The sequence below is a fragment of the Cavia porcellus genome, unplaced genomic scaffold (genome assembly GCF_034190915.1).
Source record: "Cavia porcellus strain 051 isolate PalLab524CR breed Dunkin Hartley unplaced genomic scaffold, mCavPor4.1 scaffold_7, whole genome shotgun sequence".
Lineage (NCBI taxonomy): Eukaryota > Metazoa > Chordata > Mammalia > Rodentia > Caviidae > Cavia > Cavia porcellus.
In genome coordinates, this window is record NW_026947490.1 from 35943458 (window position 1) to 36005380 (window position 61923).

Genomic DNA, 61923 nt, shown 5'->3' on the forward strand with positions numbered 1-61923 from the left:
GCAGCCTTATAAAATTTTCACTTATTAGAAAGGCTTTATTCTGGGCTTCTTGATATGGAAATATTTAAAGCTATAGTATATGAAGTTCTATCCAAATATTTCAAGGAAAAAGACAGACACTATGGTAACTACTATTCTTTAAAAAAATTATTTAGTTATTTCTTATGTTTATTTTAATTAAGGGAAAATTTTTAAAAATTAGGATATATAATAGTAACTGTTTTCGATTTCCTATTAACCTGTTTTGAAGTCCTGTAATGCTCCCACGATCTTGTTTTGACTGATTATACTCTGTTCCATTCTGTGCGATAGTATCAAGTCTGAGGGTATAGGCAACTACTTTGAAGGCAATAAGATTCACAAAGATGCCCATTCTGGTTTGACTATTGTCTCCTTTGGAAGTCCTGTAATGTTTACAATGCCTAAGTTTTATTGGTCTTGTTCTCTACTGTTTTGTCCAACTTTATAATATCTAATGAGATAGACAAATCTTTTTAAGGAAACAAGAGACAACGTTGATAACCATTGTCAATAACCTTGTACTCTGTTCTACATCATGTGCTATGTCTATCCTTGGTTTTGACTGACAGCTTTGTTTTGCCATACTTGACTTTATTCTCTCCCCCCCCCAAAAAGTAATAAGAACTAAGGAGTAATAAAATTCAAAATGTGTAAATTTTGTTGTAAAAAAGAAAGGGAGGAAAAAAAAAAGAGCTCTAATGGTTATAACAGCAAGTGTGTTTAGGGGTGTTAAATAGCTGACTATATTAATGTTTTTGGATCATTGAACACAGTTGTTTGCAGTCTCTCTGTTTGAATGTCTACTTTATATTCTTTGATACTGTGATTTGAGCAACTATATCCAAGATGATATTATGTAATCTATTAACAGGTGATTTCTTACTGTTATGTTTTTTTTTTGTAGTTCTGTATTATGTGTAACCTTACACTGCTTTGTTTTGTTTTGTTTTTCTCTTTTTCCTCTTAAATAAAAAAAAAGAAAGTGCTCTAAACGATATAACTGCATGTATATTTAAGTGTATAAGATAGACAATGATATTACTGAGTTTTGTTGGATCATTGAACAGAACTGTTTGCAGTCTCACTGTTTGAATGTACACTTTATATGCTTTAATTTTGTAACTTGAATAAATATTTCTAAGATGGCAATATGTAATCCATTAATTAGTGGTTTCCTACTGTTTATTTTTTTTCTGAAATTCTGTATAACTTGTACCCTCTTTCTGCTTTTTTTTCTTTTTCCCCTTAAATAAAATTTTTTAAAAAAACATAATTGAAGATATAGATAACTGCATGTATGTTTAAGTGTATGGGATTGACAACCATGTTACTAAGCTTTTGTTGGACAGTTAACAGAACTCTTTGCAGTCTGACTGTTTGAATTCCTACTTTACATGTTCCATTTTTGTATCCTGAACAACTATTTGTAAAACAACAATATGTAAACATCAACTAGTGATTTCTTACTGTTTATTTTTTTTCTCTGGACATATGTATTATTTCTACCTATTTTGTTTTGTTTAATCTTTCTTTAAATAAAAATTTTTTAAAAATAAAAATAAATAAATAAAAAAGAACTGTCCTTGCTATTCTAGGTCTCTTCTCGCTCCAGATGAATTTTAGGAGTGATTTCTCCAGTTCTATGAGGTATGTTGATGGTATTTTTATCGGGATTGCATTGAACATGTATAAAGTTTTGGGAGAATGGCTATTTTCACAATATTTATTCTTCCTATCCATGAGCAAGGGATGTCTTTCCATTTTCTGAGATCATCTTCAATTTTGTTTTTCAGTGTATTATAATTTTCCCTGTATAGGTCTTTTACTTCTTTTTTGAGAGTAATTCCTAAATATTTTTTTTTTTGGTTGCTAGTGTGAAGGGTGTGGCTTCTTTTATTTCTCTCTGTGTGATTTTGTTGTTAGTGTATAGGAATGCTATTTATTTTTGAGTATTGATTTTATATCCAGCTACATTACTGAATTTATTTATTATATCTAGGAGTCTTTCAATGGAGTTTTGGGGATCTTCTATATAGAGTATCATGTGATCTGCAAATAATGATAATTTAAATTCTTTTCCTATCTTTATGCCTTTTCTCTCTCCTGTCTAATTGCTCTGGCTAGTGTTTACAATACTATATTAAATAGGAACGGTGATAAGGAACATCCTTGCCTTGTGCCTGATTTTAAAGTAAAGGCCTTCAATTGTTGGCCATTTAGTATTGGCTGTTGGTTTGTCATAGACAGCCTTTATTATATTGAGGTAAAGACCATTTATTCCAATTTTCTGCAAGGTTATCATAAATGAATGTTGGACCTTATCAAAAGCTTTTTCTGCATCTATAGAAATGATCATGTGATTCTTACTTTTGGCCTTATTGGTACAGTGGATTACATTTACTGATTTACAATTGTTGAACCATCCTTGCATTCCTGGGATGAATCCCACTTTGTCATGGTGTATAATCTTCTTGGTGATTTGCTGCATCCTATTTGCCAATATTTTATTGAGCATTTTTGCATCTGTGTTCATTAGGGAGATTGGTCTGTAATTCTCTTTTTCAATCTTATCCTTCTCAGGTTTTGGTACTAGAGTAATATTTTTTTTTGTCTTTTTCCTTTTTATCTGTACCAGGGATTGAACTCACAACTGCCTGTTTGCAAGGCAGGCCCTTATGCCACTGAGCTAAATCCCCAGCCCGGTACTAGAGTAATATTTGCTTCCAGGCACGATTTAGGAAGGATTGCTTCCCTTTCAATTTCATTGAAGAGTTTGAGGAGTGTTGGCATTAGGTCTTCTTTGTATTTCTTGTAGAATTCTGCAGTGAATCCGCCTGGGCCTGGGGTCTTCTTTGTAGGTAAAGATTTAATTACATTTTCAATTTCATTAATAAAAACTGGGTTATTCAGCACGTTTACATCTTCATGACCTAGCTTTGGTACTTCGTATGCTTCTAGGAATCTGTCTATTTCATCTGTGTTACCAAATCTTTGAGAGTAGAAGTTTTTGAAATAGGTGTTGATGATCTTCTGCATTTCTATAGGGTCTGTAATGATTTCTCCTCTTTCATTCCTTATTGCATGAATTTGAGCTTTTTTCTTCCCTTTATTTAATAAGGCTGGCTAGGGGCTTATCAATTTTATTTATTCTTTCAAAGAACCAACTCTGATTCATTGATTTTTTGGATTGTTTTTCAGTCTCTATTGCATTGATTTCTGCTCAGATTTTTATAATTTTTTTCTCTTCTTTTGGCTTTGGGCTTAACTTGCTCTTCTTTATCTAGATGTTTGAGTTGTAACATCAGGTTATTTATTTGTATTCATTCTGTTTTCCTGATGTGTGAACTCAGTGCAATAAATTTTCCTCTGAGGACAGCTCTCATTGCATCCCACAGATTCCAGTAAGTTGTATCTGTGTTTTCATTTGTTTGTAGGTATTGTTTAATTTCTTCTTTAATTTCCTCTGTGACCCACTGACTACTCAAGAGTGTGTTATTCAGTTTCCATGTGTTTGTGGGAATTTTGCAGTATCTTTTATCATTAATTTCTAATTTCATAGTGCTATGGTCCGATAGCATGCAAGGGGTAATTTCAACCCTTTTGCATTTATTTAAATATGTTTTGTGGATTAATATATGGCCTATTTTAGAGAATGACCCATGTACTGCTGAGAAGAATGTGTATTCTGTTGTTGGGTGAAATACTCTGTATATGTCTATTAAGTCCATTTGTTCACAGGTGTGATTCAGTTCTTTCATTTCTTTGCTGATTTTCTGTCTGGTTGACCTGTCCATTGGTGTCAATAGTGTGTTAAGATCTCCTGTTAAGGCTGGGGATTTAGCTCAGCGGCATAAGCGCCTGCCTTGCAAGCAGGCAGTCGTGAGTTTGATCCCTGGTACCGATAAAAAGGAAAAAGACAAAAAAAAAAAAAAAAAAAAAAAAAAGATCTCCTGTTAGAACTGTGTTACTGCTAATTTGGTATTTCATTTCTATTAGTACTTGTTTTATATAACTGGGTGCTCTGGTATTTGGTGCATATATATTTAAGATAGTTATCTTTTCCTCTTGGAGTTTTCCCCTAACCAGTATGTAGTGACCTTTTTTATCCCTTCTGATCATTATTGGCTTGAAGTTCACATTGTCTTGAAACAGAATAGCCACCCCAGATTTGGGGGGGGGGGTCCTGTTGCATGCAGTATTGTTTTCCATCATTTGACTTTCAGTCTGTGAGTATCCTTTTGGGTTAGATAGGTTTCTTGTACACAACATATGGATTTTGTTTCTCGATCCATTCTGCCAGTCTATTTCTTTTAATTTGTGCATTGAGACCATTTACATTAATGGTTATAACTGTTATATATTGGTTTATTGTTGACATGTTATCTTTCTGCTATTGCATCTTTGTGTTTCTGTTCTATTTAATTGTCTGCTTTATTTAGTAGTTCTTTCCTAAATGTATCTAGGCTGTCTTTCAGTATTCTTTGCAGGGTTGGCTTGGTGATCATGTAGTTTTTCAGCTGTTCTTTGTCATGGAAGTATCTTATTTCTCCATTGATTTTGAAGAGCAGTTTTGTAGGGTACATCAGTCTAGGCTGGAAATCATTTTCCTTTAGAATCTGAAATACTTCACTCCATGCTCTTCTTGACTTTATTGTTTGTGCTGTGAAGTCTGCTGTGTTTTCCTTTATAGGTGATCTGTCTTTTCTCTCTGACAGTTTAATATTCTATTCTTTTGTTCAATTTCTGGGATGGCCATTATTATGTGTCTGGGTGTAGTTTTATTTTGGTTACGACTATTTGGAGTTCTATATGCTTCATTGATCTTGATATCAGTTCCAATATCTCATGGTTGAGAAATTTTGAGCTATTACTTCTTTAAATATCCTCTTGACATCCTTTATGTTGTCCTTTTGTTTTTCATTTATCCCTTCAACCTTATGTTGTTCCTCTTTGCATCATCTTGCAGGTGTTGAACTGTTATTTCCTGAATTCTTGTTATTTTTAAAAGATCTTTCCTTTCCTGTTCACTGGCTGCAATTTTGTCTTCAAAGTCTGAAATTCTATCTCCACATTCATTGAGGCAGTTTTTACACCTTTCAATGGAGTTTTTGATTTCCTGAATATCTCTTTGCATCTGCTTTATATATTGTTTGTTTCTTATATTGTTCACCCAGGGATTCTATCTTTTTGTTTAGTTCCTCCAATTTTTTAACTGTGTCTTCTTTAGATATGTTCAGCATCTCCTTCATTTCTTTTATCATTTCTTCTTTTACCTGAGATATTATTTCTAGTTTGAATTCCTTTAAGGCTTCCCAGAGTTGCTTCTTTATTTCAGTTACTATTATTTCAGGTATTTCAGGTATGTGGCATGTATTTTCTTCTATGCACATGGCTCCTTGGCTTTCTTGGGATGGGCTGGATGTTTGAGATTGCATTTTGGTCTTTTGTTTTGTCATTTTCCTATATTTTTGAGCTTCAAGTGTTGTTCCAAGTGAGGGAGAGAGGTTTGCCAGGCTGGGATGGGGTTCCGCACCTTGGCCCGACTCACTGGTCCCAGCAGTAAACCGCGGCCTGGCCCCATGCGAGGGAGAGTGTTCCACCAGGCTGGGATGGGGTTCTGTGCCCCTCCCTCTCTTTTTACCCCACCCTGGCTACACCTGTATGTGCCACACACACCCAGTGTGCACCTTCCTCCTCGGTACACCTGTCAGCCACACACTGAACTGTACTAAGCCAGTCATCCAGTGACCTCCCAGAACCCCCACCTATCAGCTCATGAGGCTTTTGGGGTATGTCTATGTATAAGTCATAACAGTGATTGTACCTATTGTGTATTTCTGATAAGCTGAGCTGGTGCTTTGGGTCAACTTGTATGTTTCTTGTTTGGTTTACTCCTACTCGGATGCGCTTGGTTGCTATTGTGAAGATTTTTAATGCACACTTACCCTGTGGTGTCAGTGTCATGAATTACAGTTTTTATAATCCAATTAACTATAGGGGAAGACTCGGTAACTGTGAGTCAGCCGTGTGCTGGTGCTTTTAGCTCCATTTCATCTACTTTGCAGCACAGAAATGGACTCAGACACACCATTTCACTTTTCTAAACAAATGGCAATGCCTGAGGACAACTTTGGTCATCACACCTGGGAGGGAGATAGCTACTGGTACAGTGCTTATAATGAAAAGGGAACAGGGATGCTGCTAAGCATCCTACAATGCACAGAACAGCTCACATACACACACAAAAGAAGGACTCAGCCCTAACACTGAGTCCAGTCCATTACCTCTTGGTCCTCAGGGAATTCCTCTTCTGTTGTTGTTGTTGTTTTTTGTTTTGTTTTGTTTTGTTTTTGTTTGTTTGTTTTTTTGTCTTTTTGAGACAGGGTCTCACTATGCAGTTCAGGCTGGACTTGAGCTCACTTTGTAGCCCAAACTGGTCTTGAGTCTTGAACTTGCAACAATCCTCCTGCCTCAGCCTCCTGAGTTCTGGGATTACAGGCATGTGCCACCACACCTGGCTCAATTCCTCTGCTTTTTAAGGTGAGCACATGACTGAGATAATCAGTCTGAAATAAAAGTGCCTCTTTCTTCTCTGCTTCCTATGGTTTATATCTAAAATGTCCCCCCAAAGCCCCATGCAATCGCAGGTGGGGCTTTGGGGTGGCCAGATCATGGGTGTGTGACAGCTGGCTTAGCCCACTAACTGGTTTGGCATAGTTCTGGGTGTGGATAATGGGAAGGCCCACCCTGGGTTTGGCTAGCACTATCCAATAGGCTTGCACCTGGATGAGACAAAAGGGAAAGGAAGGCTCAATGCTCACCGCCTCCTTGCTGTGGGCTGTTTCTCCCCTGCATGCCTCTCTGCCAAGCCCCTGCCTTGGTGCCAGCCAATTATAGACTGAAACATCTACAAACTGAGCCAAAATAAACCACTCTTCCTTTAACTGGTGGATGTCAGGTATTTTGTTCCAGCAAAGAGGAAGTAACTAAGACATCACTGGACAGAAATAAGAAAGGAAGTGGCCCATGCTGGCCCAGGTGGCCCTACTGTGACCTCCAAAGGCCTTGTATTATTTCCCATTCGCTGCCCTAACAAATTACCACCAATGTGGAGGCTTATCCTTCACATTCTATCACAGTTCCAGAGAATACAAGACTGAAATCAAGGTGTCAAGAGGGCCATACACCCTCCAAATTTCTAGGGGAGATCTGCTCCTTACTTTCCGCAGCTCCAAGGTTTCCAGATGTTCTCTGACACAAGGCCACATCACCTAGTTTTCAGCCTCCATCTTCAGGAGCCTCAACCTTCAGGGGTATCCTCCTCTATCATCTTCCTATTTTCTTATCTTAGTTACTTTTTCTCTCATTACTAAGACAAAATACCCAACACCCAGAATTAAAGGAGGAAAGGTTTTTTGGCTGAGTTTGTAGAGTTTTCAGTCCATAGCTGGCTGGCTCCAAGGCATGGCAGAGAAGCATCACAGAGGAGAAGCAGCACAGCAAGCAGATAGGGGAGAGCCCATTAGCCCTCTTTCTGTCCCTTCTGTTGCAGGCAGGCTACTTGTCCTAAGGCAAGTGTAGCACTCACACCCTTAATCCTAGCCAGAAGGACATCAAAGCAATCAGTGGATTGATTCAGTAATCACACACCCTTGGACCTAGCACCACACACTGTAGATCCAGCCACCTCTGAAAAGTGCTGCCCCCATGACTCCATCAGACTTTTGGGGGACATGTAGGCACAAGCCATAACATCATTCATCATCCATGTCTTATAAGGACAGGTGCTGTCAGCCTACCCAGATAATCTAGGAGGACTTCATCCCAAAATCCTTAACTTGGTCCATGTTGTGGTTTATGTGGTGGCTCCCAGGCCTCATGTGTTTACATTATGCATCTGTGATTAAGTTCATTGTATAGTGCTTGGATTGATGGTGTCAGTGCTATACCCACCTAGGGGTGGAGCCAGGATGTGATGTAATGGCAGGAAGAAGGCGTGCCTCCCTCTCTTGCCAGTTTCTGCCTCGCTGTTTGCAGCCGCCATGACCTGCGGATCTGCCCCGCCACCCTGTCTTGGGGCCAACTGTGAATAGACTGAAAAAAACTGTAAGACTCAAAAAAACTGTAAGAAATAAACCTTTCCTTTCCCAACTTTGGGTGTCAGGTATTTTGTCTCAGCAACCAGGAAAAAGTAACTAAGACAGTCCCAAATTGGGCCACCTTCCCAGGTAGCAAAGGTCAAGATTTAGACCAGTCTTTTAGGGGTCACCATTCAACCCTCTACAAACGCCCAGGCTTGGAATGAAGGGCACACCCTGGTAGTGCTCAAAGAGACAGGAAGAAGCTACAGAATCCTTAGCCTGCCTTGCCTCTGGACTCCTACTTATGGGACTCAAGGTTCCCTCATGTAAGCCTGAGGTCGCGTTCAGTATACCACAGTCCATCTGATGTGGGTCTAGCTCAAATGACCAGACCAGCTGACCTGACGCTCCCTGAAATGCCAAGAATTAACCCCTTTACTCACTGATCAGGGAGAGATCCAAAAAGACCTAAGGAAGGACCCAGAGGAAGACACTCACCGGGCTCAGGGCGGTGACTGTTCACTCAAAGGGCTTAACAGTGTTATCACTGGCAAAGCTGAACCAGGGCTTGTCTCCAGGACCAACACAGCTTACCTGCTCTGGTGTCCCCGTCACCACCAGCCCAAGGCAGCCAGGCCAAACTCCCTGGTTCACATCACAGTGTGAAGTTCTGACTCCAACTTCATTTTCTTTCTATGACTAATCACAGAAAGCATCTTCCATGTTGAGTTTCTCAAATGTTTACTGCTTTGCCACCACCTCCTCTCTGTTTTGTTTCAGGTGGGTTTTTTGGTTGGGGGGAGGTGGTTCTTGTACCAGAAATTGAACTCAACACCTTGCACTTGCCAGGCAGGCACTGCGCTGCTGAGCTATATCCCTGAATTTCAGGTGGATTTTATCATCTTTTATCTCTTCTGAGGGTACAGCTAGGTTTGCACCACCCCAAAGCACTCGGTTGATGAGTCAGCGTTTGTGGTATTTGGAGTTTCTTGCTTCAGGAAAGGAGGCAGATGTTGGTTGAGGTTTGTGGTTAGAATTAGCCACACTTCACGTCTACATAAACAATAAATCTCCATGTGATCGGCTGCCCTGGTGGCCTGGCTTCACCCTGAATTAAACACCAACTCCAGACAGTGGCTATGGGATGAACTCAACCACAAGTAAAATACAAGATGTGACTTAGTACAGTCAATGTTAAGCAAAAAGACACATTGCCATTAATTTCTCCCAAAATCCTCCCACTCATTTTGTAATACTCTTGTGGTTCTTGACACTTTCTGAAGCATTGCCTGAGCATCTTTACAAGGCATGATCAAAAATATGATGAATATTTCGATCCCCAGTACCAAACCAAAAAAAAATATGATGAATGTTGCTTTGGGCACCATCCAACAGAAAAGCACTCGTGAAAACATGGTGCCATGCCCTCACCCACCGCATTCACTGGATCTGGACTGTGTGACTTCCAGCTCTTTCCAAAGTCAACCTACCATGAAAGGTAAATGTTTTAAATCAGTTCAGTACACCGAGGCAGCCAATAGATGTGTTTCTGAAACTTGTTTTTCCATGTTCCCCTGGTACAAAATACACATTTAGATAGGGAGCAGAGGACAGATGATAGAGAAATGAAGATAACAGATAGAATGGGGGAGACTGAGAGAGACGAGAGGAGAGGAACATGAGACCAAGGCATCACTGTGCTGGACTGGCTCTTGGGATGGCCACAGGACTCCCACCTCCTGGATGATCCCTTTCTTTAGCTGAAATTTGCTCCTAACCAGTGAGATACAATGTGTAACTTACATGGTGACTGATGTGACCGTTTCTCCTAGGTGGCGATTAGCTGGATTCTCTAAGGGGTAGCTGTCCCCATGGCAACTGGCTCTATAGGAGCAGCCAGCAGGAGCCAGGGAGAGCCAGCAACACAGATGTCAGACACGGTCCTTCTCATGCTGTTCTGCTGTTGAAGCAGGTCCTAGGTCCCCCCACAACACACTCAAAGGTAGGGAATGACAGAGAGCAGGAGCACAGTGTTATGATTTGTGTTTGGATGTCCCACCAAAGCCTCACGTGGTCATGGGGATGGGCCTTTCCAAGGCAGTTGAGTCTAGCATTTGTGATTGGTTTCTTGTCTAGTTCTGGGATTAGTGGTGTAAGTGCTGCCCCACCTAGGGGCAAGGAGCCAACATACAACATATGGGAGGGAAGGAGGTGTGCTTTCCCCTTTTTACCCTTGTTGCTTGCAGCCACCATAAGCGGCTGCCCCTCACACCACCCTATCTTGGAACCAAGTATGTGTGAAACCTCCAAAAAATGTAAGCTAAACAAATCTTTCCTTCTTTCATTTTAGAAAAAGCAACTAAGACACACAGGGAGGAGAGTATCACTGATGGCTAAGGAGGAAGCTCCCTGCCAGTCAGGTTACCCCAACATGCTCTCCACCACTTAGGTCACGTGTGGTAACAGAAGAAAAATGTGTACTCTCGCCAGCTCTGTCCAGGTGGCACAGGGAAGCACAGGGTTCTGTCCCACAGTGTGCAGTCCCTTTCCACGTTGGAAAAGCCACTGTGTCTGTGCCTGTGTATTCCTACAACTTCTCAGAGCCTTTGGGCAATGACTGAGGAGATAAACTATGCAGGAAACAATATAAAAAGATAAAAGAAATGAAAAATGAGCATAACTTTGTAAAAGTGAACCCTTGGAAATGGCCTCTATGTCCACCAACAGATGAATGCATAAAGAGAATTGTGATATTTATACCCAGTGGAGTACTACTCTGCCATAAATAAGGATAAACTGGAGTCATGGGTAGGGAAATGACCCAGCTTGAGACCCTAATGCTAAATGAAATAAATCAGACACAGGCTTGAATGTCATACCATTTCATTTATATGAGAAACCCAGAGTAAAACAAAAGCTAAATAAAAAATAGATAACAGGAAATAGAGAGACCTTTTGCAAATAGGAAGGGGATGAAGAGTTGGAGGCAGAGGCAGGGAAAGAGGTCAAGGAGATGAAAAGCCAAGTTAAGATGTGTGGTGTCCATGTCCCCATTCCCCATGAGGAATGTGATCACTGTGTCCTGCAACAGGTACTGATGGAAAAAACGGAAAAGCAAAATGAAAGTGAACTGCATTTATAAAGCTTTGGGTGGCCATCCAGGCCTGCTCTCTGGGGCTGCCAACACCTAGTGCCGTAGGCTGTCCTATGTGTCACACAACACTACACCATGTCCCCACCTCCCCCTAGATCCCAACACTTTTTTTTTTCTTGTCCATTTGAAACAGGGTTTCACTATGTAGTTCAGGCTGGCCTTGAACTCACTTTGTAGCCCAGGCTGGTCTCGAACTCACAGTGATTCTCCTGCTTCAGCCTCCCAAGTGCTGGGATTACAGGTGTGCAACCCAGCATACAGATCCCAGCACTTTTTTACACTTGGTTACTGAGCACCTTGGAGCACCCTTACCTCTATGGCTCAGCAAAAGCCCACCTGACCTCACCCTCACCGTGCCCAGCTCTAACACATCTGTCCTGAAGATGCCCAGTCTGGGAGCTAGGCGGCTTCCACCTCCAGGAGGGGCTGCGTGGTCTGCTGCTCTGCTAATGGTGAGTCGGTGTCTGTGAGTCCTACATGAGTAGATGCATGAGGGTGCACTCCACTCACTTCCCACACATGGAGGGAAACAGAACCCGTGATTCTGGTAGTTTTGGGGGGTTTTATTATCGAAGAGCACATCCTAGAGCCTGAGGGAAGGTGGTGACACAGGCAGGCACAGTGAGTAGGCCAGGGTCTGTGCCAGCCTCCCTGGGGAATCCCAGCACCACAGTCTGACTCTGGCCCAGAAGCCCCCAGTAAACTGCAAATAGGTACCAGTGCCCACCTCAGCCAGCAGAGCTCACCGACCACACCGCCCAAGGGCAATCACCACAGTGCACATGGCAGGAGCAGGGACCCAGGCTCAGAGAGACACAGAAGACACATTCACAGACGTGTACACAGCCCACAGCCCCAAGTCAGGTGCCCACCAGTGGTCCAGTCTGCTGTGCTTGGCTACTGGTGAGGGGGCCAACACTGCCCCTAGAGGACAGTGCAGGCATAGCAGCCTCCATCCCTTGTCTTTTAAATTCATGTGGTGCCAACACTGCCCCCAGAGGACAGTGAGGGCACAGCAACCAAGCCCCTGGCGCTGAGGCTCACAGGGCCCATTCTGCCCCCAGAGGCTGATTAAGTTGTGGCTGTCAGCATCCTTGATCTTGCCGCTCTACACTGGAGAATGAGGGGGCTTTCAAACCTGTTCCTGAGGTTATCTGGGGCAGGACTGTCCCTGTGTGGGGAGGTTCAGGGGCCACGTCCAAACCCACGAGGTGGGCACTCTCAGCCCAAAGCCTCTGGGCTACCTCCTCATCCTCAGCCTCGGGGGCTGGAGCCTTTTCTTTGAGTCCATCAAAGTACTTCCCAGAAACACCCTCCAGTTCCTCCGCCACCGCCAGGTAGGTGCTGGGCTGGGCCGCCAACTGGGGGCTCTTCACCAGCAGCCAGAAGACAGGCCCTGAAATGAACCCAGAGCCTTCAGTCCACACACCCAGGAGAGTACAGAGCCCAGCTCCAGCCTCTGGGAGGCCTTCGTCCTGTGGTTCCTCCTCCAGACAGTGCCCTCCCACACGCAGGGACCAGCCCAAATGCCTAGCTTTCCCCAAGAAAGGAAAGACCTTACTCCTCTTGGTCAGGCTACCCCTTGGTCACCTACCCCATCTTTCCTTAAAATAAATTTTTACAGAGCCCACCTGGTGGCAGTCACAGCTTATTATTGTTGATACCTAGCATACACCCACTAGATGTTTCTCAGGATCGTAAATATTAGCTCCAAGTTCTAGTTATTTGTTCAGCTTAGCTCTGAGTCAGGCGCTGTTTTACGGGAGGTCTTATCTACTCCTCCCAATGGCTGAGCTGGATCCCACTGTGGCCCTCACAGTACAGATGAGGAAACTGCAGCATAAAGTGGGAAACATTTCCCTCAGGTGGCTCAGCTAGTCTGGGGTGAAGCTAGAGTCAGCCCATGTACAACCTGACTCCAGGAACCAGCTCCCTCACTTCCTCAGCCCCTCCAACGGCCATGGGGCTCTGGCCTGTTCCCTGTGGCTGTCCTCAGGCTGCCAGGCCAGATCAACAGAACAGTGACTCACTCTCAGCACACAAAGACACAGAGGAGGAGGCAGAAAGAAGTAAAGCCAGGGATGTTCAGAGGGAGAGCTCCAGGACCCACGTAAGCAGGCAGGGCAAGGGCTCACCAAGTGTGAAGCTGGAGAAAGTGGAGTTGTGCATGCCAGTGTGTCTGCCCAGCTCTGTTCTGGCCACGCCAGGATGCACAGCATTGACGGTCACACCAGTGCCTGGAACACACAAGAGTGGAGGATGCAGGAGACAGATACGGGGTGCACGCCTTACCCAGAAGGCTGCTGCAGCCCATACCACGCTGTGGGGCTTCCCCATCCCATGCTGCCTCCCACACTTGAATGGATACCATTTCTTGCTCTGAAGCTTCAGCGTCAAATGGCTTCATCCTACGAGGCAGCTGTGCTCCAGAGCAGAGCTTCCCTGAGCCTTGATAAACTCAGTCTGGGGCTCCACTACCCCAGAGAAGCAGGGGGCCAGGGTGGGGTCTACAACGCAGCAATTGTGACCAGCCCTCAGGTGAGCCGCCCTGCTGAGCCAGACTACCTAAGAGATGCAGGGACCTAGAGCAGCTCTCAGCCTCAGCACTATGACCCTGTGGGAGGCAGGAACACCCAATGCATAGCAGGAAGCTAAGCAGCATCCATGGATTCAACCAGGATGTACCCAGGAGCAACCTTGTCCCTACCCAGATATGATAATCATGTTTACAGATGCTGATACTTGTCTGCTATGGACCAAAATCACTCCCAGTTGAGAACTACTAGCTAGGAACACAAGGCTTAGATGGCCATCGAGGAAATGCAGAGAAGGCTGCCCAGTGAAGGACGAAGAACATCATTAGAGCAGTGATTGATTAGTGATGCCTGAATTAAGCGGTTGGAAGGGAGAGCCATGGTACAAGTGTCATCTTTGTCTACTCTGTCCAGAGCCAATATGCTTGTCCCTTTCTCAGCAAGGAACATGGAAGGGACATTCCAGGCTCAGAGAGGGGGCTGTAGAAGGAGAGCAGCGAGGCCCCTCATATACCTTGCAGTCGCCGGCTCAGCTCCTTGGTGAAGAGGACAACAGCCAGCTTGCTCTGACAGTAAGCAGCCTTGGTGTTATACTTCCTCTTCTGCCAGTTCAAGTCATCGAAGTCTATGTGCCCAGCAACATGTGCCAGGGATGAGAGGTTGATGACCCGAGACGGGGCTGAGGCTTTCAGTTTGTCCAGCAGCAAGTTTGTCAAAAGAAAATGACCTGGATGAAGGACAACAAGAACTGTTCTGTACATTTTTCTTCAAAGTAGCTGTTCACCTTTCATTCCTGTGAGCTCCCATATGTGCCTCCTGTTCCTCTACACACCTGCCAGTATTTGTTACTATCTTCATAGCTGTTCCAGTGGAGGTGAAATGGCATCTCATTACGGTTTTAATTTGGCTGATTTAAATAATTTTTAAGCCGGGCGTGGTAGCTCCCACCTGTAATCCCAGCACTCGGGAGGTTGAGGCAGGAGGATCCTTGTGAGTTCGAAACCAGCCTGAGCTACAAAGTGAGCTCAAGGCCAGCCTGAATTGCATAGAAAGACCCTGTCTCAAAAAGATAAAAAAATTAAAAATAAATAATTTTTAAATTGAGAAATATAGATTATGTATGTTTATAGTAAACAACATGATGTTCTAATATACACAAACACTGTGGAATGGCTAATCGAGTTAATTAGCATATGCAGAGACTAAGTCAGGTTAATTAGCATACATATATACTAAGTTAATTAGCATATGCACATACTATGCCAGGTTAATTAACATATATACATACTAAGTCAAGTTAATTAACATATGAACTTACTAAGACAGGCATGGCAGTGCACATCTGTGATCCACCTCAGGAGCCTAAGGCAGAACTTGCCTAAGACTTCAAGTTCAAGGCCAGCCAGGTCTATACAGTACCTAGGAGTGGGATTTTTATTGGGTATCTTGTTACATGCTTAGGCCTGTGAGAATACTGCACTCCCAATGATGTACATTTCTCAATTACAGGCAATTTTGTTCCTCAGAGGACAATGGGCAATGTCTGGTGACATTATGAGTTATTACAACTGCAATAATGGGGTGAGAACACTTCAAACCTATTGGCATCTAGTTAGACAACAGGAGTTCACTACTGGTATCTGGTGGGTGGGGTCAATGGGTACCACAAAATACCCTACCATGCCCAAGACAGTCAGCAGGCCCCATGAAGACTGTTGGGTCATGCAATAACCCCATGAGGCCATCCAGAAATGAGACAACCCTCTGTGTCAACATGTCATTTTCAGCACTAGAATTTTTAACCAGACACAAGATGCCCAGTGAATGAATGACTACATTTCCCAGACTCCCTTGCAGTTATGCAAGGTCATGTGTTTGAATCCAGCAGATATAAATGATAATAACCTGTGTCATGGATTAGCCATGTCCCCTACAGGGAAAAAAAGAAATGTAGAAATGCTAATTGGACAGTGGGTCTTTAAAAATGTCATCAGGTTAAAACGGAGTCATCAGAGTCAGCCCTAAACCAGTACATAAAGGGTCCCCCTCGGCCACCAGGCATGCCTTAGGGTTAGCCTGCAATCCCAGCTACTCAGGAGGCTGAGGCAGGAGGGTCAAAAGTTCGAGGCCAAACTGGGCAAGTCGTGAGATCCTGTCCCAAAATGTCTGAAAAAGGGAGGTGGACAGTTGGGGATGTAGCTCACTGGCAGAACTTTTCCTAGCTAGCATGAAGCCTTGGGTTCCGTTCTCAACACTGTAAAAGTGAATCAATAAATAAAAGATGCCCCATTTGGGACACAGAGCACATACAGAGAGGAGGAAGGGAGATGAAGGCAGAGAGCTATCGGGTGATGCAACTGCACGCCAGGCAAAATCAAAGCTTTCCTGAAACCCACAGAAGCTAGGGAGAAGCCTGGATCAGCCCCAGAAAGAGCCAGCCCTGTTGGAACCCTGAGCATGAATTTCCAGCCTCCAGAACTGAAAGCACACAGTTCTCCTATCCACTCCACTCCACCCACCTTGCTCTGGTCACCCTGCAAGATTCACACACTGCCACCTTCAGGCCATGGCTGTTGGGGTTAGATCTGAACCACCTCCCAAAGGCTGGTGGGCTTCAAGCTGGGACTTGTGGAACAGCACTGGGTCAGGGAGTTCTGACTGCACGGGTGGATCCATCCATTGATAGATTCATACTCTGACAGTATTGTTGGGGGGTGGAACCTTAGGAGGAGGAACCTAGTTAAGGGCCCAGGGCAGGGGACATGGACCTGGGGCCTGTATCTTGCTGCAGGTTGCTTTCTCTCTGGCTCACCCCTTCCCTCTGCTTCCTGGCTGCCATGAGATGACCAGCCTCCCTGCGCCCTGCCCCTCCAACGCAACACTACAGACTCTCTGCAGGCCTGAAGCAAAAGATTTCGACAACCATGGACTGAAACCTCTGGAACTGTGAGGCCCAATAAAGTTTCTGTGCTTTGGGCATTTCGTCACAGTGACAGAAAGCTAACATGACAGCCTTTCATGTTTGCCTCCTTCCTTCCAGCAGCAAAAAGAACCTGGCAGTGAGCACCTAGGTCCACAAGACACAGTCAGTAAATGGGGAGTGCAAGGAGTCTTGGACCCCACGGAGTTCACAAGGCCTCATCCTTGCCTGGACCCCCAGAAGAATGAGCTGTGTCCTCTAAGCCACTGCTGTGTGGGCTCCTCAGGTCAGCCACCCATGCTGTGTGTCCCACACAACTTGTAACATACAGACGCCAGCAAGGAACAGAAACACCAGGTGCTTGTCTGAGGCCACACAGCTCACAGGCAGCACAGCCAGGATGCAGAGCTGGCACGGGAATGTGGAGCCAGCTCCACACCCTCCAGCAGGTGCTGGTGAGGCTGTGTGCACCATTGATAGCATGATACGACAGTGCTCTTCCCCAGGGACTTGCATCCTGGACGTGAGACAGACGCATAGAGGGCACAAAACATCCAACGAGGCTGCCAGGGGATAGAAAGCACCAGGTCAGCCAGCTTCTCATGGGCAGCCAGCAGAGAACGGCACCTGGGCTGGGATCTCAAGACACAAAGGGCCAAGCATCAGGGAGGCCACAGGGAGAGGCAGGCAGAGGCAAAGGCAAGCACCAGGTCCCAGGACCTAGGGACAGATGAATGGAGACCAGGATGGGGGGGGACGACGACACACTTCGTGTGGGTCTCTGGACAAGGGGCGGCTGCAGGACAGGAGTGGCTGAGTGTCCATACAGGAACAGCAGGCACTTTAGTGTGGAGCAGGACCCCAGGCAAGAACCCCTAAAATCCATCCCAGCCTTACCCAGGTGGTTGACGCCCAGCTGCATCTCGAAGCCGTCCTCGGTGGCCCAGTGTGGGCAGCGCATCACGGCTGCATTGTTGATGAGAATGTCCACACGCTCCTCCTCTGCAAGACGGGGAGAGAGGAGAGGACACGGGGTGAGCAACCACATGAGCCCCGCTGGATGGCAGACAGCGTGCCCATACCTCCCTGTCCCCTGGAGCCTGCAAGGTGGCCTCTCAGAGCCAGAGTTTTGGTGGACCTGGTGCTACACACCTGCAATCCCAGCTCTCTGGAAGGCTGAGGCAGGAGGATCTCAGGTTGGAGCCCAGCCTGGGTGGCTGAATGACTTAGCAAGATCCTGTCTCAAAAGTTTTTTAAAAGGGAGCTCAGTACAAAGCCCTGGGCTCCAGCCATAGTACAAAAACTAAATAAATAAAGTCAACAAAGAGCAGGGCCTTGGTGGTGGCCACGAAGTGAGGATAGGGCCTCAGGGTGGGCTGGACCCAGCAGGCCTGAGTCCTGCCTGAGGCAGAGAGGCCTTGGGAAGCTGAGGCAGCAAAGGATGTAGCCCAGAGTCTTGGGCGTGGCGGGCGCAGTCTCCAAGTTGTGACAACTCAGTCCTAGCGTCCTAATACACATGAGCCTTCCTGAGCCCAAGTGGTGGCTCCTAGGAGCCCAGGCACTGCAGGCCGCAGGCTCCACACTTCACGTGAGCACAACTGGGGACCTTCAGAGCCAGGGACCCTCAGAGGGGACCCAGGGGCTCCATCTGTGCCCAGATGAGCAAGAGCGTCCTGCCAGCAGCAGCTGCCCCAACACAGGGCTGCCCACAGCAGCTGAGGTTACACAGAGGCAGACACCAAAGCAATGCTTGGGGCAGCTCCTCCACTGCTGCTGTACCCTCTGCGCGATGCCACCTTCACCTGTCTCTTCCCATCTCCCTCCTCTGGGGGTCCCTGCATCTCAAATTCGCTCTTCAAGGACACCATACGGGATTACAGCACACACTCTCATGCATGCACAGGCACACACACGCACGCCCCGCTTCAACTTGGCTCTTCAGAGACGCTGTGTCCAGCGGGGCCAGGGGACACCACTGAACCACGTCGCTCTCAGGGAGCTGTGGGGAGGAGACAGGAGGAAGCTCAGCCAGGGCCCGGGACACAAGCTCCACCCACTGGCCAGTGACCCTGGCCGGCACATAGCTTCTCAATGACTCAGTTTCCCCCGTGCAAAAGGACAATAGTACCTGCCCAACAGAGAAGTATAATTGTTATTCACTTGACAGGTATTTCCTCAGCCCCAGCTCTGGGCTCTGGAAATACAAGGAGGACGAGACGGGCAGGGACACCTTGCAGAATAGGCCAGGGACAGAAAGGCGGAGAGAATCCTCAGGTGGCACAGCTGCCGTGGAAGCAGAGGGGCTGCACCCAAGACCCCTGTGGGTGCTGGGGAGCCGTGAGCCCCGGAACAGGATCCAGGCCAAGGACCCAGCACAGCAGAGGCCCTGAGCTCCTCTCCCCCAGGGCTGGACCCAGGAGGGTCCCCTGACTGTGCTGTGCTTTACCTGCGAAAGACTTGCTTCCTTCTAGTGCTGAGAGTGGAACCCAGACCCTGGTGCCTGCCAGCCTAGCCCTCTACTGGGCCGCACCCCATCCCCATGTTTGGTACATGGGGTGAAATACACGTTATATAAACAATTCCACCTGGTAACACATGCTTGTCATCCCAGTACTTGGGAGGCTGAGGCAGGAGGATCAGAACAAGTTCAAGGCCAGCCTGTACTACACAGTGAGACCCTGTCTCAAAAAGAACTAACCCATTTCCAGAGCAGCTCAGTGGAGAGACATCACTTGCCCTAGGTGTCAGCCTCTAGTCCTTGATGTCCCCAGACACCCCAGGGCTAAGTGCTCTGGGGTCCAGTGTCCATGGCTAGAGAGGGCACTGTGGGGCTTACGGGGCAATCGGCTAGGATGATGTGCACCAGGGGCTGCACTCCTCCGGGTACCCAGAAGGCACTGAACAGATGCTCTACATCTACTGGATAGGCCTGCAGGCACTACCCCTGGCTGTTCCACGTGCCCAAAACCACAGGGCGTCTCCCCCACACTGCCAGGTAACCCCTCATCTGATCCAAAGGGAACAGGGTAGGTGGGTGTTCAATAGGGAGGGAGGAGAGGAGGAAGGGGAGGAGGAAGGAAGGGAGAAGGGGGAAGGGAGGGAGGGGAGGAAGAACGATGCTTCTCCACTGCACAGTGCGCTTTTCCACACAACCCGGACTCATCCCCATGACAGCCATAACCAAGGAGTTCAGAAAAATGGTTATTTTATTTTGTTAGGGTTTTTTCCACTTTGTTTGTTTTTGTCTTTGTTTTCTGTTTTGGGGGCAGGATCTCACTAGGTAGTTCAGGTTGGCCTCAAACTTTTTATATAGCCTAAGCTGACCTTGCACTCACAGCGATCCTCCTGCCTCAGCCTCCCGAGTGCTAGGATGACAGGCAAGCGCCCCCACACCCGGCCAGAAAGTGTTCCTGATTATGAGACGCCACAGCTTTGTCCTCCTTCCCCCTTTCACTCAGGGCTGTGTTATGAACGAGGCGCATCAACTCCAGACACCCCCATCTCCCCGTCCAATGCCGATGTAAACCAATGCCGCCCCTGTGGAAATCAGTGTGGAGACTCAACCCCAAGGAGACACCCACAGGACCCAGGTGTCCCCTTCCCAGGAGAGCAGTGACCTATGACACCCAGGGCTACAGCAGCCGGCTCATGGCAGCCTGGGGCCATCACAGTCTCGGCGCAGAGGGGAATCCTGAGGCCATGAGGGATGCAGGCATCTCATCTGCATGGAGCTGCAGATGCTCATGTTAAACAAAGCCAGCCAAACTCAGGAAGCTGAATGGTGTGTGGTTTCTGCCTCATGAGAAACCTAAACCAGTGAGTAAAACAGTGGCAAGACAAAACCTGTAGGGAACCAGAAAGTAAAACCTTCGGAGGCTGAGAAGGGGTGCAGGGGGCGCAGGAGGGAGGGGAGACAGGGGCTGTGGCTCTGAAAATGACTGATGACTGATGACAGATGCACACTGAAAATTCTCAACATGAACCCCACCGTTCTGAATTACCAAGATGGGCTAATTTTTAAAAAGAAGGATGCTCAGGGCTGGGGATTTAGCTCAGTGGCATAAGCGCCTGCCTTGCAAGCACATGGTTGTGAGTTTGATCCCTGGTACTGGTAAAAAAAAAAAAGGATGCTCAGGCCACAGCCTCGTATCAAAAGGGAAATCAGCAACACCCTGGGTGCCCAACAGCAGAAGCCTGGGAGATAAGACGTTCATGGACTCACTAAAGAACAGGCTTGAGAGAGCTGACCACAGCGACCAGGATGGTCTCCTCCTTTCTCTATCCTGAAGTCCTAGGGGCTGAACGCAGGCTGTGACCCTGCTAAACAAGTCCTCCACGGCAAGCCAGGCCCCTGCCCTTTTTAATCTTCACCTTGAAACAAGATCTGGGTAAGTTACTTCGGCCAGACCTAAGTTTGAGATCATCCTACCTCAGCCTCCCAAGTAGCTGGGGTCATAGTGTGCTCCCCTGCACCTGACTGATATATTGTCCTTTAAAATCGCTAAGACAGTAGATTTCAAATGTCCTCACAACAAAAGCCACGAGGTTATGCACAGTGAGATATATATGCATCAAATGGCCCAGGTCAGTCATTTTACAGCATATGTGTATTTCAAAACACCACGTTGTACACGATTAATACAATTTTCATCTGTCTACTTAAAATTAAACATGTTTTCAAATTATGTTCTCAAATCCACTTAAAGATATACAAGGACAGAGGCTGGGGATTTAGCTCAGCGGCATAAGCACCTGTCTTACAAGCGCGCAGTCATGAGTTCAATCCCTGGTACCGATTAAAAAAAAAAGTATAAATAGTACCCGTTTTGCATAACAATATATAAATATACACATGTATTTATATATACAATATATATACAATATATAAATACAAACATGTCAGGATAGAGCCCAGAGCAGGGCAGCAGACCCATAACCCCAGTACTCTGGGAGGCTGAGGCAGAAAGACCTCAAGATTAAGCACAACCTGGGGAATTCAGTGAGTTAGTGAAAGTCTGCCTTAAAATAAAAAATGAGGGGCCAGGGATATAGCTCAGTGGCACAGTACCTGCCTGGCAAGTGTGAAATTCTGAGTATGATATCCAGTAGCAAAAAAATAAATAAAAATTTAAAAAATGAAAAGAAGGCTGGGCATATAGCTCAGTGTGAAGGCCCTGGGTTCTATCCCCAGAGAAGAAAGAGGAGGAGGTAGAGAAGGAGGAAGAAGAAGAGGAAGAAGAGAAGAAGAAAGAAGATGAAGATGACGACGAACTTAAAATTTTAAAACTGTGTCAACAATATAGCTCAGCGGCATAGCACCTGCCTGGCAAACACAAGGTCGTGAGTTCGATTCCCGGTACCAAAAAAAAACAACTTTGAAACCAGGCAGCAGTAGTACTGGCTCCCCAGAGCTCGGCCTCCTGCAAATCCCGCACCTCCCCTACCTTTGATGATCTTCGCTGCGAACTCACGCACAGACCGCAGGGAAGCCAGGTCCAGGTGCCGTGCAGACACTCGGGGGTTGAGGGTCTCGCCGCGGATGTCCTGGGCCGCCACCTCACACTTCTCCATGTCCCGACAGGCCAGGATGACTCGGCCTCCTGGAGCCGGGGCAGAGAAACAGCAAAAATCAAAAGGAAAGAAAAACCCACTGTCAGGTGAGGTCCATCCCCAGCCTTGGGGTGCGCCAGCTGGAGCTTGGTTTCTGGGGCGGCCCTGACAGCTCCTCCGGAGACAGAAATGCACCAACCCCCCCTGGGGAAGCCAGGTAGTCGTGCAAGCTGTCACAGAAAGGCACACTGAAGTGGCCGCACATGGCTATGGATCACAGATGCTCCTAGACTCACATGTTAATAAAACCATGATAAACCAAAAATGTCCTCCACTGAAAGCCACTCAATACATAGACAGAGCAGCCTGGCTCAGCCTTGTCTACCTCACATGCTCAGAAGTTGGGTGTGGCGGTGCACAACTGTAATCTCAGCACTCTGTGAAGCTGAGGCAGGAAGACTGCAAGGCTGACCCCAGCCCGGGAAATTTTGTGACTTAGGGAGATAATGTCTTGAAACAAAAAGAGCTGGGAGTGTAACTCAGGACAAAGAGCCTGAGCTCAACCTCCAATATCACCACAGAAAAAAAAACTAAGTCGGATGATTGTGCGTTAGGGACTATTTGTACATCTCAATAAATGTTAGAAGTCTTCTAATTACGCCAGGAGTGGGGGCCCATGCCTGTAACCCCAGCACTGGAGAGGCTGAGGCAGAAGGATCACCACAAGTTCCAGCCCAGTCTGGGCTACACAGTGAGTTCGAGGCCAGCCTGCACCACATACCAAACAGAAGAAAAAGATAAAAGATAAATAGTACTCAAGGCCAAATAATATTCCATGCTGCAGCTGGCTGCACTTTGCTGGTCCCTTCATCTGGGGATAGACATGTGCACTGGCCACCTCTAGGCCATCATGTTCACTGCTGCCACCAACGTAGCATGCTAGAACTCTACCTCGTCTGGCCAGTTCCAAGGCGGTCTGCTTCCCGATGCCCGTGTTGGCGCCCGTCACAATGACCGTCTTCCCGGGGATGGTGGCCTTGCTAGGACAAATGCCACCGGTGACATAGTCCCTGGTGGTCAGAAAGAACTCCATCAGCTCTGTCCACTCCACCTATGTGCCCTCACCTCACCCCATGTAATCAGGGGCAAAAAGCCAGGAGCTCCAGCCCCCAAACGAAAGCTGGAGATACCAGGTAACATTTCGAGGACTGGGAAGGCCCCATTTTGACCTCTGTAGAAGGCTCGGCCTGGGATCTGCCTGGCAGAAGCAAGGGGACAATCATTATAAACACTCACTATACATGAGTAACTATTCCCATGGCTGCTAGAACAGAGGGCCATGAGTAGAATATCTGAAAACCACATAAATGCAGACTGGGTGTGGTGGTGCCTGCCTGCACTCAGGAGGCTGAGGCAGGAGGGTCACCATGAGTTTGAGGCCAACATAGGCTACATCTAGTGAGTGCTGGGATAACAGGCACTGGCTCAAGGGTCATCTGTAAGTGAACTATGTTTAAGCTGTCATGGCTGTGCCAGGGGACAGCTATCAAGACGGCACACTCCCATGACCACAGGAATTCCTACTGCATGGAACTGCTGTAGTTCCTGACAGCTGTTTGCTGTTAGTCTCCTTCGTTTTAAAGTGAAATGTCCAGCTGGTAGTAAAAGTTGTCAATAAAGGAAGACGTGGTAAACAAACACATGGACATAGTAGTGTGCCAATAAAGCTTTATTTTACCACCACAGGCGGTGGGCCAGGCTAACCCCTTAGACATACAGTGCCTGGGAGAAAGCTCCGCACACACCTACTAAGTAAGGTTGGGTGACAACGGCTTCCCAAGGGCCCTTGCACATGGCTGAGCTCAACATATCACTGCTCAGTGCTGGGCCACAGCCCCAGCGAGGGGACTGCAGTGCTGGCCTCGCTGCCACTGTGTGTCCTTGATATACAACTTTTTCACAGTAGCAGCACACACATTCTTTGCAGTTTTGTTTCTTCTATACTAAATTGAGTACATCTTTTTTTTTTTTGAGACAGCATCTCTCAATGTACAATGTACTTCACATTGGCCTTGAATCCACTATGGAATCAAGGCTGGCCCTGAAACTCATGGCGATTCTCCTGCCTCAGTGCTAGGATTACAGGTGTGCGCCCTCCTCGCGGCCATAACATGAAACTCCACCACATCTGAGACCGTCTGCAAAAACGGGAAGCAAGGAACATCCATTAACATGGGGTCAAAGGAGAAACAGAACGGATTCAAGGCGCCGCACAGAGCCGTGAAAGACCAGTCTCCTAGGCAGACGCGCGTGGGTCCCAAGAACGGCTGGGTTTCCACGGAAAGGTACTTCCCTGGCTGCGGGACGAGTGACACAGTAGTTACGGTTCTGCACATGGCACATAACCCCGATTTCTCATGAAAAGGAGAGGAGGAAGAAAGAAAGACACTACAGACCCACGCGCCGCCGTGCAAGCTGCTTTCTCCCCACTGCCAGTGGAGCTGCCACTGCAGTTTCCCGGTCGGCCACAAGTGCGCGCGGGAGAGGATCAGTGGCATTGCTAAGTGGGTTAATGAATGATTCATTAGTCCTGAGGGACGAGGTCGGCCCGCCCTTGCGAGTGACCCGGGACCCGCGCCCGCCCGCCCGCCTGGTGCTGGCCACCGCCTCCGCGCTGAGGGAGCAGGGACGGGCCTCGGGGACCGGCCGCGCCCACTCACTTCAGCAGCACAGCGCCGCCCACCGCGGTGCCCAGCATGGACACTGGCAGCAGGTAGCGGTTCATGCCGGCGGGGAGCGGGATCCCGACGGAGAGGCCTGCAGACCCAGGAGGGCTGCACCAAGGACCACGCGCAAGAGAGACGACCCGGACTCCGGAAGCTGGCGATAGGTCGGAGGCGTGGCCTAATGGGCGAGGCCTATTCGACAGCCAATAAGAACTGAGTCTAAGCGCTACGCCCTCTGGGAAGGGTAGTTTCAGGGGCTGAGGGGTTGGACACCGGTTAAGGGACCCGGCCTGTCGCCAAACAGAATGACGTCACACCCAACTCTCTTAAAGGGCACCTCCCAGTTCAGGAGTAAACTCAGGGTTTGATTCTGGGAGGCCTGTTCATTTTCTAATGGGAAGGGGAACAACAGAGGGGGAGCCGGAAAGGAAGGAAGCCACAGCGATAAAAGACAGTAGCGGAAAAATGTGTAAACAAAGCTTTTGTCAAGGAGGGAAAGAGGGTTCGAAAGGAGGGGAGGGGAATGGGAAAAAAAGAAGCAAGATCAAGTATAGGTACAAATTCCCCATGATGCATATGATCACTATTGTACATTTAATATGTACCAATGAAGTTCTAAAACTGTTTTTAATTTTTAAAAAACGGTATCAACCAGGCATGGTGGGGCACGCCTGTAATCCCAGCACTCTGGAAGCTGAGGCAGGAGGATGGTCGCAAGTTTGAGGCCAGCCTGGTCTACAAAGTGAGTTCAAGGCCAGCCGAAACCATACAGTGAAACATTGCCTCAAAAAAGATCAAAAAAGGGCTGGGAATTTAGCCCAGCAGCATAAGCGCCTGCTTTGCAAGCGTGCGGTTGTTTGATCCCTGGTACTGACAAAAAAAAGGTACCTTTCCATAGTTTTTTATAGAGGAATTTGAGATGTTTATGATTGGAAACCTACACCTAATAGACTTAGGTTACAATGAAGAAACATCAGGAACATATACCCTGGGTCTGAGGGAGGAGGCCAGGCCTAGACCCTGGATCTGAGGGTGGAGGGCCTGAGAACTGGCCTCCTGGGCCTGAGAGGGCTGAATGGAGCTAACTCATACTGTATATCTCAGTGCTTTACCAGAAACCAAAACAAAACAAAGTGTATAAACACAGCTCTGGGGAGCACCTGCCTCACCTGTGTCAGACCTGGGCAGCACACCCTGACTTGATGGGATAATGTCTTCTTATCTGATTGGCAGATTCGCTCACTCACCCGACTGCAGGTGTATTTCACTTATCTGATTGGCAGGGCTGGGAGCAATGCTAATTAATACTTGGTTTTGGCCCGGGATTCTGGGAGTCTCCCTGCTGGTGGGAGCACTCCCCAGAGGCCAAGGCCTCTGTGGCAACCTCCCTGTGTGCAGCCAGCCACTCCCAACACAGTCATGCCAGGGAGTGGCTGTTTTTCTGAATGAAACACATAGGAAAATATTCTCTCGTGCACACAGCGAGACACTGGAAGTGGTAGACGGCCTCTCCGGGAGTCAGGGAGCCAAGGCTCTCTCACAGCCCTCAGCTGTTGCTCAGCTGCCATGTCCCAAGCGCTGAGTGGACCTGGGAATTTGGCAACAGGGCCATGTCCTGAAGGCCCCCTGACAAGAACAGTGAGGCCCCAGGGTGGAGTTCAAGGCAGAGCCCTGGCCTTGCTTGTGTGAACCAGAGGTTTGCTCCCAGCACTGGATAAAAAACAGCAGAAACAGAAAAGCCCTAGCACTTGGGAAACTGAGGCAGCAGTATTGCTGGGAGTTCAAGGGCTACATAGTGAGACCCTGTCTCACTATGAAAAAAAGAAAGAAAAAACAAAAGTGTTAACACCCAATAACAAATGCCATTGGGTTGTGGGGGATAAAAGAACCCTTCTCTGTTATAATAGTGTAGACTGGTGCAACCACTATGGAAATCAGTGCAGATTTCTCAAAAAACTAAAACTAGAGGTCCATTTGACCCACTTACTCCCCTTCTTGGTATCTTCCTAAAAGAGTTAAAAGCATCATGCCACAGCAATTATGTGCCATGTTTCTAGTGGCGCCGTTTATTATAGTTGAATCTTGGAAACAGCCTAGATCCCCATCAAATGATAAATAGATAAAGATGTGGTATTTATATACAATGGAGTACTATTCAGCCATAAACAAGGATAAACTTGAGTTGTTCTCAGGTAAATGGATGGACCTCAAGATCATAATCTTGAGTGAAATAGATCAGACCCAGAAGTTTAAGTATCACATTTTTCCCTTGCATGAGAAACTCAAAGAGTGAATGAGGAACATAAGGGAGGGCAGATATTGGAAAGAAAGTGTTCAAATGGGAAGGGGAACAAGAGAGGGAGAGGGAAGGAAGGAAGGTAAAGGGAAAAAGAATGGAAGAAAAAATGGAAACAAAAGGTTTTGTAAATGAGAGAAGGAAAAAGAGGGGAAAAGAAGAATCAAACTAATATGACAGGTACAGGTACAAATTCCCTATGATGAATGTGAACATTATGTATGACAAATATATATTAATTTTTTTAAATAATTGTTCTAAAAAGAGAAAAACTCCTAGTAGAAAAGAAAGACTGAGACGACGGGCCGCGTGGGTCTGCAGATGCCCAGGGCTCCATGGGGCTCAGGCAGCGTGGTGGGGCGGGAGCCAGCTTTTTCCAAGCCCCTGGGTGCACCTGTTTTTCAGGAGTGGGGAAACTGTCCTGGACATCTGGCGTGGGTCTCCGCTGGACAGTGATGGGTGCTCTTATGTTTTCTCTCTTGGCTTTTCCTCCCTTTGCATTTTCTCAAAGACCCTGGACTGCGTTTATGGCTGCGTGCAGGCTGCACCTGTCCTTGAACGCTGGGAACAATAGGGCAGCCTCAGCCCCAGGGCCCGCTGCAGATGGGCAGATCCACAAAACATGGTCTGTCCCTGCAGGGCAGGGTCACCGGACCTTGCGAGGAAGGACATTCCCACGTGCTGCTGCAGGGCTGGCCGGGTGAAATGACCAGTCCACAAGTGACAAATATGGCCCAATTGCCCTACATGAGGTACCATAGAGGGAAACCAGAGAGACAGAAAGAGTGCCCAGCCCAGGAGGAGGGGAGGGATGATCAGGGTGGCAAGGGAACGGACGGAATTTCAGGTTTCAAAATGAAGACAGTTCTGGAGTTGGTGGAGTAGTGGACACCTGTAATCCCAGCACTTAAGGGGCTGAGGCAGGAGAATCGTGTGGAGTTCAAGGCCAGCCTGGGCTACATAGTGAGATTCTGTCTCAAACAATTAAAAGAAGAAGAGGAAGACAGAAAAAAAGAGTAAGAAAGGAGCTCTGGGATGGAGGGTGGTGCAGGCCGAGTGTGTTTAACACTGCCAAACTGTAGGCCTGACAATACAGCTCAGAGGCTATAAGCAATTTCTGGTACCAAATAAATTTTTTTAAAAACTAGCAAACTAAATGAAGGCAAATTTTATATTCTGTGCCTTTTGTCACAATTAAAAGTGAAGGAAAGCTAGGCGTGGTGCCACCCACCAGTCATCTCAGCCACTCAGGAGGCTGAAGCAGGAGGATCACAAGTTCCAAGCCAGCTTGGGCAACCTAGACCCTGTCTCAACATTAAAAAGGGGTGAGGGGAGGCTGGGTTTGTAGCACAAGGTACAGTGCTTGCCTGTCTCATGTTAAAAAAAAGCAAACCTTCATCAGCACTAGCGCGTAGGTAGGATAGGATGCCCAAGTGTGAGAAGATACCGCCCTGATGGGCCCTTTCCTGCTTCCCAGCAGCCTGCAGGTGAGTACAGCTGCGTTTCCATGAAACATTATTAACACAGACCAGCAGCAGGCCAGGTCAGCAGGGGGAAGGACAGGAAGTAACCAGGATGGGGCCTAGCCGTGAGCAGCAGGGCCTGCCCCTGCCAGGAGCAAGGAAGGACAGGTGCATAGGCTGTGTGCAGGCCCGCAGCCCGTCCAACCCTACAGCTGGAGGGTGCCCTCACAGGGCCCTGTGCCTGTGCTTAACCCTGGGTCCTACCAGCCTGGCCCCAGCAGGCGCCCAGTAATCACTGGATGATGAAGGGAAACTTCACTTTGTGTTGCATCTCTGCACTGCTCCAAGTAGCCCAGGCTGGGCTGGAACTTGGGTTCCTCCTGCCTCAGCCTCTCTGGAGCTCTGGACTGATGGGCATGGCTCACCATGTGGGGCCATGTCCTCAGCTCTTGACCTGTGGGATCCTGCCAGCCCCCCAGCGGCTCTGGACACAGGTTCAGAAAAAGGGTGCAGGAGAGAAATTCCTGGTGCTGGGTCCGAAGCCCCCTGCACCTATCTCAGCTGCACCTGTCCCACTCCACCCGGCTCCTGCTACAGCTCCCCTGTCCCACACTGCCCACCATGTTTCTGGGCGCTCACTGCTGCTGCAGCAGCCAACTCCCAGGCCCCCACCCAGGCCAGCCACACCCTGCAGACTCCCCCGCTGCCCTAGGAATCCCAGCCTGAAATCCAGCCACATTCCTGTCTCAAACCCAGGTCCAATCAGAGCCGTCAGTTCAGCCGCCCCTTCTACCCCACCCCTTCTGCCTTTCATTTCCTCCAGAGGGCTCACCACACCTGAGGTCTTATTAATCTGCAGTCCTCTTGTTTATCTTGTGTCCCCACCACACCCACCCTGGAGCAGGGCCTCACCTGTCTCCTCCGGTGTCCCCAGGCTTGGCATGCAGTCACAGCTTAAGCATTGGCCAGGATGTGACCTCAGGACTGCATATTCCATTGCTAATGCTTCGAGTGTTATTCCTGGCCTCCTCATCATCAGACAACTTCTATGCATCCTATAGAAGCCTATCATTTAACTGGGGATGGTGTCTCAGCTACTTGTTTCTTTTCTCATGGCAGAGACAAAGTACCTGCTGCCCAGAGTCAAGGGAGGAAAGGTTTATTTGGCTCACGGTTGTGGAGGCTTCAGTCCATAACCGACTGCTCCCAAGCAGGTGGCACCACAGAAGAGAAACAGCTCATGGCAGCAGAAGGCAGCAGGGCAGCAAGGGTGACTGCAGCTCTGCCCCTTAGCCCTGACTCAGGCTGCTCAGGGCGGGCAGCACTTGCACACTTCACCCAGTGCCCTGAGCCCAGCACTGTACCCCACCCCAGCTCCCGAAGCCTTGGAAAAGCCCCAGCTGTGACTGTGTGTGGCTCTGGGAACAGCTGGACACAACTTCTTTGCCTGTCCCACAAGCACAGCAGCCAGGCTGCAGTGATACCGCATGTGTCATCAGGAATAATGACCGTGCTTGCCACCTCCTGGGTGAGACTCTCCTCTTGAGAGCTGATGGGAAGTGACACAGAGACACAGGGAGGGGTGCTGAGCATGAATGGAATGCATGTGCTCCTGTGTGTCTGCACGGGGTGGGGGACACAGCCTTGATGGCTGTTGATAGAACTGTGGGGGACTGGCGGCAGCTGAAAAGATAAGAAGTATGAAATATAAATATAAATATAAATATAATAGAATGTGGGGAGAGACACCCCCAATCCCCTGGGCGCAGCATCTCTGCCCGGGGTCGGCGATCTCTCCGTGGAACATGTGGAGTGGAGGCATACATGTAGCTTAGGTTACGGGTGGTGCCTGAGGGGCATTAGGGATGCACAGGCAGCCCATTGGTATACTTTTGGTGCCATAGGTAAATTCCTAGGGGTGGTGAAGATAGGAGCTCCTTGGCTTTACCGGCTACAGTGTCCAGCCTGGACCAAAACCCTTTCAGCTGTGACTTCCACCCCCCCACCACCACATGCCATGGCACCCACTGCCAGCCAACACCCCCTTTGTTCTTGTGGTGATGGGACAGAGGTACCAGAAGGATGGGGCATGTGGCAGATGGGACAGTGGGGGAGGGGCTAGCACCGAGCCCCCGTGGATAATTGCACTCCAGGCCAGAAACCCAGGGGAAGAAGAGGCCTGGGAGACAGTGTGGGAGGGGCTGGCGAGGTCCAGGCAGCAATGCCAGCCCAGGGGATGAGCATCCAGGTCTCGGTGGTCTCAGTTTAGCACTGCTGCTCCAAGCAAGTGGGACCCAGCAGTGGGGGCAACCCAGAGGGCCAACACACAGTGGCCACTTGCCCAAGCTTTGCCCAAGAGGGAGCAGGAGCTGTGGTCCACTCCTGGGTCAGGTCCCAGCTCTCGGCCTGCCCTGCCTCCCTGTCACCTACCTGTCAGACTGGCCCTGCAGGTTCCACTCACCCTTCGCCACATCACTCAGAGCCCAACCCCTGGGCTCTGGCCTCCTGCAGTGCCCAAGTCACCAGGTCATGGTCCCTGCTGGGATCTGTGTCAAGCTACACTTATGCGTCCAACCTGGCCTGGCCGTGCTCCCTGAATGGGTTCTGCAGCCCAGGAAGGTTAAGTCATCTGCCCATGGAAAGGGGCAGGTGACACAAAGGTGCACAGAGCTAGCCGGGCATGGTGGTGCCCTGAGAGGCTGAGACAGGAGGATCACAGATCTGAACACATCTGGTTCATCAATTTAGCAACCTATGAAGACTCTCAAAACAATAAAAACATTTCATACAGGCCAGGGACACAGCTCAGGGTGGGTTCAGTTCCCAGTGCTGGGGAAGAAAAAGGCAGTGCAGAGGAACTCACGTCCACAGCAACAGCACAGCTTCAGCTGCATCCCCACCACTGTGGTCCTGTCCCTCAGCTCGCACATGCCTCGGTTTCCCCACCCAGAAAACAGGGAGAACAGGACCCATTTCATAGAAGGCCTTGAGGAACGTGCCTGTGCACATGTGTGTGTCACCTCCCAAGGAGACAGAAGTTCTGGGCAGACACAGAGCCCAGGGCCCTAGTGGGAGAGCATGTGAGGAGACCACAGGGCCCCACAAAGAGCAGGGACACAGCCAACTTCAGTGGGAATCGCACTGCCCAGCCTCCCAGCCACACTGCCACACAATGCCTCAAGCCTTGCTCGGCTCCCTGTAGAAGGGGGACACGTACAGTGGGGGGGGGGGCAGATACAAGGAGGGGAGGCTTTGCGCCCCGGGCCTCATGGACACCTAATGAGCTGAATGGCAGGTTCACCAGTGCAATTTCCAAATGAGAGGGAGACAGGTAGCATCCAGGCCTGGAGACTGGGCCAACTGTGGAAATGACATCCCCAGAAGTGGCAGTGGCAGTGGCAGTGGCAGAAAAGTTGGTCTCCAAATGGTAGCTGTTGCAGGTGTCAGGAGAAGCCAAAGACAGAACTTTGAACCAGCTGGTCTTGGAGGTGCAAGCCCTTAATCTCAAAACTCAGAGGCTGCTGAGGCATGGTGGCTCATGCCTATAATCCCAGCCCTCAGAAGGCTGAGGCAGGACCAGCCTGGACTACAAAATGAGCTCAAGCCCTGCCTGAACTGCGTAGAGACCCTGTCTCAAAAAGACAAAAAAAAAAAAAAAAAAAAAAACTCTGAGGCTGAGGCAGGAGGATCCCAAGTTCAAAACCATCCTGGGAAACTTAGCAAGACAAGTAGAACACAAAAAGGGGCTGGGGATAGAGCACAGGGCAAGGGCTCTGGGTTCAGTCCTTGTGTTACACACACACACACACACACAGAGTAGAACTCTGACTCTGCTCTGTGAAACCAGGTGACATCAGGTTGTTGCTGACCTTCTGTTGTCTTCACTATGGACACAAGTTTCCCAGTTCCCTTCTGGCCACTGCCCACCCCCCACTCTCCTGCCTCCCACAGGCTCCTAGCCCCACCCCTGCCGCCACCTCAGCCCTTGCCAAGCGAGTGCTCAGGTATGCAGAGACTGCAGCTGCGGAAGGGAGGTGTGAGGGAGGAGGGGCCTGGAGGACCGGAGCCAAGGCCACTCAGAGCTGGGACAGCCAGCAGGGACAGCCAGCAACACAGGACCTCTGCACCTCACAGGGGCTGCACCTGAAGATCCACAAGAGGAGGCCTGGCAACCAACACACACGTCCATCCCTGAAGCCAGTGGTCACGTCTTTACTGTCTCCCACGACTCTGGGTGGGCAAGAGCTCCCACGTTGGTCATTATGAGCTCCATAGCTGGCACCACTGTCACCTCTGGGTAAGTTCCACTGCCCTGCCAGGTCCCAGGGAGGCCAGCCCAAACCGCCAGGTCAGAGAGAGAAGGCCAACCTGGACCCCAGGTCTGAGAGTGAAGCTGGACCCAGGTCAGAGGGAGGAGAGGCCGGGGCCCCAGCCCCCACACCTGCAGATCCAGTTTGTGGCACCCAGGCAGAGATACCGGGAACTGTGGAGCACCCTCCTCCTCCTGCGGTTGGAGCACATAGACCTGGGTTCACCTCAATGGCTCACTCAGCTGCTGGGCTTGGCAGGAGGACCCCACTCAGCTAAGCCAGCTCTCCCCGGCCCCAGGAGTACTTTCAGAGTACATGTGCTAGATCAGGGGTTTTGCAAAACAACCCTAGTTAGCACCTATGATGGTTATCTCCTTACAAACGTTCTGACTTGCTAGAAACCCAGGTGAGGATGAGGACTCCAGTCTCTGGAGTGGGCAGGCAGAGGGGCAAAGAGAGATGAGTCTAAACAGCTGCATGATAGGTAGTGAGCTCTCCAGCCCAGAGGTAATCAAATGGTGCTGAGTCTGACTGGCAGGAGGGAGCAGGATGAAGAGAGAGAAGGGTTTTTGCCGAAGAGTCCTCTGTTTCCTTGATCCTCACAGTTCTCCCTTGGGATCTGGCTTCCTCTTATCTCTGGACCAGAGATGTTAAGGAGTCTTACAACAGCGCCCTTGAGGAGCAGCCCAGGGAGAGCAGGGACAGAGGAGGGTTTAGGGTGGAGGGGAGGAAGGTGCTCTGTGTCAGTGGCAGGTACTCGGGGAGCTGCCCATCAGTTACTGCCCACTTACTGAGCAACTATAGGTGCTAAGCCCCTCCCAGTAAGGATTCCAGAGGCCATGGGTACTGCATGGGCATTGTCTCAGTGATCTGCCCAACAGCCCACAAGTTGTGTGCTGGGGGCAACAGAAACTGAGGCAGGGGAGCCTAGGTCTTCTGCCCAGACTATGGCAGGAAGTAGCACAGACAATCTGAACCCAGGTCTGAATGACAGTGGGGCCTCACTCAGGACCGCAGCCAGCACAGCCTGCCTCTCCCTGCCCCGAGTGCCCACGGCCCCCTAGTACTCTCACAGCAAAGGCCTTGCACTGCTGCCTGGCACTTGAGGGCCCCCTAGCCCTCATCCTCTCCCTGCTTTTCCCTCACCAGCCCACAAGCTCCCCCCAAGCCAAGCGCCAAGTCTATTTATGGTGAGTGTGGCCTGGAAGCCAGGGCCAGGGGAGGGCCAGTGTCAGGAGGCCGATCCTGAGTCCAGCTTGCCTTCGTCTTCCACCACAGAGCAAAGGAAGCGATACTCCACCGTGGTGATGGCTGATGTGTCCCAGTACCAGGTCAATGTGAGTCTGGTCAGCTCCCAAGGGAAGACTTCTTGGGGACAGTGGGCCTGGAGAGACACAGAAATGGCTAGGAACCTCAGTGTAGTCACAGACCAAATGGACTGTGTCTCTGCCTCAGCTGTGCCACAGTCTGACTTTTTTGGTGCTGAACAGAGACAAATCACCACAAGACAGGAGGGTGGAGGGGCAGCAGAGGCAATGCGGGATCCCAGGAAGCACCGAGGCGAAGTAGATGGAATCCAGATACAGGCCCCCCCAGCCTGGTGCCCACCACCCGGTGAAGGAGGACAGGCCCCGGGGCCTTGGGCAGAGGAATTGATTCCCCAGGCTCTGCTTCCTGGAGGAGGTGTAGAGCTCCTCAGCCCAGAAGTCCGTGTCCACGGGGCCATGCCCAACTCACTGCCTCCTCTGCGGTGACAGCACCTGGTGACCTTCTGCCTGGGCGAGGAGGACGGCGTGCACACGGTGGAGGACGCGTCCAGGAAGTTGGCAGTCATGGACAGCCAGGGCCGCATCTGGACCCAAGAGATGCTGCTGCGTGTGTCCCCCGGCCATGTCACGCTGCTGGACCCGAGCTCCAAGGTACCAGAGGGTGTGGGCAGAAGTGGCTGGGCTGTTGACCCCCAGGGACCTCGGTGGGCTGAGTGCATGATAGCTAGCACCCTTTTTCAGCTTGCCAGCCTCTATTAAACGAGAGGCACCCTGGCCTGTTCCTACATCCACTGGGCACTGCAGTCACCATGGAGCCGGTGCCTCAGTTTACCCTGCTGTCTGGCCTGCAGGAGGAGCTGGAGTCCTACCCCCTCGGCGCCATCGTGCGCTGCGATGCGGTGACGCCCCCGGGCCGGAGCCGCTCTTTGCTGCTGCTAGTGTGCCAGGAGCCCGATCGCGCGCAGCCCGACGTGCACTTCTTCCAGGGCCTACGTCTTGGGGTGAGATTCTGGGCTTCACCCTGAAATACAGAAAGGGGCGTGGCATGCGGGCAAAGGTGGGATCAGGGCGACCTAGGGGCACGGTCTGTGAAGATCTGAAAAAGATGGGTTTAGCCGGATGTGGTGGCTCACGCCTGTAATCCCAGCAATCGGGAGGCTGAGGTGGGAGGATCGTTGGGAGTTCAAGACAGCCAGGGCTACAAAGTGACCTCAAGGCGAGCCTGAACTGAATAGCTAGACCTCATCTCAAAAAAAAAGACAAAAAAAAAAGATGTTTGTGGACGGGGCGTAGTCGGAATGGGGCGTGGTCTGATGACAGTGGGCGGGGCTTTGATGGAGTGATTGGCAGGCGGAGCTAATCCGAGAGGACATCCAGGGAGCTCTACACAGTTACCGCTCCGGACGCGGTGAGCGCAGGGCAGCGGCGCTCAGGTGAGAGGCGGAACGGGGAGATGGTTCTGGAACTCCAGTCCTTCCCAGACGAGACAACCCTCTCTCCTGGCTCTCAGGTTCTCCCTCTGGCCTCAGTTTCCACCGCCCAATACCTAACCCACGTTTGACCCTTCAGTATCAGGGTCTCCTACCTAGCCACAAGTTTCTCCCTCACTGGTCCTCGACGCTGACCCGGCCTCAGTTTCCTCCTCTGCTCCGCAGGGCTGCGGAGGAGGAGCTACAGCGCGGGACCGTGCCCGCCGCCCAAACCCCGCCCCTGCTGCGCCGCCCGTCGGTCCGCGCGGTGATCAGCTCGGTCTCGATGATCGCGGATCGCCGGGCGCCCCCGGTGCAACCCATCCCCGAGACGGAAGAAGGGCGGCCAGGCCCAGCGAGTGCAGCAAGCAGCACGGACCCTAAGAGTCCGGACCTGGGACCGCGAGGCCCGGAGCTGGCGGGTCTGCAGGCGGAGCGAGAAGTGGTGAGGATCTGGCCTGGGGACGGGCCCGGAGGGCTTACTGCTCCAGTTCATCCCTCTTTCCAGGTGGACATTGAGCCTCTATGGGGCCCTTGAGTGGCGGTGCTTGGTCCTGAAGTGGGACTCGGCTCTAGGCTCTAGGGGCGTGGCCGGAGCTCCGGAGGCGTGGTCACCGTGGGTCCTGTTAAGGGCGTGGCCTAGCCTGGGGGCGTGTCTACGCTGTCAGCAAAAGCCTCGATGGGATGGGGACCTGAGACTCAGGAACCTCCCTTTTCCCTGTGTCCCCAGGACATCCTGAACCACGTGTTTGAGGACGTGGAGACCTTCGTGTCAAGGCTGCAGAAGTCTGCAGAGGCCACCCGCGTGTTGGAGCACCGGGAGCGTGGCCGCAGGACCCGGCGGCGGACAGCTGGGGGTAAAGACCGCCCCAAAAGGCCCAAAGCAACCATTCCCCCCCCCCATCACTCCCAAAGATTCCTGCTCCTTGACCCCCAGCATCTCCATAATCCCTCAGCCGGCCGGGGCTGGCTTCTAACAGCTGAGCTCCCAGGGTGTCCTTGAGGGTGTCCTTGGGTTTCTGCCCCTCCCTAGCAGTGTCACCCGTCATCTTTGGTCTCCAACACTGGGCCTGTGCCACTCACAGAGGGCCTGCTGACGCTGCGGGCCAAGCCACCCTCGGAGGCCGAGTACATAGATGTGCTTCAGAAAATCAAATACGCCTTCAGCCTGCTGGTGAGGACTCACGCCCCATGGGCCTCTCGGGGACCAAGGGGCGGTGACCATTGCCTTCCCCCACTAACCTGGCACCACCCCACCCAGGCCCGGCTTCGCAACAACATTGCCAACCCATCTTCCCCGGAGCTGCTGCACTTTCTGTTCGGGCCACTGCAGATGGTGAGCCGATGCTGCCCCGTGCATCCCCTGCAGGCCCCACCAGAGCAGAGGAACTAACTGGTGGCATCCCTACCCCTGTCATTCTGCAGATCGTGAACACGTCTGGGGGCCCCGAATTCGCCAGCAGCGTGCGGCAGCCACACTTGACATCAGAGGCAGTGACACTGCTGCGAGACAATGTGACTCCTCTGGAAAATGCACTGTGGACCTCGCTTGGGGACTCCTGGACATGCCCAGGGTGGGGAACCTAGTTGGAACATAGGAACTTGAAAGAAGAAAGGGTAGAAAGTACAGGATAAAGGTGAAATTAAGCTAGGGGATGTGGATAAGAACTGAGTGGAGCTTAAGATAAATGCCAGGTGGCCAAAGGAGTTAGCTTAGCGGCAAAAGCGCATGCCTTGGCAAGCGTGAAGTCATTAGTTTGAGCCCCAGTAGCAAAAAAAAAAAAAAAAAAAAAAAAGATAAATTCCAGGATCCCACTGGAATAAAGGCTAAAAATTAGCATGAGGTTTAAAATCCCAAGGGCCAGGGATTTTACTCAGTGATACAGCACCTGACAAGCATGAGGTACTGAGTTCAATTCCCAGTACCCCAATAATAATAAAATAATGAAATCTAGCCAGAAAAGGGGAAAACCTACCCACACCTATGGCTGATAGAGGAAGATTACAGGGCTCAACCCCCAGTGCTGATAAAAAGAAAGAAAAAGGCAAAGCTGGAGGACTGCATAGGAGGGCCAGGGCATAGTTAAGTGGGCCTGGCATACTGAAGAACTGGGGCTTTGTTGAAGGTGTGGCTTACTATTTCAGGAGAGAGCCTAAGCTCTGAGACTTAGTGTAGGGACAGACATTGCAGGGGTGGATGGGTGGGGTAAAAGTAGCTGGAAACCCCAGTTTGGGCTGAGGTAAGATATACAAGCTGAGTGGAACCGGGCAGGGTGGTACACTCCTGTAATCCCACCCTCAGGAAGAAGGCCAGCCAGGGCTACCTAGCTCGAGTTCAAGGCCTGCCCTGAGCTACCTAGTTAAGCAGGCCATCAGAATGGAGTCGACTTATTGGAAAGCATAACGGAGTCCCATCAGGACCATGCCTGGGGTGAACCAGGACTCCTGAGCCTTTGCTGTCCTGGACTGCCCACAGGCTGGAGCTGCCCCCAGATGAGGGACCTGCTTATAGCCTAGAGTTTTACAGTGGCTGGGAGCCACCGGTCAACGACCCTCAGGGCCGCCGTTGGGAGGATCCCGTGGAGAGGCAGCTCCAACATGAGCGATGGCGCCAGCAGGTGAGGCCCAGGCTCCCCAGGCCCAACAGGGGGTTGGGACAGGAATCCCCCTGACCCAGCTGTCTGCCTCCCTGCAGCAAAGCGCACCCCAGGTCGCTGTAAATGGGTGAGTCTCTGGGCCAGGTGGGCAGGGTGTCCTGGAGGGGGTGCTTCCTGGGCATCACCACACTGACCCCACCACCTTTTGTGTCTTTTTTGTCTTCCCGGTTCCTCTCAGGTGGGTGAGGTGGTGACAGATGGGGTGGGGTGGGGTGGAGCTGGGGGTGGACAGAGATGCAGGGAGGAGGGAGGATCAAGGAGGGAGTAGGGTAGAGGGTGGTTAGAGGAGGGAGGAGGGAGAACAGAGGAATGGGGAGGGCTGGATCTCCAGGTCCAGGAGTGGGTAGTCTGGGAGGCTGGACCCCATGTCCTCAAGAGGCTGGGAAGGTGCAGTTTGGAAGACATTCCATCCTTGGCTTCCCTCACATGAGCACAGAGCCCTGGTGTCAGATGAGGCTGGGGCAGGATGTTTGCGCTTTGAAGAACCCAGGTTTGGCACTGGGGAACCTGGAAACCTACAGAAGCAGGCCGGAGCCTTCAAGGGCTTGGGGTCAAGTTGCTGGGAGAGTGGAGACATGACTGTCTCTGGGCTGGAAGGCTGGACTTCCGGTTTCCCAAAGGCTTTAAAGCAACAGTTCAAGTCCCTGCTGGGTGCAGACCAGGCAGCTTGGAACTAAAAGGAAGAGGAAATCAAAGCATGAGCTCTGGACTCCTCAGATCCTGGATCCTGAAAAGAAAAACCTAGGGATCCAAAGTCATGTTGTGACCATGCTGTGGGGACTCAGGCTGTGGGGTTCTGGGGAGGAAGAAGGCAGATGGAGGCTGGAAGTCTAGGGTCCTTGGGCAAGCCAAGGGCAGACCAGCAGTAGCCAACCAAGCAGGGAAGAAGCCAGAGGAGATGAATGGGGGTCTGGCTGGGCCCCCACCCCCACCCCGGCAGAGGGTCTCAGCAGGGACAACATGCTGGGAGCTGCCAGCCCCACACAGGGGGTGCCGCAGCCCTGAAGACCCCCCCTCTCCCCTGCACAGGTAGGCCTGATCTGGGCTGAGGTTCCTCAGTCACCTGGTGTTGCAGGACGCCCTCCCCCCGCCATGAGCCCCTGTGCTTCCAAATCTTGAGCTTGGGACCCCTCCAGCTTTGCACTCACTTCTCTGAGCCTGAGTGCCTGCAAGGGGAACACAAAGAACAGCAGTGCCTGCGGCAGCGCAAAAAACCACAGAAGCTGGGGCTGGTGAAGTGCGAGGCTGCAGCAGGGCTTGGGCTCCCTCAGCCACACACAGCAGGGCAGAGGGACAGCAACATTCAGTGCTTGGGCTCAGGCCACCAATGCCTCTTTCTCGCTTCCTGGCCTTTACATGACTGGGCCAAAGCATCCTGGCCTGTGAAAACGGAGATAATAGAGCTCCCTAAGGAAGGAAGGAAGTGGGTTCCAAATTCATGCTCTGCGGAGGGCCCCAGCAGTCAGGCATGCGTTGCTGGGCCCCCCTCCATGCTGCACATGGAGCTGCAGCTACTGCTTTATAATGGGTCATGATCATGATGCACGAGCCAGGAGCTAGCAGGTGCTCAATAAGTGGCAGCTGCTTCTCCTGAGCCACTGTCATCGCCTGTGACTTGGAGGTGTTTATAATACTCATATCACAGGACCGGGCCAGGCAAGGGAAGGGGCAAAATCTACGCACATCTATGTTACTCCCCTGTAGATCTCGGTTAACCTGGCCCCCTGCTTGGCTCTAACCCAACTCACCCCAGCACCTCACAGCCCGGGCTGGAGGTGGTGGCTGCCTCTGCAGTTTTATTTCCCAATTCTCCTCAGTCACCAAGAGCCGGAGCCAGAGCCGAAACCAGCGGGAAAGTGGGTGCTCTGCAATTATAACTTCCAGGCCCGCAACAGCAGTGAACTGTCCGTGAAGCAGCGAGCCCTGCTGGAGGTCAGGCAGGGAGGGGGAGGAGGTGGGGGCTGCTGCCCGTGGCAGCCAGCACATCCCAGTCCCAGCCGCAGCCGGTCCCCATGCAGGTCCTGGACGACAGGCGCAAGTGGTGGAAGGTGCGGGATCAACAGGGCCAGGAGGGATACGTACCCTATAATATCCTCACACCGCACCCCGGACCCCACCTAGTGTGCAGCCAGAGCCCTGCACGCAGCCTGGTGAGTCACGGCAGACTAAGGTCCCGAAGGAGGCGGGGCTGGGGCCAGAACCCAGGCCCTGGAATCGGGCGGGTGTGGGAACCGGTGTCAAGGGTTCCGAATGTGCGTGTCTAGCGGGGGCGGGCAGGACTCGAAGTCCTCCCGCTGACCCAGTGAGCTTCCCCTACCCCAGGAGAACATCGCCCCTCCTCCTCCCGATCCCCCAGCCCCGGCCCTGGCCCGGCCCCACTGGGATAGCTGCGACAGCCTCATCAACCTGGACCCCAGCGAGAAGGGTGAGAGTTGGGGCAGGCCGTCCAAGGTCGGAAGCGTAGCTTAGAAAGACAATGAAGCCAGGCAGGGTAGCGCACGCCTGTAACCGCAGCATCCTGGGAGGGCGAGGCTGGAGGGTCACAACTGAGCGATTTAGTAACAGCACGTGATTCAGGCTCAACATTTTTTTAAAAGCGCGGGGAGGTGAGGAGGGAGCTGAATGAGAAGGCCGCGCCTTCCAGGGAAAGAAGGAAAAACGATTCTTAATCGACCTGTCTTTGGGATATTGAGCCCCCTCGCCCTTCACACGCACTGCCTCCCTCCCGGTTCCCTGCGTGCAGAGAAATTTTCCCAGATGCTGAGCGTGAACGAGGAGCTGCAGACGCGCCTGGCCCAGGGGCGCTCGGGTCCCAGCCGCACAGCCGCGGGGCCCCGCGTCTCCTCGGAGCTGCTGCTCAGCCCACGCTCAGAAGCCGCTGGGGTCCGAGCCTGGCTGCGGGCCAAGGGGTTCAGCGCTGAGTGAGTGGGGTGCGCCGGCGTGTGGGCGGGAAGGCCAGCTGAGGGTGCTTTAAAAAAAAAAAAAAGGCTGGATATCGTCGCGCAAACCTTTCATCCCAGCACTAGGCAGGCTGAGGCAGGGGAAATCACTGCGAGTTCGAAGCCAGCCTGAGGTCTAAAGTGAGTTCAAACCCAGTGTGAACTGTACAGTGAGCCCGTCTCAAAAAGACAAAGAAAAATGGGCCAGGGATATAAGGGTGAGCTACACCCTCCGGACCACGTGCTGTGGTTTATGGGTGGGGACTCAGGCTCCAAAATGCTGCTAGTTGGACAAGCTACTAAGCAGGCATGACGTGTACGTGATTGGCAAGGCTAGAGCGGACTTGAGTTGTGGTTGGCCGACAGGCCTGTACCCTTGCTATGCCCGTTCAGGACTGTGGACGCTCTGGGCGTGCTGACCGGTGCCCAGCTCTTTTCGCTACAGAAGGAGGAGCTGCGGGCGGTGAGCCCCCAGGAGGGCGCACGTGTGCACAGCCAGCTCACGGTGCAGCGCGCACTGCTGGAGGTGAGCGGGGTCAAGCGCCAGCACCAGGGCAGAGGCGGGGGTTGGGGACGGGGGCTGAGTTGCCACGAACCGACTTCCACCGCCCAGCAGGACAGAGAGAAAGTGTCTGAGCTGGAGGCGGTCATGGAGAAGCAGAAGAAGAAGGTGGAAAATGAGATGAGAGCGGAGGTCATTTGACCCTTCCCGGCCCCTTCGCCAAACGTAACCACGAAGGCGGGGTCACCCGCCTCGCGGGACCACAGACTAAAATCCTGGAGGAGCACTGAGCCGGCCCAGCCCCGCGCACACGCGCGGTCCTGCTGGAGTCAAGTCGCAGTCGCGGGTGGCCGGATTGGTGCGGGGCTCAGAGCCCACTGTCGAGCGCTCACCGGCCCCTGCGGGGACCCGGAAACCCTGTGCCTTGTGATGGGTACTGCCCAGCCTATAAACAGCCTCCTTTCAGCTGGCCGTGTCAACATTGTTCCTTCTGTGCTGGCTCCCTGGGAGTCTAGGGAAGCTGCCTCTGTCAGCTCGCTGTCTGCTGAACACCCAGCCTTCGCTGAGATGCCTTCTGAGACTGCCCCCTGCCCTCCCAGATCCGTTACTTGGCCTTGGAGCCCTGAAGCCACCTCATTTCTCATGGTCCCAGTCCCGCCCTTCCCTACTTTCTGGCACCTTTAAGCACAGGCGTCTTTCTGGGAGTCACCACAGCCCTTTCCTGCCTGGTCAACTCCTATTCAGCCTTCCTAGGCCAACTCAAATACCTACTATGGGAAGCTTGCCTTGCATCCCAGGCCAGTCAACCAGTTAAGTTTGTCTCCACCTGCCAAAGGTCTGGCCCCGAGCAACTGGCTGCCTCCTGAGTGTCCATCCTGTCGCCCTATCAGGATGGCTGATGAGACTGGTTTTCTCTGGGTCCCACCCTTAGGTAGTCTGGCGCCTCTCTGACTTTAGGGAGAGTGGTTTACCCTGGTGTCCGGTTTACCCTGGCGTCCGGAGAACAAGCACCTCTTGGGCCTGTGGCAATGCCCCTGGGGCTCAGTTCCCACCTGAGCCGCCAGATGGCGCCGTAAACCCGGGACTGCGGGCACAGGCAGGCAGGCACCTCCCATGGCGGCCTGCACGCTGACCTTGGTGTCCTCCTGGAGACCCTGGCCACTTCCGGCTTCCAAGACACCTTCCCACGTCCACCCTGCGGCTGTACCCTACCAAGACGCCTGCTTTGGCTCATTCCTGAGCTTCAGCTGGGGTGGGGGGCAGCCGTCGGTCCCCTTCTCCCCTTCCTCCACCCCCCGCTGCCGCGGGCCTGAACATGGACACCCCGGGACACGGACGTGCATCCCCGAGGAGTTGGAACCGAGCAGGTCTGCAGGCCTCCATGCCCAGTGTCCCCGTCCCCGGCTACAAATGAGTTTCCTACAAGAACCGCACACCAGGGTCTTGGGGACTAAAGCCAGGTCTCCCAATGTCCCGGTTTCCGAATCTTTCCCCTCTTCATGGGGACCTCAGCCTCAGCTGGTGGTCCTGCGCCCCCCCCCCTCCCGCCACACACACTCATCTACTGTCAGTGCAGAAGCCAGAGAAGCCTCAGAGCTAGTGCTCCTCAGCACCACATGCCCTCCCAAACCTCATCCCTATCCCCTCGCCACAGCAGCTGTCCTGCACTGCTGCAGCACGGCTGTCCCAGGCCTCTGCCCACTACTGCAGGACAAACCTCCACCACTCTCCTGAGGCCCCAGGTCTCCCTGCACACAGTGCACCCACCCCAGCTGACTTTGCCTTTAGATGCCTCCCCTCTTCTCCTCCAAGGTACCCAACCTCTGCATTTTGGGTTGTTAGTGCTGGTGATGGAACCTAGCCTCACTCACCCAGATAATCAAAACACTGAGCTAGGTTCCTAACCCTTTTTCAAAATTATTTTGAGCCAGAGCCTCACTAACTTGCCCAGGCTGGCCTCCAACTTTCAGCCCTCCTGCTTCAGCCTCCTGAGTAGTGAAATTTCAGGCATGTGTGCCATCCCTGCCACTGATCTGGTTCACTGCAGTACCCAGCAGGCAGAGGGACCTTTCAGGCAGAACAGGCCCAGGGGTCATGGAAAGGATCCCTGAGCTCCGTTCCAGGCAGCCCTGCTCAGCCCGTCCTGGGGCCTCGGGACTGAGAAGTGAGTGTTGCCACGGCCCCTGGCTTTCCCAGGGAAGCCGAAACTCCCTTACCCCAAGTTTACAGGTCAGTGATTGGTTCAGATTTGTTTCAAAGATGCTGACAAACCCCAGCTCCTGAGAGCTGGACATGGTGGTGCACACCTGTAATCCAGCACTCAGGAGGCTGAGGCAGGATATTCACGAATCTGAAGCCACCCTGGGTTATACACTTAGCTCCAAACCAGCCTGGACTACAGAGCAAGACCCTGTCTGATAAACTTAAGCTCCTCAGTTCCAGGTTCACAGCCCCTGGGTCATCCTTGCCCTCTTTGCCTCTTCCCATCCTGCCACCAGGTCCACCAGGTTCGGCCTTTTCCCACACCACCAGTACACACCAGCCTAGCCTTGATAGGCACCTCTCACACAGGCCAGAATTGGGGGGGCTCTGCCCCTCAGCCCTGGCCAGGGACAGGCCCTTGAGTGGCAACATCACGACTTTTTATTTGTGGTGCCTGTGCTTTGTCTCGAAAATACCTTCTCCCCTTCCCCAACAATATTCAGGGAGGGGGCAGCAAAAAATAGAAGACGTCCCTCCTATTGCACATGGACCCTATATACAGGCCCACCTGGCGAGGCCGGCGGGACTCTTGGCACATTCCTGGACCCTGCTCAGGAGGGGAGGATACTGGGGTGGCATCACATGTGAGGTGGGGACCCTGGGATGGCCCTCTGGTCCTCAGCTACTGGCCCGTTTCCTTCCTGGTCCCTCTCGGCGACGGCCTCCAGCCCAGCCAGTGGTGCTTTCTCCCGGTCAGTCGCTCGTGAGGTCCCAAGCGGAGGTTATGGCTTCTCAGTGGCTTCCCCAGAGTCATCACTCGTGTTCATGTGGGGAAGGGTGCATGTGGCAGAAGCAGCTGTATAGGTACGGGTGAGTCACTTGGACAGCTTGCTGATGACTCGGATCAGCGCTGCGTTCTCGTCCTTGAGCCGCTGGTTGTCTGCTCGGAGGTCAGACAGGGCCTGGAGCACAGGGCAGGGTCAGGAGGGTGGCCATCGACACAGACTCACTCACACCCCACCGAACCCCGGAGCCCCCACCTTGAGCTCCTCCTCCAGCTCAGCAGCCTTGCGCTCCAGGGCCCTGCGCTCCTGGAATGCAGGGAATGAGTTCAGAAGCCCCAAGAGGCTGACAACTCAGGGGGGCCAGTACAGCAGGTCAGTGTGGGCCCTGGGTCCAGACCCCAAGGGGTAAGGCTGGGAACGGTGGCCTCATCCCAGGGGCCCTGACTCACGAATCTCTCCAGCTCCAGGAGGGCTGGTCTCTCAGCAAAGCGTTCCTGCTGCTGGTGAGGACACAGAGAGGCACAGGGATGAGGGGAGCAAGCAGAAGTGTGGAGTGGGGAGATAGACCCCAGAGACAGCCACCACCCCTCACCCCTGGTCCCTCACCTGCGTGGCCCGCTCCAGCTTCACCTTGAGCTGTGCCAGCTGCAGCGTAGTCTCCGTCAGTGCCTCGCGAAGCCGCTCATTCTCCCTGTGCAGCTCTGAGTACAGCTGAAGGCACCAAAGAGGGCAGTGTCAGGCATGGCAGACCCGAGCCTGGAGAGATTGGGCTACCCCCCGGCCAGAGGGGGCCTGCACCTTCCTGAAGCCCCCATCTGGTTCCTCCTGTTGCAGCTCCAGCTCCGAGCCGAGGTCTTGCTGTGAGCGCAGCCTCTGGGCTGCGAGGACACCGTCCACAGGGCTGCTGAGCACAGGGGCAGCTGTGAGGGGTACAGGTCTGTGGGTCCAGCCCCGCCCTTGGGGACCTGCCCTTCACCCCCTACCTGCATTCTGCACTGTGGTCCGCCTCCTCCCCCTGCCAAGGCAGAAGGAAAAGGGGTCTCAGGACCGAGTCCCTCGGCCCCAGGTCTGCCCTTCACCAGCCCACAGCCAGGTCCCTGCTCACCTCCGCAGGCCCCCGCCGCTCCCTGCTAGCCTTGTGGAGCTCCCTGGCAATCTGTGGTCCCTGGCCCTGCCCATCTGGCGCCTCTGCTGGGGATGGGGAGCCATCAGCCCAGGCACCCAGCCAAAGCCCTCTGCAGAGTGGGGTCCCAGGGCCAGTCCCCCAGGACACGGGAAGGCTGCATGCCAGAAGACTTCCCGGAGCAAACCTCACCTCTCTGGGTAGGGTCCTCGGAGTTCTCCACTCCAGGGACTCTGGGCCTCCGGGCAGAGTCCTGCCAGAGAGGAGACAGGGTCAGGACCAAGGCTGTCACCACCCGCAGCCCTTCACCTGCCCCTGCTCACCAGGCCCCGCAGGGACGACTTCTCTGCCTCAACAGACTTTCCTGCCACCTTCTCTGCTTCTTTCAAGTCTGTCAGAGTCACACCCTGCAAGATGGAAGACACGGGCCCACTCAGATTCCAGGCCCAGCCTCCTCCCTGGCCCCAGGGTTCATGCCTGGCTTCCCCACCTGGACTTGGGGTCCCAGCCCCCACCCACCCCACACCTGTGTGGACCTCCGAGACTGGCGCATGAGGCGGGAGCGTGCTTTTCGCTGTGATTCGGACTCCTCGTCCCGCACGGGCATCTGGTAGGACCTAAACCAAGGACCTGGCCTCAGGGAGGGCTCCTGGGTTTGTCCCTGTCCCTGTCCCCGTCCCCTGCAGACGCCTCTCCCTCAGAAGCCCCAGCAAGGTGACATTGGATGGATGGCCCTCCATCCCAGGCCTCCTCACCTCCTCCGGTCGTGCAAGTCCCCTGGGGTTGGGGCGGAGGCTGGGGATACACTTGGCTTCACTGGGGATCCTGGCTCCCTGAGGGGGGAAGGGGTGGTTATCCAAGCAGAGAAGAAGGGGTCTGGCAACCTCAGACTCTTGAATGCATCTGCTCAGGAAATGGGGCCCACACTGGGCACTACAGAGCGGGATCTCCCAGCAGGGAAGACACAAGAGGAAGCCCAGCCCCAACAGGGCGTGCACCACCCCAAAGACTGAGCCCTGGGGAGTAAAGAAGGGGGCAGGACAGGCGAGAGGGTGCACATGCTAGACTCCAGGGCAGGAGCACAAAGCTCCTAACGGGCCCCAGGGAGACCTGAGGGAGTCAGGGAGGGCGGCAATAGGCCAGACCACTGTGGCCTAGGTGCACCGTGGGCTTTTCCTTGATGCAGCAGAGACCGAGGCAGTGTGCTAGGGGAGGCAAACAGGACCCAGACCTGCCACCCACCGGGACTCACAGGGCACAGGTTTCTGGCACTTTCCGGAAGAGAGTAGGGGGAATTCTGGCAAGGCAGGGCTCCCTGGCCTGTGGAGAGAGAAGGTGTGTCTCCCCGAGTTAGGTCAAGCCCTGGCCCTGCCACTGCAGGCCACCCACCTGAGCTGAGGTGCCTTCCAGCCAGGAGGTGGAGGCCGAGCGCTGCAGCCCAGCCCCAGCAGACACCTCAGCCCCCCGCCTCTCTGTAGGCACCAAGGCCCCAGAGCTGCTGGTCTTCTGGAGGCCAAAGCGCTGGGCAGAGGGGGCAGCACTGGGCAGCTGGGGGGACGAAGGTCTCAGTCACTGAGCAGCACCTGGCCCCCCAGGCGCCCACGATGCCACCAGTCCTGGAGAGCCGGGGCTACCAGGAAGACCTCGGGCCAGGTCTCCACAGACCACAAGGGCAGGTGATGGCTTCACACCCTGTGCCCAGTTCGTGCCCAGCTCGGCCTCACCCTTAGGGACAGACTCACCACAGGGCTCTGTGGGCTGGCGAGTGGCAGAGAGGGAATGCCGTTGAGGGCTCTGGGTTCTGCAGGGGCCGGCTCTGCAGGGACAGGGAGGGAAGATACACACGTAGGCAGGAGAGCCACCCGCACTCGCAGACCCAGGGCTGCCTGCCTGCCCCTGCAGACTGCAAGTTGCTGCTGGTCCCTACCGGGATGGCCCTGGTCCCCATCCTCCTCATCTCGGATGGGGGGCGCCCCTGCCCCAGTGGGCCTGCGCTCCTTGGACAGGTCCTGCAAGGAGCCCTTCTCGCGGCTGCTCAGGCGGCACACGGAGCTCCTGTGGAAGCCGGGCGTCAGAGTCTGGGCCAGCACCCACCCTCTTGCCCACCCGCCAGGCTCGGCTCTTTCCTACCGCCTGTGCTTGCTGCCGGGCGGCACCTGGGTCTCTGGACCTCTGCTCTGCGTGGCTTCCTTCTGGTTGCGAAGCTGTGGGGAGGGACAGGGCTGCAGAAGCACCCTCCCCCACCCCCACAGGGTCCCAGGTGCCCTCTAACACAGTGCCCTGTCTGCTTCATGGCCTTCCAGGGACACCCGATGCCTGCCACACCCTGCCACTTGGCCCCAGGATGTGCCCTGCCTCTGCCGTCCTGGGCGCAGACAGGTGGCCCATGGCTGCCAACTCCTCTCAACCTGCCCAGGCGTGGGGCCGGCCCAGAGGACTCATAGTGGTGCACACAGAAACAACACTCACCCTGCCCCCTCCTTAAACTGCTGGGGGACCCCATACAGCCCCTGTCCCAGGTAGAGGGCAGGATGTAGACCCCTGGGCCACTTTGCCAGGCACAGAGATTCTAACCAAGCCTGTACCTACAACCCTGCACTCCGCCCCCAGAATGGGCCTGCCTGGGGGACATCGGCGAGAAAAGCCCAGCCCAAGAACAGGCAGACAGGGCTTAGGGTCCCTATCAGACGGGAAGCGTGGTATACAAAGACACACACACACAGACACAGACACACAGACACACACACACACACACACAGACACACACACACACACACACACACACACACACGTCCTGCCACCTCCACATGCCCAGCAGGCCCCTCCACAGGGCTACACCCCCAGGCATGGCGTCAGGGGACCCAAGTGCCCTCCTCCCTCCCTCCTGGCCAAGACTCACGTCTTCCTGCTTCCGAGCCAGTTCCTCCAACAGGCTCAGCACCTCTTCATCCGCCAGGTCACAGGGACGCTGCCCCTGGGAGAGAAGCAGTGGGTGACACAGCACACAGGTGGGCACTGTGCCATCCTCCCCTGGCCCAGGCTGAGGCCCAGCCTTACCGCGTGGGTCAGTGAGTCCATGCCCCCGCCATGCTCAGCCAGCAGGCGACAGGCATCCTCGACGCCCCAGTGGGCTGCCGCATGCAGGGGTGTCCAACCATCTCCATCCCGGAGCTCAGGGTCGTAGCCGGCCTGCAGCAGCAGCCTGGGGCCAGGGAAGCAGGGTCAGGGCCCAAATCCAGGCCTATCAGTCAAAGCTGGTTCCCGCAACACCAGCTGTTACACAGGCAAACACTACGGGGCCACTGGTAAAGGCCAATGCCAGATTCTCCCCAAGGACACTAAGGCTCTAGCAGCCTCCAACCCCCTATCTCAGGACCAGCAGCTGAGTCAACCTGGGGTCCTCCCACCCATAGGACCTCAAGGCCCCAGGCATGGGCTCTAAAGAGGTTGCCCTGCCAGGCCCTGGGCCTCAGAAGACAACAATAAAATCCAAAGGGAGCAGCTCTCAGGTGTGGCCATCCCTGCCCAGGACACAGTGACATCTCTGGCTGCTCCCACTCAAGGTGGCAGCTGGGGGCATCCAGTGAGTGGAGGCCAGGAACGAGGCTCTCCAGCCTAGGAACGACCTGGCCCTAAATGTCACACATGTGGAGGCTGAGATGCCCTTGCTTGGCCAATGTCCACCACAAAACGGCAACAGGCCACTTGCCAAGGCAGGGTCATAAATCCACGGGACCGCCAGGCATGGTGGCATAGATCTGTAAGCCCACACTCTGAGAGGCAGAGGCAGAAGGATCACAAGTTTGAACCCAGCTGGGTAACTCAGCCAACAGACCCTACCTCAAACAGGAAAAACAGGGCTGGGTTTGGAGCTCAGTGTGAAACGCCTAGACTCCATTCCCAGAGCCAGGAGTAAGGGTTCAGGAACTATCCTGACTCAGCCTGAGCTAGTGCACCTGGTCTTGGGGAGCCAGGGCGAGGCAGAGTGGCTGTGCGTGGGGGCTGGGGGCTTGACCTCACCAGGGCTGCCACCCTGGACCGCTGCCCCTGAGCCCAGCTGCTCTGCTCCAGGCATGTGGGGATTCCGAGCTGCTTGGGGATGCCCTGTCCCCCTCCCTGCTGCCTCCTCCCCGCCCTGACACATCTCTCAAGGTCTCCCTCCTGCTCTGCTCTGAGCCACACCCTCGGAGACTGTTTCCACACCCAAAGCTTCACTGGGTTCTGTGACAGACAGCGAGGTTGCCCTCACACGTCAGCTCCTCCTCCCTGAAACAATGACATGCAGCGTCCAGGTGGACACAGTTGCTCAGCCACCAAGGACGCTCCCAGTACCCTGACAGGCACCGTACGTCCTGTAAAGGCGACCACGTTGGCACTGTTCTCTCTCTGAGGGTCAGACAAGCTGGGTATAATCCTAGCTGCGTGGGAAGCTGAGACAGGAAGAAGGAAAGTTCTAAGCTAGCCTCAGCACCTTAATAAGACCCGTGCGGAGATAAAACATTACAAGGCCTGGGGGTGCGCTCAGCTCCAGAGGGCGTGCTGCACAGGCGCAAGGCCCAGGCTCCACTCCTGGCCTGGCACAGGACAGACACTGGCTCCCAGCTCTTCCCCTCCTCCTGCTGGCTGGGATCAGAAGTGGGAGCAGGAGAAAGTCAGTCCCGAGCCCCTGGAAAAGGGAGCACAGTCTAGCAAACGAAGACTCCAGATGGTGCTGAGGTGATGGGCAAGGACACACCCTGCGTATTCAAAACACCCGGGTCCCAAACAACCAAGACTCTGGGATGTAAAATAAAAAGTACCAGGCGAAATAGGCCGACTACACCACCACAGCCAACACCGAAACGGGTGTCTCCCAGGTCGGACAGGACCAAACGCCTGGGGCAAACGCAACCAGGAGCCACAAGGCCTGGGCTGCATGGATGGCCACTGGATGTGGGAAGGACAGTGGCCTAGACGCTGCCCTTCCCAGCACACACAGGCACACGGGCTTACGGAAAACCTCCGCAGAATGAGGAAGCTAAACCACAGCTAAGCCACAGAATCAGTAATAAAATAACTAGAAAATCCCACATATTTGGAAATCAGGGACACATTTCTGAACAATCCACAGGCTGAAGAAAGATCGTGGAGCTAGGCAGGGAGGTGCACACCTGTTAAACCCAGCACTCTGGGAGGCTGAGGCAGAAGGATGGAAACTCTGAGCCCAGCCTGAGCAACTCAGTGAGAGCCTGTTCGAAATAAAACATAAAAGCCACATGTGGGGGACCATGCCTATAATTCTAGCAAGCAGGAGGCTGAGTCAGGAGGATCACTATAAGCTTGACACCAACTTGGATTATGTAGTGAATTCAATGCCAGTTCAAGCTACATAGTAAAGGTTCTGTCTCAGAAAAGCAAAATAAACAAACAGGCTGGGGATGTAACTCAGGGTGGAGGCCCTGAGTTAAATAAACAAACAGGCTGGGGATGTAACTCAGGGTGGAGGCCCTAGGCTCAAGCCCAGCACTGGAAACAAACGAGAAGGGAAGACCACCAATCAGAGAATGTGTTACACCAAACGGAGAGAGAGACACCACATGGCGAGCCGAGCAGGGATGCCTGGGTGCACTGTGGGAGCTGCAGAGCTCCAGGAGCGGCTGCTAGGGAGGGGGTGCAGCACTGCCCCGCCAAGGGGTATAGCACTCACCTCATCACCTCAATGTAGCCCTTGGCAGCGGCCACGTGCAGTGCAGAGGCCCCGGTGCGGGGGTGCCGGGCCTCAGGCATGGCGCCCCCATTCAGCCAGCAGCGCGTGTCGTGCAGCAGCAGCTCTTCCTCGGCCCGTTTGGCTGCCTCCACATCCACACCTGCAGTGGGACAGCAGGGCAGGCGGCGCTCAGCCCAGATACATGGCCTGGGCTCAGCCCAGCCACGCTCTCTGCAGTCCCAGGCCGCTACTGGGAGCCAGGCAGGCAGCCACCCCAGGTTCTCCCTTTTACTTTTATCGGAAAGCCTCCCATGGACTGGCAGCCTCTTTCCCCGTCACTGCCCACACCATCCGCACCCCAGCACCCTCACGCTTAGCCTTGCCTCCTTGACCCCCATGCCCAGCGGCTGAGCCACCAAAGATGCCCCAGTCCCTGCCGCCTGGCAAAGCCTGCATCCCTGCAGGTGACACCCCGGGTGCCACCTGCAGGAACAAGGAAAGGGACGCAACAGGCCAGTGACTCAACGTGAAGGGAGGACACTGCTCTGGGCCCCAGTGGGCGCCTGGGTGGATGACACCCCATCCCTCTCGGAACCCAACTCTCTGGAACATACTGAACGGAGCCAGAGACAGGCGGCAGGTGCTTCCCAGGAGGGTGGAATCCACCTTCTTCTCAGCTGAGGGTTTCACACGGACTGAAGCAGCATGGGTGCTGAGACACTGAAGTGAGTTGGACCCTCACCAGGAGCCGCATGGTGGCACTCGAAGCTCAGAAGGAGTAAGGCCATGTGTACACAGCTGTGCATGTGTACTTGTGCGGGTATCTGTGCGTGTGTGCAGACCAAACCCAGGCTTGTGCATACCAGGCCAGCTACATACCCAGTCTACACAAACAGGCCATTTCATTAATCACACGCTGGTGATATTCTGGGTTCAATCCGCAGTACCAAAAAAATAAAATAAAATAAATTTCACTGGTTGGCTTTTATTTTTTTCAATCTATCAACTCGGAGGGAAAAGTCTATTTTTATCTTTTTTTGTTTTTTGGGGCTTTGAGATAGGACCTCGCTATGCAGTCCAGGCTGGACTCTTGGGGATGGTTCTGCCTCAGTCTACCATGGGCTGGGATGACAGCTGTACACCTATGGCTCCAACTGGGCTCCTGCCAGCAGCACTGGCACAGAACTCTCATGTCCTCCACCAGCTTAAAAGCCAAGGCGGGCAGGACCACTGGGAGCCCGTCCTCTGCCTCCCCCATCACTTTCCCTCCTCCTGCCCAAAGGCAGCCACCACCTCTGGGCTGCATCCCCACTGGCTTGTTCTGTTACAACCTGTAAATGTCATCCAGAAGACCATAATCATAACCCAAGAAACCACAGGCAGCCCCCACTCGGGGCAGCCCAGGCCTCCCAATGCAGTTGCGGCTTGGCACCCCCTGGTGGCACACAGCACTCAGGCCTCAGTGGGGTGAAAGGTGGGACCCAGCCTAGACCAAGCCTGGACCCGGCCTGTCCTCACGCTCACCCGCAGTCCCAGCTGCACAGCTCTCCCCAAGTGCAGCCTCAAGATCACTTACACACCAGGGCCCTCACTCTCAGCGGTAACGCCAGTAAATCCAACGTGCTGCAAATATGCCCGCACCGCTATTCTAAAGTACCTGACTTGGCTGCAACCATCGCTACCACCGCGTTCCTGGGCATTTCTGTCACCCATAAAACCCTATGGCCCTGAGCATGGCTGTCCACATCAGTTCCCCAGGTGGCGCACCACCCACCTCCTGTCCCCAGGGATCTCCCCGTCCCTGTGCTGTCCCTGGCTCTTTTCCTCCTCCCTAGATAAAAGGCCTGCAGCCGTGGTGATGGCTCCACGCTGCACCCTGTCCTGCTCTGCCCTCCCCAGAAGTTCATGGCCTCCTCTGCCAACTCCTCAGACGTCGGCATCCTGTGGTTCTTCAGGGTGCAGGCTCTGGCCTCCTGGCCAGCCAACAGCTTGGGGACGGTCACCGGAATCTGCACCAGGACACCCAGGAGTGGAGAACTTGGGCCTTCAGCCAACTCTGCCACCACCACCAGCCAGGGTCTCCCCTCAGGCTGTGAAGGACTTTCCCACCGGCCAGAAACGAGTGTTCCCACAGCTCCCCTGGCTAGCACAGGGACAATGGGGCCAATGACACTGCTGAGCCTGCAGGCCTGAGGCACCCCCACCCATGCTCCAGGAATGGGGATTCCTGGTGAGATGGCCCCAAACTTCGGGGGAAAGCAAATCTCTTCCCACCCAGTTCTGAGCCTACAGAGCAGCCGGGGCCCTGCCGCCAGGACTGGAGCAGGTGCTCCCACCATGGCGGGGCAGCATCCTCACTCCCCAGTGACCACATCCTAGCTCTCGCCCACTGTTTCCAAAGTGACCCAGCCTGTGGCCTGGTTCCAGGGATGGGCACATCTCCAGGCCTGGCCACCCTCTGCCACTGTGTTGGGGTGCAGAGGCCACCCCGGGACCACAGTGGCCAAGGACCACGAGACAGCACTGCGGCTCACTCCTGGATTAGGGCATTCTAGATCTGCTAGAATGTGGCCAGCACTGCTGGGGAGCCTGCCTGAGACAAGGTGTGCAGAGCGATGCTGAAGAGAGCTCCGGCTCGCCTGCACCCCTGGACTGAACTGCACCTCAAATCCACACTGCAAATGGGCTTCCCTGTGTGAGTGTGCACATCGCCGCAGGGAGAGCCTGTGGCCGGGCCCTGTGAGACAGCAACGGGAGGAGCACAAGCTCAGGCCCCACCAGGCAACTCAGCATCTCTGCAGGACCCGTTCCAAACTAAAATAATGCAGTGAACAAGGGCCAGGGAGGCCACGATGCCGAGGAACAGAAAAACAGTAAACACACAGATAAGAGAATCATGGTAAAATGAACACAGCCCTTACTGCTTTCAACAGCAAGCAGTGCAGCCTGGTGGGATCAAGCACAGTCACGCTGTGACCACCACCACTGCCCACTCTCAGAACATTGCCCGGCCAGCGCCCAAACTCCACACCCTCTAGACTGCAATGCCCCCTCTTCTCAGCCCAGTCAATCACCATCGGACTGGCTCTGATCCTTCTGTGTCTGCAGGTGGTTGCACAGCCCAAGCGCCTGCATCATGGGTTGACTGCGCTGGCTCCCACCCCCGAGGCTCTTCCAAGGCCAGTGTGGTCTCCTCTTCCCAAGGCTGACTATGCACACTGTGCTTGGTCTGCCCATGTGGCAAAGGCCATCCGGGCTCTGTCTACCTCCCTCCTGGAGCACAAGGTGCAGATAGAACCCACTGTGTCCCCAGAAAGAGCCACCTGGACTGCACCCTGTCCCACACAGCAGGCCCAGGAAACAGCTCAGGTGCCCAGCACCCCACAGCACTGGCCACCTCCTGGGTACAGTGTCCTGAGAGGCCTTGGTCGTGGCTTCTATGTAGCCAGGTCCGGCCCTCTGATCCCAATGCTGACCCTGGTGAGGGCAGGTGTGCTGGTGACAGACCTGCCAGGCCTGGTAACCTCCTCAGCAGCACCTCCCCACCAGCTGGAGTCCTCCTGGGGTACCAGGCTAGGCTCACAGCCAGCATCGCCTACCACACACCACTCCACAGCCTCTCTGGCCACACAGGAGCGGGAGCTCGGCCCCTCGGAGGAGCAGCTGCAGCTGCAGACCACTTCCGCCACTTCCATAGAGCGGAAAGCCAGAGTCCACAGAGGCCTGAAGGCTGCTCTAGGTACCCCAGTGAGACCAGTGAGCCTACCACAGAGGATAACCCACAGACAAGTGCCCCTCGAAGGCAGGACACCGCCTCACAGGAGAGCCGCCTCACAGGACAGCCACCCACAGCACCTTGGAGCTGAGCCCACAGCCGACCTTGACAGTCCCAGGCCGCATGCAACGGGGCCGAGTTCCAGCCTGGGGAAGCCAGGCTGGAGCTGGGGCGGGGCTCAGCAGGGAAGCTTGCCCTAAACTCCAGCCTAGGCCGCACTGACCTTCACCAAAGTGCAGCGGAGCTGGGTCTCACTGCAGACGACGGGTCCACACAGCATGTCCTAACAGTACAGGCTGGCCTTGCGGGGCGAGGGCTGAGTCAGGCAAGGGAGGGGAAGATGCCCAGAGCTCGAGGGACACCCAGGACCCCACTACACTTCGTCCTTCCATGGGCATGCATGCAGCAGCAGGGCCCACTGTGGGAACACGTGCTATACAGGGAGAAAGAGTTACAACATCTACCACCGTCCAGAGGGGTCAGAATGGGCACGACCGAGGTATAGGGTGGGGGTTAACTCCCCTACGCTGTGCATACTTGGGGGAAGCAAGGAGGACAGGTGAGGCTGGGTGTAAGAGGATGCACGAAGTCACAGACTGCGTGATAGTGACAGTCTCCACAAGACACCCAGAGGACTGGAGAACAGTGGTTTACAGTCGATGCAGTGTTGACTGCGCCCTGTAACGGCCCTAGGAACCACTGACCGACGGGCATGGAGGCGCATACCTGTTACCAACTTGGGAAGCTGAGGTAGAAGGGTCGCTGTGAGTTCAAGGCCAGCCTGGACTCCACAGTGACCGCCTATCTCAAAAAACCAAAAAAATAAGCAAAACAAAACAAAAGAACCCCCTGCTGTGTGCACTTTAACCAGGTGAAGTGCAGACCCCAAGAGTAGCACCCTGAAGAGCTGTCTGAGTGGGCAGGAGGAGAAAGAGCAGTCAGAGAATTAAGGTGCAGCATGGACGTGGGCCATGCCCTCCACGAAGACCATCGTTACATGCTGCACACACGGACTAATGAAACCCTCTTGAGCCAGATGCTGGCAGTCAGCAGAGCCTGGTGGGCACTCATCAGCGCTGACCTCCTCTGTAAGGGTCCCGCGGTGCCAGTGCTGCCCCATGCCTTTCCATGTCAGGCGACAATGATGACACACAAAAACAGGGCAAGAAATCGAACAGAGCCTGAGATCTGCACTTCGTCTCCCTCCCCTGCTGGGCAGAGAACAGCACTGGGCACTGCCTGCCCCAGCACAAGGCACCATCACCCTGAGCCGAACCACAGAGACAGTTCTGGGGCATGGCTGGGCTATCACCTGCAGTCCTGAAGGCTGGCCTTAGCATACCCCCTAGTACCCCAAGGCTCGTGGGGGGCTCAGCCAACTCACTCCTAGGCCTGGTCAGCAGAGCTGAGAGCCCCAGAGAATCTGTTTTATCTACAACCTGCCCACCTAGAAAAGACACCATGGCCACACCACTTTGGGGGCTCTGGGGTCCCCCGAAGGACCTCAGAGCTCAGGGGCACAGTCTCCAAACCCTGTGTCTCTGTTCCCCTCAGTGAGCGCCTTCTGAGGTTCCACCGCACTCCTAGTCCAGCTAATGCCTATTGGCTGCTTCCCTGAGTGGTCCTGCAGCAGGCAGGGAACCTAGGTGGGGCACCTACAAGCTCCCGCCGCACACCCACAAGCCCACCTCGCCGGGCAATCTCCGCCTTCAGCAGCCCCTCCACAGCATCTGACTCGGCCAGGTCCAGGGGCAGGTCCCCATCACTATTGACTGCTGCGATGTTGGCTCCATGGCTCAGGAGGTACCTAGGAATGGAGAGGTCAGGGCTGCTGCCCACGAAAGGTGCCTGCTCCAGGTCCACCCTGTGTACCCCACCTCACCTGGTGATGTCCAGGTAGCCGCAGGAGGCGGCCACGTGCAGGGGCGTCCAGCCCTCGTTGTCCGCTTGGTTCACAGTGGCGCCCTGCTCCACCAGGAAGCGTACTACCTCCAGGTTCTCATCGATGCAGGCCTGGGGGTGGAGACAGGTCGTGAGCTCTCAGGGCTCTGCCCGGCTCCACAAGGCCCAGTGCGAAGAAGGCGGCCAAGGCTGGGGGAGACACCACTGCCACTCCATGGCAGGGAGGAGCAGGGCTTCTCCTCAGGAATGGGCGCCTAAGGGACTGACGCCTGTCACTACCTGCGGGACACGTGCCCAGGCCTGACCCTGTGCCCTCACAGCCAGCAGTGCTGGCGAGGGGCAGGCTGCACCAGGCTGTGACAGACTGCAGACTTGCTCTGGGAGGTGACCCTGAGGCCCAGACCCTACTTGAAGTCGCCCACCAGGCCTCAAACAGAAGAGGGTCCAGAGCAGGACTGCCCAAGGCACGGGAGGCTGCAATTCTGTGCCCAGGACAAGGCCAGGGGCCTGCTCTGCACAGGGCACAGCTGGAGGGACTCACATGTACCGGGCCCTTAGGAGCAGACCCTGGGAAGACCTAGCCCTCACCCATCGGCAGAGCACACAGCAGTCAAGGGCCAAGAGCATGAAGTCATGGAAACTCAGGCTGCAAGAGGGGGGCCGCACGTGCCCTGGGAACGGGATGAACTCTGGGCTCCGTTTATTTCTACTCAGTTGCCATGGTGATGGGGGGGGCCGAGGAAGGCACTGGGTCTTTCCCTTTCAAGGACCTACCCAGCACAGGCATCCATGCAAAAGATGCCTGAGGCCTGGGCACCAGCGACACAGGAGCCCAGGCCAGGCCCTACCTGCTCCCTCAGACCCAGGGGTCCAGAGCTCCAGTTTCTCTCCGTTCAGAGCTAAGAATGCAAGCTCCCAACCTGGGCTCAGAGGCACCCCTGTGACCTTGGCATTTGGAGGCTGCAGCAGGACAACTAAAAGTTTTAGATTTAACTGCATAATTTAACAAGACCTTACTTCAAAATGGAACAGGCTGGGGAGGGAGCTTAGGGCAAAGGCTCTGGGTTCAATCCCCAGTAACACATGCACGCATATGCACGCACACACATGCACTTGCACATGCAGACTCTGGGTCCCAGTTCCTCTTATCCACTCTTGACCCAACACCAGCTGTACACAGGATGGTGGATGTATGGGGGTGTTGACACACCAGCCTAGCCAGGACTACGAGCCCCTCAGGTAGAGGCTGTAGCAGGGGACCCAGGGACCATACCACAGCAGGGGGCTGATGCTGGGGACCACCCCTGCAAGAGAAACCAGCCTAAAGTCTGGACTCCCTCAGACCAACTTTCCCTGTTTTCTGGGAACAACGGTTTGCCTGGGTCCCAAGAGTTTCAGTGCTGAAACCAGGCCAGGCCTGGACATACAGCATAAGCCAGTTACCCCACTCCCAGACCACATCCAAACCCCAAACTCAGGTGCAGGACAGCTGCTGGTCATGTGAGCTGAGGTAAGAGTCTCACTCTGTGAACCTTGATGGCCAGGTGCCCCAAAGGCTCTGGAGTGAAGCTGCCAACGGCCGCCATGGTGGGAAGAAGTCCTGCCTGACAGACAAGACCAAAGACAGACCCTGAGGAACAGGCTGAATGAAGAGCAGGGCCAGAAGTCTCATGGGAGAAGGTGAAGAGGACCAGGCAGGGGGGGGGGGGGCTGCACAGAGGGCTAAGCAGAGCTCTCTTGGGCTGATGGAGGTCGGTGCAGGGCCTCAGTCCCTCCAGGTAGAGGGTAAGAGCTATTCCTCATGGCAGGAAACTGCAAACGCCTACAAGGCTCCAGGCCTCATTTCCCACATGTGGCCTCTTTCCCCAGAGCCCTGCTGGATGAACACCCAAGAGGCAGACATCAGAGTTTGGGACAGGTCTGTGCTGTCTCCTTTCTTCCCAAGAATCTGAAAACGGCCCAGTCCAGAGCATCCTCCCCCTCCACCCCAGCCAAGCTCCCCTTTCCAGGGTTCCTTCTCCTCTCGACAGAAGCCAAACGACAGGTGTTTTAGCAAGAGGAAGGGCAGGAGATCTCTGAAGGCTGCAATCTGAGTGTCATGGAGAGCACACAGAGTGTCCATCGGGGCCCTGGGGGAGATGGCCTGAGCCAGCACTAGGAGAACCCGCAAAGTAGATAAGAGAGAAGCTGCCCACACTGAAAGTTGTGGCTCAGGTCCACAGAAGGTGAGGTGTCTGGGTGAGAGACCTGAGAAGGCTGAGGAAAGGCAGGGAAAGGGATGCCCTGAGGGTGCCCAGAAACACAGCGATGATGCGCACCTAGCCCGGGGAAGGGAGAGTGGAGAGCAGAAATATCCCCAGGAAGGCTCATAGTGGGAGATAAGATGCAGCACCAGTCCCCAAAGGAGGGTGAGGAGAAGCAGCTGAGTTAAGAGGACACAGGGTCAGGGTGAGGAAGAGCGCTAACGGAGGTGACCCAAAGTGGGAAGCATCTGCCTCGGGGACTGAGGTGCTACAGAGCCTACGAGGAAGAGGCTCCAGGCTCGGGAAAGGTCACCCTTGGGCAGCGACAGGCAGCACAGGACCGGGAAGAGGGTGGCCAAAGGTGACAGAGGCACCGAGGCGGGATCTGGGCCTAACCATAGCGGACGGTGGCCAGAGATGGCGGGAGGAAGGAAGCTCCGGCAAGGGGCGGAGAGGGACGCGGGCTCTGTAAGGAAAGGGCCAGCGGCCGCGCAAGTATGGGGTGCGCAGATCTTCAGGGGAACCCGACAGAGGCCCGGAAAAGGAATGACAACACCGGACGGCAGCAGGGGCAGCAGGACAGCCGCGCAAAGGGCGCTCAGGGTCGAGAAGTGGGCAGCATGGAGAGGCAGGGCCGGGAAGGGGAAGAGCTCCAGGTGGGACGGCAAAGGGGTCGCACGCAGGCGGGTCGGCCAGGGAAGGCGGCCGCGGACCACGGGGCGCTGACCTGGTGCAAGGCGCTGATGCCGTCGGCGTTGGTGGAGTCGAGCACGGCGCGGGCGGGCGGCGGAGCGGCGGGGTCGGTCTGGGCGTCGGGGCCGGGGTCGGCCGCGCGCAGCATCAGCAGCGCCTCGTCCAGGTCTCCGCCCGCGCAGGCCGCCAGGAACTCGGCAGCGCGCTCGAAGCGGACGGTGCGGGCGCGCCGCTCCCCGGGGCCCGGCTCCGAGCCCGCCCGCGCCCCCCACTGCCGCAGTTGCTCCTGCCGCCGCTCGCGGGCCGCCGCCGCCCCCGGACCTCCCGCCAGGCCATCCTCCCCCGACATCGCGCCGCCCGCTCGCCCAGAGAGCGAGCGAGCGAGCGAGCCGAACAGCTGCCACCCGCCCGCCCCGCGGGCCGCCGGGAACCGCCGTTTGCCCCGCCCGGCTCAGGGAGCTCCTGGTCTCCGTCCGTGCGTGACGTCACGGCGCTCCTCCAGGGGAACGCTGGGAAATAGAGTCCTCAGCGCAGAGAAACGAATGGCCGACAGGATAGGGACGGGGCAGGAGGCCGACAGCGGGGAGTGCTGGGAAATGGAGTCTCTCAGCGGAACTTATTAGATTCGCTGTCCACTAAGGCACACTGGAAAGTCCAAACTAAGGCGTCAAAAGAAAACAGTCTGGATAAGGGCAGGCCCCGGGGAACAGCAGGAAACACACACTCGGGGTAGGAGAGGGGTCCCGGGGCGTGCTGGGAAATGTAGTGCTCCATTAAAGGGGACACAACGAAACACTATCGGGGCTGGGGATTTAGCTCAGTGGCATAAGCGCCTGCCCTGCAAGCAGGCACTCGTGAGTTCGATCCCCGGTACCGATAAAAAAGGAAAAAGACGAGAAAAAAAAAAAAATGGACACTACTACCCCCACTTCCCCCACACACACACCTACACGACCTGGTGGGAAATGATAGCTGGGTATGGGGCGCTGGAGGAGTCCAAAAAGATAGACTGTAGGACTACTTTGTCTTATATCTTATCAACTTTCCATAGGCTATTTTGTTGGGTTTTTTTAATCTGCCTCCCTCAACTAGAAATAAGCTCCATGAGGGCAGGGATTTTTGTCTTCTGTGTGCACCACCTATTCCGCGTCTGGGGCTGAGCTCAAGGACAGGATGGAAAATACTTTTGAATGAATGAATGAATGAATGGACTCCCTAGGCCGTGGGAAAAACCAGGGCCCCCTGGGAAAGTGAGTCCTAGTCCCAAATTCTCCCGGTAACCACCCAGGGCATGATGGGAAATGAAGCCTGGGAGCAAAGGTCAGGGCGTTCGGCCAACAACCCAATGCACGCTCGGAAATATACTCTTCGGGCTATGCCCTAAAGGCCCAGGTTGTCATAGGTATGATCAAAAGCACGTCAGGAAATTAGTCTCCATGGCAAGAGGAGTCCCAGGTCCCTAATGGTACTCATTGGAACACAATGGGGCAAGAACCCCAAGCAACTCGGTTCGCAATGGTAGTATCCTTGTGGCCCACCCAGGGCCGTGGAGCACGCTGGGAAGTATAGTCCAGGCTCTCACTAGCCCATTCTCATGACATTCTGGGATGTGGAGTGCAGGGCA

The 61923-nt window shown here is 53.8% G+C and overlaps 3 protein-coding genes and 1 non-coding gene across 15 annotated transcripts; 2 read left to right on the forward strand and 2 right to left on the reverse strand.

Annotated features, from left to right (window-relative positions):
• Positions 1-10543: 10543 nt before the first annotated feature.
• Positions 10544-10749, forward strand: LOC111755559 (small nucleolar RNA SNORA73 family). Its single transcript, XR_002790113.1, has one exon. It is a non-coding gene; the product is annotated as a small nucleolar RNA SNORA73 family (small nucleolar RNA).
• A 219-nt stretch (positions 10750-10968) lies between these two features.
• On the reverse strand, positions 10969-25166 carry Rdh13 (retinol dehydrogenase 13). Its single transcript, XM_005001712.4, has 7 exons — positions 24981-25166; positions 23212-23330; positions 22155-22310; positions 17608-17712; positions 14305-14517; positions 13392-13493; positions 10969-12652 (listed from the first exon to the last, which is right to left on the reverse strand). The coding sequence occupies exons 1-7, from the start codon at positions 25043-25045 to the stop codon at positions 12342-12344; spliced, it is 1071 nt and encodes a 356-aa protein (XP_005001769.1). The 5' UTR covers positions 25046-25166; the 3' UTR covers positions 10969-12341.
• A 7626-nt stretch (positions 25167-32792) lies between these two features.
• On the forward strand, positions 32793-42355 carry Eps8l1 (EPS8 signaling adaptor L1). 5 transcript variants are annotated; one of them, XM_063253300.1, is made up of 19 exons: positions 32800-33042; positions 34205-34245; positions 34334-34392; positions 34813-34974; positions 35175-35324; positions 35674-35756; positions 35979-36237; positions 36523-36649; positions 36878-36966; positions 37054-37128; positions 37218-37366; positions 38269-38410; positions 38488-38516; positions 40267-40381; positions 40468-40599; positions 40772-40874; positions 41193-41370; positions 41782-41914; positions 42002-42355. In XM_063253300.1, the coding sequence occupies exons 1-19, from the start codon at positions 33008-33010 to the stop codon at positions 42089-42091; spliced, it is 2151 nt and encodes a 716-aa protein (XP_063109370.1). In that variant the 5' UTR covers positions 32800-33007; the 3' UTR covers positions 42092-42355. The 5 variants fall into 5 exon arrangements, 3 of the variants coding, with proteins under 3 accessions (XP_063109370.1, XP_063109372.1, XP_063109371.1); XM_063253301.1 differs by having other exon boundaries at positions 32806-33042; positions 42005-42355; XR_010048754.1 differs by lacking the exon at positions 41193-41370 and having other exon boundaries at positions 32793-33042.
• A 2160-nt stretch (positions 42356-44515) lies between these two features.
• On the reverse strand, positions 44516-60736 carry Ppp1r12c (protein phosphatase 1 regulatory subunit 12C). Of its 8 annotated transcripts, none has more exons than XM_013147752.3 (22): positions 60334-60735; positions 57344-57474; positions 57150-57268; positions 51687-51846; positions 49058-49202; positions 48900-48974; positions 48131-48204; positions 47928-48055; positions 47743-47816; positions 47390-47548; positions 47253-47320; positions 46756-46833; positions 46527-46617; positions 46324-46407; positions 46193-46253; positions 45983-46068; positions 45861-45892; positions 45676-45781; positions 45484-45588; positions 45327-45374; positions 45133-45183; positions 44516-45054 (listed from the first exon to the last, which is right to left on the reverse strand). In XM_013147752.3, exons 1-22 carry the CDS (start codon positions 60646-60648, stop codon positions 44968-44970), a joined length of 2277 nt encoding a protein of 758 aa, XP_013003206.1. In that variant the 5' UTR covers positions 60649-60735; the 3' UTR covers positions 44516-44967. The 8 variants fall into 8 exon arrangements, with proteins under 8 accessions (XP_013003206.1, XP_013003207.1, XP_013003205.1 ...); XM_013147753.3 differs by having other exon boundaries at positions 45327-45377; positions 45676-45778; positions 45983-46065; positions 60334-60734; XM_013147751.3 differs by having other exon boundaries at positions 45327-45377; positions 45983-46065; positions 60334-60734.
• Between the last annotated feature and the right edge of the window lie 1187 nt (positions 60737-61923).

What these genes read in the sequence shown, in the direction of transcription:
- Rdh13 (XM_005001712.4), bottom strand. Translation starts at nt 25,045, where the DNA reads ATGAACCGCTACCTGCTGCCAGTGTCCATGCTGGGCACCGCGGTGGGC. An exon ending in GGCGGCGCTGTGCTGCTGAA is followed by an intron (nt 23,331 to 24,980) that starts GTGAGTGGGCGC and finishes TCTGACCACCAG; the next exon opens with GGACTATGTCACCGGTGGCA. An exon ending in TTTCTCCAGCTTCACACTTG is followed by an intron (nt 12,653 to 13,391) that starts GTGAGCCCTTGC and finishes GGTTCATTTCAG; the next exon opens with GGCCTGTCTTCTGGCTGCTG.
- Eps8l1 (XM_063253300.1), top strand. Translation starts at nt 33,008, where the DNA reads ATGAGCTCCATAGCTGGCACCACTGTCACCTCTGG. An exon ending in AAGCGCCAAGTCTATTTATG is followed by an intron (nt 34,246 to 34,333) that starts GTGAGTGTGGCC and finishes CTTCCACCACAG; the next exon opens with AGCAAAGGAAGCGATACTCC. An exon ending in ATGAGCGATGGCGCCAGCAG is followed by an intron (nt 38,411 to 38,487) that starts GTGAGGCCCAGG and finishes GCCTCCCTGCAG; the next exon opens with CAAAGCGCACCCCAGGTCGC.
- Ppp1r12c (XM_003465554.5), bottom strand. Translation starts at nt 60,648, where the DNA reads ATGTCGGGGGAGGATGGCCTGGCGGGAGGTCCGGGGGCGGCGGCGGCC. An exon ending in GTGCCAGAAACCTGTGCCCT is followed by an intron (nt 46,834 to 47,252) that starts GTGAGTCCCGGT and finishes TTCCCCCCTCAG; the next exon opens with GGAGCCAGGATCCCCAGTGA. An exon ending in AGCGGCGGGGGCCTGCGGAG is followed by an intron (nt 45,893 to 45,982) that starts GTGAGCAGGGAC and finishes CTGCCTTGGCAG; the next exon opens with GGGGAGGAGGCGGACCACAG.